The sequence below is a fragment of the Phoxinus phoxinus genome (assembly GCF_949152265.1).
Source record: "Phoxinus phoxinus genome assembly, chromosome: 23".
NCBI classification, from domain to species: Eukaryota; Metazoa; Chordata; class Actinopteri; order Cypriniformes; family Leuciscidae; genus Phoxinus; species Phoxinus phoxinus.
The window spans coordinates 8,445,789-8,517,877 of NC_136898.1; the positions used below are offsets into that span (position 1 = coordinate 8,445,789).

General features: G+C 39.2%; 1 protein-coding gene across 2 annotated transcripts; it reads right to left on the reverse strand.

Moving 5' to 3' along the window:
* Window positions 1–31,763: 31,763 nt before the first annotated feature.
* Window positions 31,764–37,962, reverse strand: smyd4 (SET and MYND domain containing 4). 2 transcript variants are annotated; one of them, XM_079600843.1, is made up of 10 exons: window positions 37,705–37,962; window positions 37,344–37,488; window positions 35,962–36,051; window positions 34,865–35,837; window positions 34,514–34,774; window positions 34,256–34,428; window positions 34,006–34,141; window positions 33,806–33,922; window positions 32,346–32,469; window positions 31,764–32,253 (listed from the first exon to the last, which is right to left on the reverse strand). In XM_079600843.1, the coding sequence occupies exons 1-10, from the start codon at window positions 37,836–37,838 to the stop codon at window positions 32,124–32,126; spliced, it is 2,283 nt and encodes a 760-aa protein (XP_079456969.1). In that variant the 5' UTR covers window positions 37,839–37,962; the 3' UTR covers window positions 31,764–32,123. The 2 variants fall into 2 exon arrangements, with proteins under 2 accessions (XP_079456969.1, XP_079456970.1); XM_079600844.1 differs by having other exon boundaries at window positions 31,937–32,253; window positions 34,514–34,771.
* Window positions 37,963–72,089: the final 34,127 nt, after the last annotated feature.

Genomic DNA, 72,089 nt, shown 5'->3' on the forward strand with positions numbered 1-72,089 from the left:
ACAAGCATGACCTGAGGCGACATGCTGCTTTTCGGCGCTGCGCCACCTACTGGTCCGGAGATATGAAGAATTTATGTTTTTGCTTATAACTTCTGAACGGTTTGTCCAAAAATAACAAAAGTGGTCTCGTTAGATTCAGGGCGTCGTGCTGAGTTGACTGATATCCAATTTTCCCATATCGGCCATTTTGGCTGTCGGCCATTTTGAATTATGTGCTAAAATGGTGTATTTTATGAACGCATGAACGTATTGTTACGAAACTCAGTATGGGTCATCAGTACAAGGCCCTAAAGGTACTCAAAAGATTATGACACAGCGCCACCTTTTGGTCAAAAGTTATAATGAAATTTCCAAAAATGCTAATAACTTTTGAATAAATTTGCCTATAGTAATGACACTGATCTCAATAGATTCCTTGGGTTATGCTGAAAACATAGATACCAATTTTGCCATAGTCAGTCAAACTTCCTGTCCGCCATCTTTATTTTCTTTTAAAACCTACTTTTTCGAACTCCTCCTAGACCGAACGTCCGATTTTTACCAAAATCGGATCGTGTCATCTCCAGACCGTGCCGAGTAAAAGTTATGGATTTCGTGTCGATAGACAAAACGTTTTCGTATACCGCAGTGGCAAAGTTGAGGCATGATGCCAAAATGACTATTCAGGCTTTATATCTGCAATACCTTGACATATTGACACCAAACTTTGCATGTGTCATTGTCACTTCACTCTGACCACATCACATCAGTTTCGTAACTGCGCCACCTATTGGTCGAAAGTGATAATCATATTTTTAGTTATTGTATGTGATTTTTCAACCATTTTGCCAAAATTCATCTTCAAATGTCTTTAATTGCTCCTTGCTGCAGTTTGTCTCACACTTTCAGCCATGTAGGCATATCTCGTCGTCTGCTTTTGCGCTTGGCCCCGTAATGGCTGCTTGTTAGGGGCCAAGCACTAAAGGTGCGGGCACCTATTGTATCTGTTCCCGTTCTTATTCTTCTTTTTCTTTTTCTTTTTCTTCTTCCGACTGGGCGTCTATGGCAGCCTATAGAACCGTTTGCGGGAAACTTATGAAAATTGGCACAGTGATAGAGGACAGCCTGAACTATCACCATAGCAAATTTGGAGTCTCCAACTCATTCCCTCTAGCGCCACCAGCTGTCCAAAGTTTCACTCATGTTTATGCTAATAACTTTTGAACCACAAGGGCTAGAAACAAAATTCGTTTTTCCTCTGATTCCTGAGCTCATGACGATTCGACTACACCCTATGACGTCATTTTCCGTCATAATAGTTTTCCCGCCATTTTGAATTTTCCGAAAAACCTACTTTTTCGAACTCCTCCTAGGCCGTTGCTCCGAATTTCACGAAAAATGAACCAGATCATCTCCAGACCTGGACAACCAAAAGTTATGGAATTCAAGTTGATTCGAATTACCGTTCTCGAATACCGCGCAAATAAATTTTACGTAGCGCTTGCGAAAACAGACGTAAGGCCGTATCTCCACAACGCTTTATCGGATTCAGACCAAATTTGGTACATGTCATCACAAGCATGACCTGAGGCTACATGCTGCGTTTCGGCGCAGCGCCACCTACTGGTCCGGAGATATGAAGAATTTATGTTTTTGCTTATAACTTCTGAACGGTTTGTCCAAAAATCACAAAAGTGGTCTCGTTAGATTTAGGGCGTCGTGCTGAGTTGACTGATATCCAATTTTCACATATCAGCCATTTTGGCTGTCGGCCATTTTGAATTATGTGCTAAAATGCTGTATTTTATGAACGCATGAACGTATCGTTACGAAACTCAGTATGGGTCATCAGTACAACGCCCTAAAGGTACTCAAAAATTTATGAGACAGCGCCACCTTTTGGTCAAAAGTTATAATGAAATTTCCAAAAATGCTAATAACTTTTGAATAAATTTGCCTATAGTAATGACACTGATCTCAATAGATTCCTTGGGTTATGCTGAAAACATAGATACCAATTTTGCCATAGTCAGCCAAACTTCCTGTCCGCCATCTTTATTTACTTGTAAAACCTACTTTTTTGAACTCCTCCTAGACCGAACGTCCGATTTTCACCAAAATTGGATCGTGTCATCTCCAGACCGTGCCGAGTAAAAGTTATGGATTTCGTGTCGATAGACGTAACCGTTTTCGTATACCGCAGTGGCAAAGTTGAGGCATGATGCCAAAATGACTATTCAGGCTTTATATCTGCAATGCCTTGACATATTGACACCAAACTTTGTATGTGTCATTGTCACTTCACTCTGACCACATCACATCAGTTTCGTAATTGCGCCACCTATTGGTCGAAAGTGATAATCATATTTTTAGTTATTGTATGTGATTTTTCAACCATTTTGCCAAAATTCATCTTCAAATGTCTTTAATTGCTCCTTGCTGCAGTTTGTCTCACTCTTTCAGCCATGTAGGCATATCTCGTCGTCTGCTTTTGCGCTTGGCCCCGGTGATTGCTGCTTGCAGCTATTTAGGGGCCAAGCACTGAAGGTGCGGGCACCTATTGTATCTGTTCCGGTTCTTATTCTTCTTTTTAGGGGCCAAGCACTGAAAGTGCGGAGGCACCTATTGTTTTCGTTCCGGTTCTTATTATTATTATTAGGGGCCAAGCACTGAAAGTGCGGAGGCACCTATTGTTTTCGTTCCGGTTCTTATTATTAGGGGCCAAGCACTGAAGGTGCGGGCACCTATTGTATCTGTTCCCGTTCTTATTAGGGGCCAAGCACTGAAGGTGCGGGCACCTATTGTATCTGTTCCCGTTCTTATTCTTCTTTTTCTTTTTCTTTTTTTTCTTTTTCTTTTTCTTCCGACTGGGCGTCTATGGCAGCCTATAGAACCGTTTGCGGGAAACTTATACAAATTGGCACAGTGATAGAGGACAGCCTGAACTATCACCATAGCAAATTTGGAGTCTCCAACTCATTCCCTCTAGCGCCACCAGCTGTCCAAAGTTTCACTCATGTTTATGCTAATAACTTTTGAACCACAAGGGCTAGAAACAACATTCTTTTTTCCTCTGATTCCTGAGCTCATGACGATTCGACTGCACCCTATGACGTCATTTTCCGTCATAATAGTTTTCCCGCCATTTTGAATTTTCCGAAAAACCTACTTTTTCGAACTCCTCCTAGGCCGTTGCTCCGAATTTCACGAAAAATGAACCAGATCATCTCCAGACTATGACGACCAAAAGTTATGGAATTCAAGTTGATTCGAATTACCGTTCTCGAATACCGCGCAAATAAATTTTACGTAGCGCTTGCAAAAACAGACGTAAGGCCGTATCTCCACAACGCTTTATCGGATTCAGACCAAATTTGGTACATGTCGTCACAAGCATGACCTGAGGTTACTTGCTGCGTTTCGGCGCAGCGCCACCTACTGGTCCGGAGATATGAATAATTTATGTTTTTGCTTATAACTTCTGAACGGTTTGTCCAAAAATCACAAAAGTGGTCTCGTTAGATTCAGGGCGTCGTGCTGAGTTGACTGATATTCAATTTTCCCATATCGGCCATTTTGGCTGTCGGCCATTTTGAATTATGTGCTAAAATGCTGTATTTTATGAACGCATGAACGTATCGTTACGAAACTCAGTATGGGTCATCAGTACAACGCCCTAAAAGTACTCAAAAATTTATGAGACAGCGCCACCTTTTGGTCAAAAGTTATAATGAAATTTCCAAAAATGCTAATAACTTTTGAATAAATTTGCCTATAGTAATGACACTGATCTCAATAGATTCCTTGGGTTATGCTGAAAACATAGATACCAATTTTGCCATAGTCAATCAAAGTTCCTGTCCGCCATCTTTATTTTCTTTTAAAACCTACTTTTTCGAACTCCTCCTAGACCGAACGTCCGATTTTCACCAAAATCGGATCGTGTCATCTCCAGACTGTGCCGAGTAAAAGTTATGGATTTCGTGTCGATAGACAAAACCGTTTTCGTATACCGCAGTGGCAAAGTTGAGGCATGATGCCAAAATGACTATTCAGGCTTTATATCTGCAATGCCTTGACATATTGACACCAAACTTTGTATGTGTCATTGTCACTTCACTCTGACCACATCACATCAGTTTCGTAACTGCGCCACCTATTGGTCGAAAGTGATAATCATATTTTTAGTTATTGTATGTGATTTTTCAACCATTTTGCCAAAATTCATCTTCAAATGTCTTTAATTGCTCCTTGCTGCAGTGGGTCTCACACTCCCAGCCACTTTGGCATGTCTTGTCGTCTTGCTTGCGCTTGTTCTTTTTCTTTTTCTTTTTCTTTTTCTTCTTCCGACTGGGCGTCTATGGCAGCCTATAGAACCGTTTGCGGGAAACTTATGAAAATTGGCACACATATAGAGGACAGTCTGAACTATCACCATAGCAAATTTGGAGTCTCCAAATCAATCCCTCTAGCACCACCAACTGTCCAAAGTTGCACTCATGTTTATGCTAATAACTTTTGAACCATAAGGGCTAGAAACAAAATTCTTTTTTCCTCTGATTCCTGAGCTCATGACGATTCGCCTGCACCCTATGACGTCATTTTCCGTCATAATAGTTTTCCCGCCATTTTGAATTTTCCGAAAAACCTACTTTTTCGAACTCCTCCTAGGCCGTTGGTCCGAATTTCACGAAAATTGAACCAGATCATCTCGAGACAATGCCAACAAAAAGTTATGGAAATCAAGTTGATTCGAATTACCGTTCTCGGATACCGCGCAAATAAATTTTACGGAGCGCTTGCGAAAACAGACGTAAGGTCGTATCTCCACAACGCTTTATCGGATTCAGACCAAATTTGGTACATGTCATCACAAGCATGACCTGAGGCTACATGCTGCGTTTCGGCGCAGCGCCACCTACTGGTCCGGAGATATGAAGAATTTATGTTTTTGCTTATAACTTCTGAACGGTTTGTCCAAAAATCACAAAAGTGGTCTCGTTAGATTCAGGGCGTTGTGCTGAGTTGACTGATATCCAATTTTCCCATATCGGCCATTTTGGCTGTCGGCCATTTTGAATTATGTGCTAAAATGCTGTATTTTATGAACGCATGAACGTATCGTTACGAAACTCAGTATGGGTCATCAGTACAACGCCCTAAAGGTACTCAAAAATGTATGAGACAGCGCCACCTTTTGGTTAAAAGTTATAATGAAATTTCCAAAAATGCTAATAACTTTTGTATAAATTTGCCTATAGTAATGACACTGATCTCAATAGATTCCTTGGGTTATGCTGAAAACATAGATACCAATTTTGCCATAGTCAGCCAAACTTCCAGTCCGCCATCTTTATTTTCTTTTAAAACCTACTTTTTCGAACTCCTCCTAGACCGAATGTCCGATTTTCACCAAAATCGGATCGTGTCATCTCCAGACCGTGCCGAGTAAAAGTTATGGATTTCGTGTCGATAGACAAAACCGTTTTCGTATACCGCAGTGGCAAAGTTGAGGCATGATGCCAAAATGACTATTCAGGCTTTATATCTGCAATGCCTTGACATATTGACACCAAACTTTGTATGTGTCATTGTCACTTCACTCTGACCACATCACATCAGTTTCGTAACTGCGCCACCTATTGGTCGAAAGTGATAATCATATTTTTATTTAATGTATCAACCATTGTGCCAAAATTCATCTTTAAATGTCTTCAATTGCTCCTTGCTGCAGTGGGTCTCACACTCCCAGCCACTTTGGCATGTCTTGTCGTCTTGCTTGCGCTTGTTCTGCTTCTTTTTCTTTTTCTTTTTCTTTTTCCGACTGGGCGTCTATGGCAGCCTATAGAACCGTTTGCGGGAAACTTATGAAAATTGGCACAGTGATAGAGGACAGCCTGAACTATCACCATAGCAAATTTGGAGTCTCCAACTCATTCCCTCTAGCGCCACCAGCTGTCCAAAGTTTCACTTATGTTTATGCTAATAACTTTTGAACCACAAGGGCTAGAAACAAAATTCTTTTTTCCTCTGATTCCTGAGCTCACGACGATTCGACTGCAGCCTATGACGTCATTTTCCGTCATAATAATTTTTCCGCCATTTAGAATTTTCTGAAAAACCTACTTTTTCGAACTCCTCCTAGGCCGTTGCTCCGAATTTCACGAAAATTGAACCAGATCATCTCCAGACCTTGACGACCAAAAGTTATGGAATTCAAGTTGATTCGAATTACCGTTCTCGAATACCGCGCAAATAAATTTTACGTAGCGCTTGCGAAAACAGACATAAGGCCGTATCTCCACAACGCTTTATCGGATTCAGGCCAAATTTGGTACATGTCATCACAAGCATGACCTGAGGCTACATGCTGCGTTTCGGCGCAGCGCCACCTACTGGTCCGGAGATATGAAGAATTTATGTTTTTGCTTATAACTTCTGAACGGTTTGTCCAAAAATCACAAAAGTGGTCTCGTTAGATTCAGGGCGTCGTGCTGAGTTGACTGATATCCAATTTTCCCATATCGGCCATTTTGGCTGTCGGCCATTTTGAATTATGTGCTAAAATGCTGTATTTTATGAACGCATGAACGTATCGTTACGAAACTCAGTATGGGTCATCAGTACAACGCCCTAAAGGTACTCAAAAATTTATGAGACAGCGCCACCTTTTGGTCAAAAGTTATAATGAAATTTCCAAAAATGCTAATAACTTTTGAATAAATTTACCTATAGTAATGACACTGATCTCAATAGATTCCTTGGGTTATGCTGAAAACATAGATACCAATTTTGCCATAGTCAGCCAAACTTCCTGTCCGCCATCTTTATTTTCTTTTAAAACCTACTTTTTCGAACTCCTCCTAGACCGAACGTCCGATTTTCACCGAAATCGGATCGTGTCATCTCCAGACCGTGCCGAGTAAAAGTTATGGATTTCGTGTCGATAGACGAAACCGTTTTCGTATACCGCAGTGGCAAAGTTGAGGCATGATGCCAAAATGACTATTCAGGCTTTATATCTGCAATGCCTTGACATATTGACACCAAACTTTGTATGTGTCATTGTCACTTCACTCTGACCACATCACATCAGTTTCGTAACTGCGACACCTATTGGTCGAAAGTGATAATCATATTTTTAGTTATTGTATGTGATTTTTCAACCATTTTGCCAAAATTCATCTTCAAATGTCTTTAATTGCTCCTTGCTGCAGTTTGTCTCACACTTTCAGCCATGTAGGCATAGCTCGTCGTCTGCTTTTGCGCTTGGCCCCGTAATGGCTGCTTGCAGCTATATTTAGGGGCCAAGCACTGAAGGTGCGGGCACCTATTGTATCTGTTCCCGTTCTTATTCTTCTTCTTTTTCTTTTTTTTCTTTTTTTTCTTCCGACTGGGCGTCTATGGCAGCCTATAGAACCGTTTGCGGGAAACTTATGAAAATTGGCACAGTGATAGAGGACAGCCTGAACTATCACCATAGCAAATTTGGAGTCTCCAACTCATTCCCTCTAGCGCCACCAGCTGTCCAAAGTTTCACTCATGTTTATGCTAATAACTTTTGAACCACAAGGGCTAGAAACAAAATTCCCTTTTCCTCTGATTCCTGAGCTCATGACGATTCGACGGCACCCTATGACGTCATTTTCCGTCATAATAGTTTTCCCGCCATTTTGAATTTTCCGAAAAACCTACTTTTTCGAACTTCTCCTAGGCCGTTGCTCCGAATTTCACGAAAAATGAACCAGATCATCTCCAGACCTTGACGACCAAAAGTTATGGAATTCAAGTTGATTCGAATTACCGTTCTCGAATACCGCGCAAATAAATTTTACGTAGCGCTTGCGAAAACAGACGTAAGGCCGTATCTCCACAACGCTTTATCGGATTCAGACCAAATTTGGTACATGTCATCACAAGCATGACCTGAGGCGACATGCTGCGTTTCGGCGCTGCGCCACCTACTGGTCCGGAGATATGAAGAATTTATGTTTTTGCTTATAACTTCTGAACGGTTTGTCCAAAAATAACAAAAGTGGTCTCGTTAGATTCAGGGCGTCGTGCTGAGTTGACTGATATCCAATTTTCCCATATCGGCCATTTTGGCTGTCGGCCATTTTGAATTATGTGCTAAAATGGTGTATTTTATGAACGCATGAACGTATTGTTACGAAACTCAGTATGGGTCATCAGTACAAGGCCCTAAAGGTACTCAAAAGATTATGACACAGCGCCACCTTTTGGTCAAAAGTTATAATGAAATTTCCAAAAATGCTAATAACTTTTGAATAAATTTGCCTATAGTAATGACACTGATCTCAATAGATTCCTTGGGTTATGCTGAAAACATAGATACCAATTTTGCCATAGTCAGTCAAACTTCCTGTCCGCCATCTTTATTTTCTTTTAAAACCTACTTTTTCGAACTCCTCCTAGACCGAACGTCCGATTTTTACCAAAATCGGATCGTGTCATCTCCAGACCGTGCCGAGTAAAAGTTATGGATTTCGTGTCGATAGACAAAACGTTTTCGTATACCGCAGTGGCAAAGTTGAGGCATGATGCCAAAATGACTATTCAGGCTTTATATCTGCAATACCTTGACATATTGACACCAAACTTTGCATGTGTCATTGTCACTTCACTCTGACCACATCACATCAGTTTCGTAACTGCGCCACCTATTGGTCGAAAGTGATAATCATATTTTTAGTTATTGTATGTGATTTTTCAACCATTTTGCCAAAATTCATCTTCAAATGTCTTTAATTGCTCCTTGCTGCAGTTTGTCTCACACTTTCAGCCATGTAGGCATATCTCGTCGTCTGCTTTTGCGCTTGGCCCCGTAATGGCTGCTTGTTAGGGGCCAAGCACTAAAGGTGCGGGCACCTATTGTATCTGTTCCCGTTCTTATTCTTCTTTTTCTTTTTCTTTTTCTTCTTCCGACTGGGCGTCTATGGCAGCCTATAGAACCGTTTGCGGGAAACTTATGAAAATTGGCACAGTGATAGAGGACAGCCTGAACTATCACCATAGCAAATTTGGAGTCTCCAACTCATTCCCTCTAGCGCCACCAGCTGTCCAAAGTTTCACTCATGTTTATGCTAATAACTTTTGAACCACAAGGGCTAGAAACAAAATTCTTTTTTCCTCTGATTCCTGAGCTCATGACGATTCGACTACACCCTATGACGTCATTTTCCGTCATAATAGTTTTCCCGCCATTTTGAATTTTCCGAAAAACCTACTTTTTCGAACTCCTCCTAGGCCGTTGCTCCGAATTTCACGAAAAATGAACCAGATCATCTCCAGACCTGGACAACCAAAAGTTATGGAATTAAAGTTGATTCGAATTACCGTTCTCGAATACCGCGCAAATAAATTTTACGTAGCGCTTGCGAAAACAGACGTAAGGCCGTATCTCCACAACGCTTTATCGGATTCAGACCAAATTTGGTACATGTCATCACAAGCATGACCTGAGGCTACATGCTGCGTTTCGGCGCAGCGCCACCTACTGGTCCGGAGATATGAAGAATTTATGTTTTTGCTTATAACTTCTGAACGGTTTGTCCAAAAATCACAAAAGTGGTCTCGTTAGATTTAGGGCGTCGTGCTGAGTTGACTGATATCCAATTTTCACATATCAGCCATTTTGGCTGTCGGCCATTTTGAATTATGTGCTAAAATGCTGTATTTTATGAACGCATGAACGTATCGTTACAAAACTCAGTATGGGTCATCAGTACAACGCCCTAAAGGTACTCAAAAATTTATGAGACAGCGCCACCTTTTGGTCAAAAGTTATAATGAAATTTCCAAAAATGCTAATAACTTTTGAATAAATTTGCCTATAGTAATGACACTGATCTCAATAGATTCCTTGGGTTATGCTGAAAACATAGATACCAATTTTGCCATAGTCAGCCAAACTTCCTGTCCGCCATCTTTATTTACTTGTAAAACCTACTTTTTTGAACTCCTCCTAGACCGAACGTCCGATTTTCACCAAAATTGGATCGTGTCATCTCCAGACCGTGCCGAGTAAAAGTTATGGATTTCGTGTCGATAGACGTAACCGTTTTCGTATACCGCAGTGGCAAAGTTGAGGCATGATGCCAAAATGACTATTCAGGCTTTATATCTGCAATGCCTTGACATATTGACACCAAACTTTGTATGTGTCATTGTCACTTCACTCTGACCACATCACATCAGTTTCGTAATTGCGCCACCTATTGGTCGAAAGTGATAATCATATTTTTAGTTATTGTATGTGATTTTTCAACCATTTTGCCAAAATTCATCTTCAAATGTCTTTAATTGCTCCTTGCTGCAGTTTGTCTCACACTTTCAGCCATGTAGGCATATCTCGTCGTCTGCTTTTGCGCTTGGCCCCGGTGATTGCTGCTTGCAGCTATTTAGGGGCCAAGCACTGAAGGTGCGGGCACCTATTGTATCTGTTCCGGTTCTTATTCTTCTTTTTAGGGGCCAAGCACTGAAAGTGCGGAGGCACCTATTGTTTTCGTTCCGGTTCTTATTATTATTATTAGGGGCCAAGCACTGAAAGTGCGGAGGCACCTATTGTTTTCGTTCCGGTTCTTATTATTAGGGGCCAAGCACTGAAGGTGCGGGCACCTATTGTATCTGTTCCCGTTCTTATTAGGGGCCAAGCACTGAAGGTGCGGGCACCTATTGTATCTGTTCCCGTTCTTATTCTTCTTTTTCTTTTTCTTTTTTTTCTTTTTCTTTTTCTTCCGACTGGGCGTCTATGGCAGCCTATAGAACCGTTTGCGGGAAACTTATACAAATTGGCACAGTGATAGAGGACAGCCTGAACTATCACCATAGCAAATTTGGAGTCTCCAACTCATTCCCTCTAGCGCCACCAGCTGTCCAAAGTTTCACTCATGTTTATGCTAATAACTTTTGAACCACAAGGGCTAGAAACAACATTCTTTTTTCCTCTGATTCCTGAGCTCATGACGATTCGACTGCACCCTATGACGTCATTTTCCGTCATAATAGTTTTCCCGCCATTTTGAATTTTCCGAAAAACCTACTTTTTCGAACTCCTCCTAGGCCGTTGCTCCGAATTTCACGAAAAATGAACCAGATCATCTCCAGACTATGACGACCAAAAGTTATGGAATTCAAGTTGATTCGAATTACCGTTCTCGAATACCGCGCAAATAAATTTTACGTAGCGCTTGCAAAAACAGACGTAAGGCCGTATCTCCACAACGCTTTATCGGATTCAGACCAAATTTGGTACATGTCGTCACAAGCATGACCTGAGGTTACTTGCTGCGTTTCGGCGCAGCGCCACCTACTGGTCCGGAGATATGAATAATTTATGTTTTTGCTTATAACTTCTGAACGGTTTGTCCAAAAATCACAAAAGTGGTCTCGTTAGATTCAGGGCGTCGTGCTGAGTTGACTGATATTAAATTTTCCCATATCGGCCATTTTGGCTGTCGGCCATTTTGAATTATGTGCTAAAATGCTGTATTTTATGAACGCATGAACGTATCGTTACGAAACTCAGTATGGGTCATCAGTACAACGCCCTAAAAGTACTCAAAAATTTATGAGACAGCGCCACCTTTTGGTCAAAAGTTATAATGAAATTTCCAAAAATGCTAATAACTTTTGAATAAATTTGCCTATAGTAATGACACTGATCTCAATAGATTCCTTGGGTTATGCTGAAAACATAGATACCAATTTTGCCATAGTCAATCAAAGTTCCTGTCCGCCATCTTTATTTTCTTTTAAAACCTACTTTTTCGAACTCCTCCTAGACCGAACGTCCGATTTTCACCAAAATCGGATCGTGTCATCTCCAGACTGTGCCGAGTAAAAGTTATGGATTTCGTGTCGATAGACAAAACCGTTTTCGTATACCGCAGTGGCAAAGTTGAGGCATGATGCCAAAATGACTATTCAGGCTTTATATCTGCAATGCCTTGACATATTGACACCAAACTTTGTATGTGTCATTGTCACTTCACTCTGACCACATCACATCAGTTTCGTAACTGCGCCACCTATTGGTCGAAAGTGATAATCATATTTTTAGTTATTGTATGTGATTTTTCAACCATTTTGCCAAAATTCATCTTCAAATGTCTTTAATTGCTCCTTGCTGCAGTGGGTCTCACACTCCCAGCCACTTTGGCATGTCTTGTCGTCTTGCTTGCGCTTGGCCCCGGTGATTGCTGCTTGCAGCTATATTTCTTTTTCTTTTTCTTCCGACTGGGCGTCTATGGCAGCCTATAGAACCGTTTGCGGGAAACTTATACAAATTGGCACAGTGATAGAGGACAGCCTGAACTATCACCATAGCAAATTTGGAGTCTCCAACTCATTCCCTCTAGCGCCACCAGCTGTCCAAAGTTTCACTCATGTTTATGCTAATAACTTTTGAACCACAAGGGCTAGAAACAAAATTCTTTTTTCCTCTGATTCCTGAGCTCATGACGATTCGACTGCACCCTATGACGTCATTTTCCGTCATAACAGTTTTCCCGCCATTTTGAATTTTCCGAAAAACCTACTTTTTCGAACTCCTCCTAGGCCGTTACTCCGAATTTCACGAAAAATGAACCAGATCATCTCCAGACCTTGACGACCAAAAGTTATGGAATTCAAGTTGATTCGAATTACCGTTCTCGAATACCGCGCAAATAAATTTTACGTAGCGCTTGTGAAAACAGACGTAAGGCTGTATCTCCACAACGCTTTATCGGATTCAGACCAAATTTGGTACATGTCATCACAAGCATGACCTGAGGCTACATGCTGCGTTTCGGCGCAGCGCCACCTACTGGTCCGGAGATATGAAGAATTTATTTTTTTGCTTATAACTTCTAAACGGTTTGTCCAAAAATCACAAAAGTGGTCTCGTTAGTTTCAGGGCGTCGTGCTGAGTCGACTGATATCCAATTTTCCCATATCGGCCTTTTTGGCTGTCGGCCATTTTGAATTATGTGCTAAAATGCTGTATTTTATGAACGCATGAACGTATCGTTACGAAACTCAGTATGGGTCATCAGTACAAGGCCTTGAAGGTACTCAAAAGATTTCAAGACAGCGCCACCTTTTGGTCAAAAGTTATAATTAAATTTCCAAAAATGCTAATAACTTTTGCATACATTTGCCTATTGTAATGACACTGATCTTAATAGATTCCTTGGGTTATGCTGAAAACATAGATACCAATTTTGCCATAGTCAGTCAAACTTCCTGTCCGCCATCTTTATTTTCTTTTAAAACCTACTTTTTCAAACTCCTCCTAGACTGAACGTCCGATTTTCACCAAAATTGGATCGTGTCATCTCCAGACCGTGCCGAATAAAAGTTATGGATTTCGTGTCGATAGACAAAACCGTTTTCGTATACCGCAGTGGCAAAGTTTAGGCATGATACCAAAATTACTATTCAGGCTTTATATCTGCAATACCTTGACATATTGACACCAAACTTTGTATGTGTCATTGTCACTTCACTCTGACCACATCATATTAGTTTCGTAACTGCGCCACCTATTGGTCGAAAGTGATAATCATATTTTTAGTTAATGTATGTGATTTTTCAACCATTTTGCCACAATTCATCTTTAAATGTCTTCAATTGCTCCTTGCTGCAGTTGGTCTCACACTCCCAGCCACTTTGGCATGTCTTGTCGTCTTGCTTGCGCTTGGCCCCGGTGATTGCTGCTTGCAGCTATATTTAGGGGCCAAGCACTGAAGGTGCGGGCACCTATTGTATCTGTTCCCGTTCTTATTCTTCTTTTTCTTTTTCTTTTTCTTTTTCTTTTTCTTTTTCTTTTTCTTTTTCTTCCGACTGGGCGTCTATGGCAGCCTATAGAACCGTTTGCGGGAAAGTTATGAAAATTGGCACAGTGATAGAGGACAGCCTGAACTATCACCATAGCAAATTTGGAGTCTCCAACTCATTCCCTCTAGCGCCACCAGCTGTCCAAAGTTTCACTCATGTTTATGCTAATAACTTTTGAACCACAAGGGCTAGAAACAAAATTCTTTTTTCCTCTGATTCCTGAGCTCACGACGATTCGACTGCACCCTATGACGTCATTTTCCGTCATAATAGTTTTTCCGCCATTTTGAATTTTCTGAAAAACCTACTTTTTCGAACTCCTCCTAGGCCGTTGCTCCGAATTTCACGAAAATTGAACCAGATCATCTCCAGACCTTGACGACCAAAAGTTATGGAATTCAAGTTGATTCGAATTACCGTTCTCGAATACCGCGCAAATAAATTTTACGTAGCGCTTGCAAAAACAGACGTAAGGCCGTATCTCCACAACGCTTTATCGGATTCAGACCAAATTTGGTATATGTCATCACAAGCATGACTTGAGGCTACATGCTGCGTTTCGGCGCAGCGCCACCTACTGGTCCGGAGATATGAAGAATTTATATTTTTGCTTATAACTTCTGAACGGTTTGTCCAAAAATCACAAAAGTGGTCTCGTTAGATTCAGGGCATCGTGCTGAGTCGACTGATATCCAATTTTCCCATATCGGCCATTTTGGCTGTCGGCCATTTTGAATTATGTGCTAAAATGCTGTATTTTATGAACGCATGAACGTATCGTTACGAAACTCAGTATGGGTCATCAGTACAACGTCCTAAAAGTACTCAAAAATTTATGAGACAGCGCCACCTTTTGGTCAAAAGTTATAATGAAATTTCCAAAAATGCTAATAACTTTTGAATAAATTTGCCTATAGTAATGACACTGATCTCAATAGATTCCTTGGGTTATGCTGAAAACATAGATACCAATTTTGCCATAGTCAGCCAAACTTCCTGTCCGCCATCTTTATTTTCTTTTAAAACCTACTTTTTCAAACTCCTCCTAGACCGAACGTCCGATTTTCACCAAAATTGGATCGTGTCATCTCCAGACCGTGTCGAGTAAAAGTTATGGATTTCGTGTCGATAGACAAAACCGTTTTCGTATACCGCAGTGGCAAAGTTGAGGCATGATGCCAAAATGACTATTCAGGCTTTATATCTGCAATGCCTTGACATATTGACACCAAACTTTGTATGTGTCATTGTCACTTCACTCTGACCACATCACATCAGTTTCGTAACTGCGCCACCTATTGGTCGAAAGTGATAATCATATTTTTAGTTATTGTATGTGATTTTTCAACCATTTTGCCAAAATTCATCTTCAAATGTCTTTAATTGCTCTTTGCTGCAGTGGGTCTCACACTCCCAGCCACTTTGGCATGTCTTGTCGTCTTGCTTGCGCTTGGCCCCGGTGATTGCTGCTTGCAGCTATATTTAGGGGCCAAGCACTGAAAGTGCGGAGGCACCTATTGTTTTCGTTCCGGTTCTTATTATTAGGGGCCAAGCACTGAAGGTGCGGGCACCTATTGTATCTGTTCCCGTTCTTATTCTTCTTTTTCTTTTTCTTTTTCTTTTTCTTTTTTTTCTTTTTCTTCCGACTGGGCGTCTATGGCAGCCTATAGAACCGTTTGCGGGAAACTTATACAAATTGGCACAGTGATAGAGGACAGCCTGAACTATCACCATAGCAAATTTGGAGTCTCCAACTCATTCCCTCTAGCGCCACCAGCTGTCCAAAGTTTCACTCATGTTTATGCTAATAACTTTTGAACCACAAGGGCTAGAAACAACATTCTTTTTTCCTCTGATTCCTGAGCTCACGACGATTCGACTGCACCCTATGACGTCATTTTCCGTCATAATAGTTTTCCCGCCATTTTGAATTTTCCGAAAAACCTACTTTTTCAAACTCCTCCTAGGCCGTTGCTCCGAATTTCACGAAAAATGAACCAGATCATCTCCAGACTATGACGACCAAAAGTTATGGAATTCAAGTTGATTCGAATTACCGTTCTCGAATACCGCGCAAATAAATTTTACGTAGCGCTTGCAAAAACAGACGTAAGGCCGTATCTCCACAACGCTTTATCGGATTCAGACCAAATTTGGTACATGTCGTCACAAGCATGACCTGAGGTTACTTGCTGCGTTTCGGCGCAGCGCCACCTACTGGTCCGGAGATATGAATAATTTATGTTTTTGCTTATAACTTCTGAACGGTTTGTCCAAAAATCACAAAAGTGGTCTCGTTAGATTCAGGGCGTCGTGCTGAGTTGACTGATATTCAATTTTCCCATATCGGCCATTTTGGCTGTCGGCCATTTTGAATTATGTGCTAAAATGCTGTATTTTATGAACGCATGAACGTATCGTTACGAAACTCAGTATGGGTCATCAGTACAACGCCCTAAAAGTACTCAAAAATTTATGAGACAGCGCCACCTTTTGGTCAAAAGTTATAATGAAATTTCCAAAAATGCTAATAACTTTTGAATAAATTTGCCTATAGTAATGACACTGATCTCAATAGATTCCTTGGGTTATGCTGAAAACATAGATACCAATTTTGCCATAGTCAATCAAAGTTCCTGTCCGCCATCTTTATTTTCTTTTAAAACCTACTTTTTCGAACTCCTCCTAGACCGAACGTCCGATTTTCACCAAAATCGGATCGTGTCATCTCCAGACTGTGCCGAGTAAAAGTTATGGATTTCGTGTCGATAGACAAAACTGTTTTTGTATACCGCAGTGGCAAAGTTGAGGCATGATGCCAAAATGACTATTCAGGCTTTATATCTGCAATGCCTTGACATATTGACACCAAACTTTGTATGTGTCATTGTCACTTCACTCTGACCACATCACATCAGTTTCGTAACTGCGCCACCTATTGGTCGAAAGTGATAATCATATTTTTAGTTATTGTATGTGATTTTTCAACCATTTTGCCAAAATTCATCTTCAAATGTCTTTAATTGCTCCTTGCTGCAGTGGGTCTCACACTCCCAGCCACTTTGGCATGTCTTGTCGTCTTGCTTGCGCTTGGCCCCGGTGATTGCTGCTTGCAGCTATATTTAGGGGCCAAGCACTGAAGGTGCGGGCACCTATTGTATCTGTTCCGGTTCTTATTCTTCTTTAGGGGCCAAGCACTGAAGGTGCGGGCACCTATTGTATCTGTTCCGGTTCTTATTCTTCTTTAGGGGCCAAGCACTGAAAGTGCGTAGGCACCTATTGTTTCTGTTCCCGTTCCTACTATTATTATTATTCTTCATTGTTCCGACTGGGAGTCTATGGCAGCCCATAGAACCGCTTGCGGGAAAGTTATGAAATTTGGCACACATATAGAGGACAGTCTGAACTATCACCATAGCAAATTTGGAGTCTCCAAATCAATACCTCTAGCGCCACCAACTGTCCAAAGTTGCACTCATGTTTATGCTAATAACTTTTGAACCATAAGGGCTAGAAACAAAATTCTTTTCCCCTCTGATTCCTGAGCTCATGACGATTCGACTGCACCATATGACGTCATTTTCCGTCATAATAGTTTTCCCGCCATTTTGAAATATCCGAAAAACCTACTTTTTCGAACTCCTCCTAGGTCGTTGTTCCGAATTTCACGAAAATTGAACCAGATCATCTCGAGACTATGCCGACAAAAAGTTATGGAAATCAAGTTGATTCGAATTACCGTTCTCGAATACCGCGCAAAATTTTTTTACGTAGCACTTACGAAAACAGGCTCAATGCTGTATCTCCACAACGCTTTATCAGATTCAGACCAAATTTGGTACATGTCATCACAAGCATAACCTGAGGCTACATGCTGCGTTTCGGCGCAGCGCCACCTACTGGTCCGGAGATATGAAGAATTTATGTTTTTGCTTATAACTTCTGAACGGTTTGTCCAAAAAACACAAAAGTGGTCTCGTTAGATTCAGGGCGTCATACTGAGTCGACTGATATCCAATTTTCCCATATCGGCCATTTTGGCTGTCGGCCATTTTGAATTATGTGCTAAAATGCTGTATTTTATGAACGCATGAACGTATCATTACCAAACTCAGTATGGGTCATCAGTACAAGGCCCTAAAGGTACTCAAAAGATTATGAGATAGCGCCACCTTTTGGTCAAAAGTTGTAACAAAATTTCCCAAAATGCTAATAACTTTTGCATACATTTGCCTATAGTAATGACACTGGTCTTAATAGATTCCTTGGGTTATGCTGAAAACATAGATACCAATTTCTTCATAGTCAGCCAAAGTTCCTGTCCGCCATCTTTATTTCCTTTTAAAATGTACTTTTTCGAACTCCTCCTAGACCGACTGTCCGATTTTCACCAAAATCGGATCTTGTCATCTCCAGACCGTGCCGAGTAAAAGTTATGGATTTCGTGTCGATAGACAAAACTATGGTCGTATACCGCAGATGCAAAGTTGAGGAATGATGCCAAAATGACTATTCAGGCTTTATATCTGCAATGCCTTGACATATTGACACCAAACTTTGTATGTGTCGTCGTCACTTCACTCTGACCACATCACATCAGTTTCGTAACTGCGCCACCACCTATTGGTCGAAAGTGATAATCATATTTTTAGTTATTGTATGTGATTTTTCAACCATTTTGCCAAAATTCATCTTCAAATGTCTTTAATTGCTCCTTGCTGCAGTTTGTCTCACACTTTCAGCCATGTAGGCATATCTCGTCGTCTGCTTTTGCGCTTGGCCCCGTAATGGCTGCTTGCAGCTATATTTATTATTATTATTATTATTCTGCTTCTTCCGACTGGGCGTCTATGGCAGCCCATAGAAGCGTATGCGGGAAAGTTGTTCCGGTTTGACATTCTGATAGAGGACATTCCCAACAGTAATTGCACCAATTTTGGTGTCTCTAACTCATTCCCTCTAGCGCCACCACCTGTCCAAAGTTTCACTTATATTATGCTAATAACTTTTAAACCGTAAGGCCTATCAACAAAATTCTTTTTTCCTCTGATTCCTGAGCTCACGACGATTCGACTGGACCCTATGACGTCATTTTCCGTCATAAAAATATGGCCGCCATTTTGAATTGTCCAAAAAACCTTCTTTTGCGAACTCGTCCTAGACGGTTTGTCCGATTTGCACCAAAATTGCACCAGATCATCTTCAGGCTGTGGGGACAAAAAGTTATGGAATTCAAGTTGATTCGTCAAACCGTTTTCGATAAACGCGCAAACAAATTTTACGTAGCGCTTGCGAAAACAGACATAAGGCTGTATCTCCGCATCGCTTAATCGTATTCAAACCAAACTTCCTACATGTCATCACAAGCATGACTTGAGGCTACATGCTGCGTTTCGGCGCAGCGCCACCTACTGGTCTGGAGATATGAAAAAAGGCTATTTTTGCTTATAACTTCTGAACGGTTTGTCCAAAAATCACAAAAGTGGTCTCGTTAGATTCAGGGCGTCATGTTGAGTTGACTGATATCCAATTTTTCCATATCGGCCATTTTGGCTGTCGGCCATTTTGAATTATGTGCTAAAATGCTGTATTTTATGAACGCATGAACGTATCGTTACGAAACTCAGTATGGGTCATCAGTACAAAGCCCTAAAGGTACTCAAAAGATTATGAGACAGCGCCACCTTTTGGTCAAAAGTTATAATGAAATTTCCAAAAATGCTAATAACTTTTGAATAAATTTGCCTATAGTAATGACACTGATCTCAATAGATTCCTTGGGTTATGCTGAAATCATAGATACCAATTTTGCCATAGTCAGCCAAACTTCCTGTCCGCCATCTTTATTTTCTTTTAAAACCTACTTTTTCGAACTCCTCCTAGACCGAACGTCCGATTTTCACCAAAATCGGATCGTGTCATCTCCAGACCGTGCCGAGTAAAAGTTATGGATTTCGTGTCGATAGACAAAACCGTTTTTGTATACCGCAGTGGCAAAGTTGAGGCATGATGCCAAAATGACTATTCAGGCTTTATATCTGCAATGCCTTGACAGATTGACACCAAACTTTGTATGTGTCATTGTCACTTCACTCTGACATTATCACATCAGTTTCGTAACTGCGCCACCTATTGGTCGAAAGTGATAATCATATTTTTAGTTAATGTATCAACCATTGTGCCAAAATTCATCTTTAAATGTCTTCAATTGCTCCTTGCTGCAGTGGGTCTCACACTCCCAGCCACTTTGGCATGTCTTGTCGTCTTGCTTGCGCTTGGCCCCGGTGATTGCTGCTTGTTATTAGGGGCCAAGCACTGAAAGTGCGGAGGCACCTATTGTTTTCGTTCCGGTTCTTATTATTATTATTAGGGGCCAAGCACTGAAGGTGCGGGCACCTATTGTATCTGTTCCCGTTCTTATTCTTCTTCTTTTTCTTTTTCTTCCGACTGGGCGTCTATGGCAGCCTATAGAACCGTTTGCGGGAAACTTATACAAATTGGCACAGTGATAGAGGACAGTCTGAACTATCACCATAGCAAATTTGGAGTCTCCAACTCATTCCCTCTAGCGCCACCAGCTGTCCAAAGTTTCACTCATGTTTATGCTAATAACTTTTGAACCACAAGGGCTAGAAACAACATTATTTTTTCCTCTGATTCCTGAGCTCACGACGATTCGACTGCACCCTATGACGTCATTTTCCGTCATAATAGTTTTCCCGCCATTTTGAATTTTCCGAAAAACCTACTTTTTCGAACTCCTCCTAGGCCGTTGCTCCGAATTTCACGAAAAATGAACCAGATCATCTCCAGACCTTGACGACCAAAAGTTATGGAATTCAAGTTGATTCGAATTACCGTTCTCGAATACCGCGCAAATAAATTTTACGTAGCGCTTGCGAAAACAGACGTAAGGCCGTATCTCCACAACGCTTTATCGGATTCAGACCAAATTTGGTACATGTCATCACAAGCATGACTTGAGGCTACATGCTGCGTTTCGGCACAGCGCCACCTACTGGTCCGGAGATATGAAGAATTTATGTTTTTGCTTATAACTTCTGAACGGTTTGTCCAAAAATCACAAAAGTGGTCTCGTTAGATTCAGGGCGTCGTGCTGAGTTGACTGATATCCAATTTTCCCATATCGGCCATTTTGGCTGTCGGCCATTTTGAATTATGTGCTAAAATGCTGTATTTTATGAACGCATGAACGTATCGTTACGAAACTCAGTATGGGTCATCAGTACAACGCCCTAAAGGTACTCAAAAATTTATGAGACACCGCCACCTTTTGGTCAAAAGTTATAATGAAATTTCCAAAAATGCTAATAACTTTTGAATAAATTTGCCTATAGTAATGACATTGATCTCAATAGATTCCTTGGGTTATGCTGAAAACATAGATACCAATTTTGCCATAGTCAGCCAAACTTCCTGTCCGCCATCTTTATTTTCTTTTAAAACCTACTTTTTCGAACTCCTCCTAGACCGAAGGTCCGATTTTCACCAAAATCGGATCGTGTCATCTCCAGACCGTGCCGAGTAAAAGTTATGGATTTCGTGTCGATAGACGAAACCGTTTTCGTATACCGCAGTGGCAAAGTTGAGGCATGATGCCAAAATGACTATTCAGGCTTTATATCTGCAATGCCTTGACATATTGACACCAAACTTTGTAAGTGTCATTGTCACTTCACTCTGACCACATCACATCAGTTTCGTAACTGCGCCACCTATTGGTCGAAAGTGATAATCATATTTTTAGTTAATGTATGTGATTTTTCAACCATTTTGCCAAAATTCATCTTTAAATGTCTTCAATTGCTCCTTGCTGCAGTTGGTCTCTCACTTCCAGCCACTTTGGCATGTCTTGTCGTCTTGCTTGCGCTTGGCCCCGGTGATTGCTGCTTGCAGCTATATTTATTATTATTATTCTGCTTCTTCCGACTGGGCGTCTATGGCAGCCCATAGAAGCGTATGCGGGAAAGTTGTTCCGGTTTGACATTCTGATAGAGGACATTCCCAACAGTAATTGCACCAATTTTGGTGTCTCTAACTCATTCCCTCTAGCGCCACCACCTGTCCAAAGTTTCACTTATATTATGCTAATAACTTTTAAACCGTAAGGCCTATCAACAAAATTCTTTTTTCCTCTGATTCCTGAGCTCACGACGATTCGACTGGACCCTATGACGTCATTTTCCGTCATAAAAATATGGCCGCCATTTTGAATTGTCCAAAAAACCTTCTTTTGCGAACTCGTCCTAGACGGTTTGTCCGATTTGCACCAAAATTGCACCAGATCATCTTCAGGCTGTGGGGACAAAAAGTTATGGAATTCAAGTTGATTCGTCAAACCGTTTTCGATAAACGCGCAAACAAATTTTACGTAGCGCTTGCGAAAACAGACATAAGGCTGTATCTCCGCATCGCTTAATCGTATTCAAACCAAACTTCCTACATGTCATCACAAGCATGACCTGAGGCTACATGCTGCGTTTCGGCGCAGCGCCACCTACTGGTCTGGAGATATGAAAAAAGGCTATTTTTGCTTATAACTTCTGAACGGTTTGTCCAAAAATCACAAAAGTGGTCTCGATAGATTCAGGGCGTCATGTTGAGTTGACTGATATCCAATTTTTCCATATCGGCCATTTTGGCTGTCGGCCATTTTGAATTATGTGCTAAAATGCTGTATTTTATGAACGCATGAACGTATCGTTACGAAACTCAGTATGGGTCATCAGTACAACGCCCTAAAAGTACTCAAAAATTTATGAGACAGCGCCACCTTTTGGTCAAAAGTTATAATGAAATTTCCAAAAATGCTAATAACTTTTGAATAAATTTGCCTATAGTAATGACACTGATCTCAATAGATTCCTTGGGTTATGCTGAAAACATAGATACCAATTTTGCCATAGTCAATCAAAGTTCCTGTCCGCCATCTTTATTTTCTTTTAAAACCTACTTTTTCGAACTCCTCCTAGACCGAACGTCCGATTTTCACCAAAATCGGATCGTGTCATCTCCAGACCGTGCCGAGTAAAAGTTATGGATTTCGTGTCGATAGACAAAACCGTTTTCGTATACCGCAGTGGCAAAGTTGAGGCATGATGCCAAAATGACTATTCAGGCTTTATATCTGCAATGCCTTGACATATTGACACCAAACTTTGTATGTGTCATTGTCACTTCACTCTGACCACATCACATCAGTTTCGTAACTGCGCCACCTATTGGTCGAAAGTGATAATCATATTTTTAGTTATTGTATGTGATTTTTCAACCATTTTGCCAAAATTCATCTTCAAATGTCTTTAATTGCTCCTTGCTGCAGTGGGTCTCACACTCCCAGCCACTTTGGCATGTCTTGTCGTCTTGCTTGCGCTTGGCCCCGGTGATTGCTGCTTGCAGCTATATTTAGGGGCCAAGCACTGAAAGTGCGGAGGCACCTATTGTTTTCGTTCCGGTTCTTATTATTATTATTATTATTATTATTCTGCTTCTTCCGACTGGGCGTCTATGGCAGCCCATAGAAGCGTATGCGGGAAAGTTGTTCCGGTTTGACATTCTGATAGAGGACATTCCCAACAGTAATTGCACCAATTTTGGTGTCTCTAACTCATTCCCTCTAGCGCCACCACCTGTCCAAAGTTTCACTTATATTATGCTAATAACTTTTAAACCGTAAGGCCTATCAACAAAATTCTTTTTTCCTCTGATTCCTGAGCTCACGACGATTCGACTGGACCCTATGACGTCATTTTCCGTCATAAAAATATGGCCGCCATTTTGAATTGTCCAAAAAACCTTCTTTTGCGAACTCGTCCTAGACGGTTTGTCCGATTTGCACCAAAATTGCACCATATCATCTTCAGGCTGTGGGGACAAAAAGTTATGGAATTCAAGTTGATTCGTCAAACCGTTTTCGATAAACGCGCAAACAAATTTTACGTAGCGCTTGCGAAAACAGACATAAGGCTGTATCTCCGCATCGCTTAATCGTATTCAAACCAAACTTCCTACATGTCATCACAAGCATGACCTGAGGCTACATGCTGCGTTTCGGCGCAGCGCCACCTACTGGTCTGGAGATATGAAAAAAGGCTATTTTTGCTTATAACTTCTGAACGGTTTGTCCAAAAATCACAAAAGTGGTCTCGATAGATTCAGGGCGTCATGTTGAGTTGACTGATATCCAATTTTTCCATATCGGCCATTTTGGCTGTCGGCCATTTTGAATTATGTGCTAAAATGCTGTATTTTATGAACGCATGAACGTATCGTTACGAAACTCAGTATGGGTCATCAGTACAAAGCCCTAAAGGTACTCAAAAGATTATGAGACAGCGCCACCTTTTGGTCAAAAGTTATAATGCAATTTCCAAAAATGCTAATAACTTTTGAATAAATTTGCCTATAGTAATGACACTGATCTCAATAGATTCCTTGGGTCATGCTGAAAACATAGATACCAATTTTGCCATAGTCAGCCAAACTTCCTGTCCGCCATCTTTATTTTCTTTTAAAACCTACTTTTTCGAACTCCTCCTAGACCGAACGTCCGATTTTCACCAAAATCGGATCGTGTCATCTCCAGACCGTGCCGAGTAAAAGTTATGGATTTCGTGTCGATAGACGAAACCGTTTTCGTATACCGCAGTGGCAAAGTTGAGGCATGATGCCAAAATGACTATTCAGGCTTTATATCTGCAATGCCTTGACATATTGACACCAAACTTTGTATGTGTCGTCGTCACTTCACTCTGACCACATCACAACAGTTTTGTAACTGCGCCACCTATTGGTCTAAAGTGATAATCTATTAAATCATATTTTTAAGTTAATGCATGTGATTTTTCAACCATTTTGCCAAAATTCATCTTTAAATGTCTTCAATTGCTCCTTGCTGCAGTTGATCTCTCACTCTCAGCCACTTTGGCACGTCTTGTCGTCTTGCTTGCGCTTGGCCCCGGTGATTGCTGCTTGCAGCTATATTTATTATTATTATTCTGCTTCTTCCGACTGGGCGTCTATGGCAGCCCATAGAAGCGTATGCGGGAAAGTTGTTCCGGTTTGACATTCTGATAGAGGACATTCCCAACAGTAATTGCACCAATTTTGGTGTCTCTAACTCATTCCCTCTAGCGCCACCACCTGTCCAAAGTTTCACTTATATTATGCTAATAACTTTTAAACCGTAAGGCCTATCAACAAAATTCTTTTTTCCTCTGATTCCTGAGCTCACGACGATTCGACTGGACCCTATGACGTCATTTTCCGTCATAAAAATATGGCCGCCATTTTGAATTGTCCAAAAAACCTTCTTTTGCGAACTCGTCCTAGACGGTTTGTCCGATTTGCACCAAAATTGCACCAGATCATCTTCAGGCTGTGGGGACAAAAAGTTATGGAATTCAAGTTGATTCGTCAAACCGTTTTCGATAAACGCGCAAACAAATTTTATGTAGCGCTTGCGAAAACAGACATAAGGCTGTATCTCCGCATCGCTTAATCGTATTCAAACCAAACTTCCTACATGTCATCACAAGCATGACTTGAGGCTACATGCTGCGTTTCGGCGCAGCGCCACCTACTGGTCTGGAGATATGAAAAAAGGCTATTTTTGCTTATAACTTCTGAACGGTTTGTCCAAAAATCACAAAAGTGGTCTCGTTAGATTCAGGGCGTCATGTTGAGTTGACTGATATCCAATTTTTCCATATCGGCCATTTTGGCTGTCGGCCATTTTGAATTATGTGCTAAAATGCTGTATTTTATGAACGCATGAACGTATCGTTACGAAACTCAGTATGGGTCATCAGTACAAAGCCCTAAAGGTACTCAAAAGATTATGAGACAGCGCCACCTTTTGGTCAAAAGTTATAATGAAATTTCCAAAAATGCTAATAACTTTTGAATAAATTTGCCTATAGTAATGACACTGATCTCAATAGATTCCTTGGGTTATGCTGAAATCATAGATACCAATTTTGCCATAGTCAGCCAAACTTCCTGTCCGCCATCTTTATTTTCTTTTAAAACCTACTTTTTCGAACTCCTCCTAGACCGAACGTCCGATTTTCACCAAAATCGGATCGTGTCATCTCCAGACCGTGCCGAGTAAAAGTTATGGATTTCGTGTCGATAGACGAAACCGTTTTCGTATACCGCAGTGGCAAAGTTGAGGCATGATGCCAAAATGACTATTCAGGCTTTATATCTGCAATGCCTTGACAGATTGACACCAAACTTTGTATGTGTCATTGTCACTTCACTCTGACATTATCACATCAGTTTCGTAACTGCGCCACCTATTGGTCGAAAGTGATAATCATATTTTTAGTTAATGTATCAACCATTGTGCCAAAATTCATCTTTAAATGTCTTCAATTGCTCCTTGCTGCAGTGGGTCTCACACTCCCAGCCACTTTGGCATGTCTTGTCGTCTTGCTTGCGCTTGGCCCCGGTGATTGCTGCTTGCAGCTATATTTAGGGGCCAAGCACTGAAGGTGCGGGCACCTATTGTATCTGTTCCCGTTCTTATTCTTCTTTTTCTTCTTCCGACTGGGCGTCTATGGCAGCCTATAGAACCGTTTGCGGGAAACTTATGAAAATTGGCACAGTGATAGAGGACAGCCTGAACTATCACCATAGCAAATTTGGAGTCTCCAACTCATTCCCTCTAGCGCCACCAGCTGTCCAAAGTTTCACTCATGTTTATGCCAATAACTTTTGAACCACAAAGGGCTAGAAACAAAATTCTTTTTTCCTCTGATTCCTGAGCTCATGACGATTCGACTGCACCCTATGACGTCAGTTTCCGTCATAATAGTTTTCCCGCCATTTTGAATTTTCCGAAAAACCTACTTTTTCGAACTCCTCCTAGGCCGTTGCTCCGAATTTCACGAAAAATTAACCAGATCATCTCCAGACCTTGACGACCAAAAGTTATGGAATTCAAGTTGATTCGAATTACCGTTCTCGAATACCACGCAAATAAATTTTACGTAGCGCTTGCAAAAACAGACGTAAGGCTGTATCTCCACAACGCTTTATCGGATTCAGACCAAATTTGGTACATGTCATCACAAGCATGACCTGATGCTACATGCTGCGTTTCGGCGCAGCGCCACCTACTGGTCCGGAGATATTAAGAATTTATGTTTTTGCTTATAACTTCTGAACGGTTTGTCCAAAAATCACAAAAGTGGTCTCGTTAGATTCAGGGCGTCGTGCTGAGTTGACTGATATCCAATTTTCCCATATCGGTCATTTTGGCTGTCGGCCATTTTGAATTATGTGCTAAAATGCTGTATTTTATGAACGCATGAACGTATTGTTACGAAACTCAGTATGGGTAATCAGTACAACGCCCTAAAGGTACTCAAAAGATTATGAGACAGCGCCACCTTTTGGTCAAAAGTTATAATGAAATTTCCAAAAATGCTAATAACTTTTGAATAAATTTGCCTATAGTAATGACACTGATCTCAATAGATTCCTTGGGTTATGCTGAAAACATAGATACCAATTTTGCCATAGTCAGCCAAACTTCCTGTCCGCCATCTTTATTTTCTTTTAAAACCTACTTTTTCGAACTCCTCCTAGACCGAACGTCCAATTTTCACCAAAATCGGATCGTGTCATCTCCAGACCGTGCCGAGTAAAAGTTATGGATTTCGTGTTGATAGACGAAACCGTTTTTGTATACCGCAGTGGCAAAGTTGAGGCATGATGCCAAAATGACTATTCAGGCTTTATATCTGCAATGCCTTGACATATTGACACCAAACTTTGTAAGTGTCATTGTCACTTCACTCTGACCACATCACATTAGTTTCGTAATTGCGCCACCTATTGGTCGAAAGTGATAATCCATTAAATCATATTTTTAGTTACTGTATGTGATTTTTCAACAATTTTGCCAAAATTCATCTTTAAATGTCTTCAATTGCTTCTTGCTGCAGTTGGTCTCACGCTCCTAGCCACTTTGGCATGTGTTGTCGTCTTGCTTGCGCTTGGCCCCGGTGATTGCTGCTTGCAGCTATATTTAGGGGCCAAGCACTGAAGGTGCGGGCACCTATTGTATCTGTTCCCGTTCTTATTCTTCTTTTTCTTTTTCTTTTTCTTTTTCTTTTTCTTCCGACTGGGCGTCTATGGCAGCCTATAGAACCGTTTGCGGGAAACTTATACAAATTGGCACAGTGATAGAGGACAGCCTGAACTATCACCATAGCAAATTTGGAGTCTCCAACTCATTCCCTCTAGCGCCACCAGCTGTCCAAAGTTTCACTCATGTTTATGCTAATAACTTTTGAACCACAAGGGCTAGAAACAAAATTCTTTTTTCCTCTGATTCCTGAGCTCATGACGATTCGACTGGACCCTATGACGTCATTTTCCGTCATAATAGTTTTCCCGCCATTTTGAATTTTCCGAAAAACCTACTTTTTCGAACTCCTCCTAGGCCGTTGCTTCGAATTTCACGAAAAATGAACCAGATCATCTCCAGACCTTGACGACCAAAAGTTATGGAATTCAAGTTGATTCGAATTACCGTTCTCGAATACCGCGCAAATAAATTTTACGTAGCACTTGCAAAAACAGACGTAAGGCCGTATCTCCACAACGCTTTATCGGATTCAGACCAAATTTGGTACATGTCATCTCAAGCATGACCTGAGGCTACATGCTGCGTTTCGGCGCAGCGCCACCTACTGGTCCGGAGATATGACTAATTTATGTTTTTGCTTATAACTTCTGAACGGTTTGTCCAAAAATCACAAAAGTGGTCTCGTTAGATTCAGGGCGTCGTGTTGAGTTGACTGATATCCAATTTTCCCATATCGGCCATTTTGGCTGTCGGCCATTTTGAATTATGTGCTAAAATGCTGTATTTTATGAACGCATGAACGTATCGTTACGAAACTCAGTATGGGTCATCAGTACAACGCCCTAAAGGTACTCAAAAATGTATGAGACAGCGCCACCTTTTGGTCAAAAGTTATAATGAAATTTCCAAAAATGCTAATAACTTTTGAATAAATTTGCCTATAGTAATGACACTGATCTCAATAGATTCCTTGGGTTATGCTGAAAACATTGATACCAATTTCTTCATAGTCAGTCAAACTTCCTGTCCGCCATCTTTATTTTCTTTTAAAACCTACTTTTTCGAACTCCTCCTAGACCGAACGTCCGATTTTCACCAAAATTGGATCGTGTCATCTCCAGACCGTGCCGAGTAAAAGTTATGGATTTCGTGTCGATAGACGAAACCGTTTTTGTATACCGCAGTGGCAAAGTTGAGGCATGATGCCAAAATGACTATTCAGGCTTTATATCTGCAATGCCTTGACATATTGACACCAAACTTTGTATGTGTCATTGTCACTTCACTCTAACCACATCACATCAGTTTCGTAATTGCGCCACCTATTGGTCGAAAGTGATAATCATATTTTTAGTTATTGTATGTGATTTTTCAACCATTTTGCCAAAATTCATCTTCAAATGTCTTTAATTGCTCCTTGCTGCAGTGGGTCTCACACTCCCAGCCACTTTGGCATGTCTTGTCGTCTTGCTTGCGCTTGGCCCCGGTGATTGCTGCTTGCAGCTATATTTTTAATATAAATTAATAGATCCATGTTATAATTCCTGTCTTGTTTCCCCCTGTTTTGTGTTGAAGGACTTATGTTGAAGTGTATTCTGTTTCCATTGTTCCAGTGGTTCACTTTCTGTGTTTAGTTCCTATTTGCTTTCGTTTCCATTGCTACCTTGTTTGTTGCTATAGTGATTTATTACCCACACCTGTTTATTGTTAGCCCCTTGTTAACTTGTGTAAATAAGTCAAAATCTGCGTAATAGTTTTGTAAAAAGGTGTAATAATGGAACATCATTTTTAAAAAGTGATTTTTCACTATTATTTACAACAGGATTTGCATGGGCTTACATAAAATAATTTTCGTTATAAGAGACAATAAAAACAACTTTGTGCATCAAAACCATAGAATAAAATATGGACGTAGTGTCCGTGACGTCACCCGTAGGTTTCTGAAGAGCATTTTTGAAGCCTGAAGTGGGTGGAGCCGGCCGTCACCATCTTGGCTTCGCGTCACCGCTCGTCACTCCCGGATAACAGATTATGGGCAAAGAGGCGGAGCTGGGGAGCTTGGCTATCTGAAACCACGCCCACCTAGCTCGACATGATCGAGTTAGCTCAGGCTTGAGAGCTAATGCTATATGCTACTGACAGTACCAAGTCTGCGACTGCACAGGGCCTCACGCTAAAGTGAGGCCCTGTTGATGATGTAAAGCCAATTAAAAGTTCCTGTTTTTGCCCTTCTAAATATTATAATAGTTAAAAGACATGGCTACAAGTGAGACTGTGTATCGTGATTTTGTACTATTCTGCTTGTTCAAAATGTATTATGCAGTAACTTAATATTACTCCGAGAGAGTGTGTGTGACTGTGATTTATGTGCATACATGTCAGTCACTCTTTTTTTACAGTCTATGGTCCGTCAGCGCGACATCGCTCGTCAAGTTCGTAGAGAGCTTATTCAGTCCATTTTAAATTCTGATTTTGGTCTCCTCTCAATGGATGAACTCAAACTGTTGAATGAGTGATCTTGAGTCAAGTCCATGTAGTCATCCAATCTGGCTCTCATATGCTGATGAAATATATATTATAAACTTGACAGGTGATTTTCTTTATAAAAAAAATAGTTTGAATAGATAGGCAAGTTGGACAGAATTTTGTTTAATTTTCCCAAAAAAAAGATTATACTTTTTTTACACGATTTGTTACATTTAATTACCCGTAGCAGATTTTGACTCGTATATAGCGCTTGCGTTTCTCTTGTTGCTTTGCCAGTCGATGTTTGCTGTAGCGTGCAGATGGTGTGTGTCCGAATTTCTTGCTTTCCGTGTTCCATTGATATTGTTTTTTTTTCAATCCAATCAGGAAAAGAGTATCCCGTCATGATATACTATATATTCACATCACATCATTGTACATGAAAGTATTTAATTTATTTATTACTTATTTGCTGTAATTGATAAGCTACTTCAGATAAGCCCTCGAAGCCTATGATTAATCTCCCAAGGTATTAAATGTTAATCCCATTCCATAAAAAACGATATCATGAACATGCCCTTAAGCATAAAAAGTTATTTCTTATGGAGGTCACATATCCAGCCATGCTGATTATCTGCCCGTTGTGAGTCTGAACGGCCCTGAATGTCAACATGAGGTCACACACACAGTTCCTGCTCTCCTGAGATATATAATCTCATTATCCCCTGACTGTTAAACAGATTTACCGACCCAAAAACCTTGACCAGAGGCTCAAACCAACCACTGGAATAACGCCTTTCTAAACAGCATATACCCGAAAACCTCTCACAGGCTGGTGGTTGTAAGAGTGATGAAAGCGCTAAATCTACTGGCTTGGATTCCCCTTTACCAGCTGTTTTGAAGGAGAAGTATAGAGAAGAAGGTTTAATTCCTTGTGAGCACTGAGAACATCCCATGGGTTTCACTCAAGTTGTCTGAGAGCCCATTAGCTACATTAAATGTCAATGGAGTTCACTGGATTATTGAACCATTGTTCTTAAACATACAGCCGACCGTTTTGTATCAGTGTGTTGGTGTTTGGTGATACATTTCTTCTAACACATCTTAAGGGATCCCACTGTATAGGCATATGATAAACTAAATGTTTTAAGAGGTTCTCCTGCACTCCAATGTTGTGGAACATTAAATATGCAAGAGCACACGATTCTACTTTTTCTGTTTCTTGAGGGATACCATGATGCAATGGTGCAATATGAATTACAAGAAGCCTTTTATAATGTCAACTATCATGCTAAACTGGAATATGGAGTACAACCATCCCATAAAAAGAGATGCATTAGTTTTATTATTTTTTGGCTGAGTATTGGCACACAGAGCTGTGCTGTGTCTCATAAGCATGGTTGTATCTCCTCACTGTTGTTAAAGACCGCCACCTAGAGGTATGAAATAGTGTTTGCAAACTGCTATTACTGTTTCTCGAATTTAGGGTAAGGGATTAATGACAGATTTAAATGATGACAGATTAATGACAGTAGACATATTTCAATTTAATTGTATATTTCTACTTTTAAATGTAGGGGCATCAAGAACTCCAATAAAGTATCACATCGCATGTTAATTCTTGACTTTTAATACTACTGCACATATCTAAAAAAAAAAAAAAAAGGTTCAAAAGCATCACATTGTTTGAAAACACCATTCAGTTTTGGTTATTTCACAGCAGTCCTTGCAGACAGCGTTCCATTTCATGAAGCTCCTGTAGTTCTTCACAGCGAGGGCCACAGTGGAGAGAGAGGAGCCTATGGGCCCTGGGAATCACAGAGAGAGCCGCACCACAGTCTCCGCTGTCAAAGGAAAGAGGAGAACAACCGTTTTTGATCATAAACAAAAGTATAAGAAGTCTCATCGGATAGAGTTTTGAGAGTTGAGCTCTTACGCGTTAAAATGCAGCTGGGCTAATTTAAAAAGCTGTCGTCCAAGCTCAATGCTGTCCTCTCCGAATTGGGCCTGAACAGCAACAATGCTGCGCTTCAGATGGGATGCAGCCAGAATCCATTCACCTGTCAGTAAAATAATCTTAAAATCATACTTCACTCTTCACTGGTATGACTTTAGATGTTACTTATTTCATCAGTCAAAAGGCAATGTAGAACTACATATCTTACAATCTTAAAAAGTACAACAGCTTGTCACTGGGCGGTACCCTCAGCTATGTACCTTATCTACTCCAAGGTGCATATTAATACCTTGGCTAAGAGTTGTAATATGTACCCTTAGATCATACAGAACATATGTTCATACAGAATGTGTTTTTATAACTACACTGCTTTTCCATGGTTTTTCTATGTAAACAAATGCTAGACGGAAATGAGCATCTTGTGACACACCATTCTAAAAACAATTGACCGTTCGCAAAAGCCACGCCCCTTAGTTATTGTTACTACGCCCGTCAAACAATTGAGAACCAGACACATGGCTGGGTTGAGCTCCATACATTAAGTGATTGGTTTTGGAGTAATGCAGCAGACATATCCTCCAAGGCACGACAGAAAGTGTAGACAGAATAGCGCACGGGAGCACATGCACTAAACAGTTTTGTAAAATTATATATCAATCATTTTTATTTGATCATATATCATTTTACAAAACTGTTTTGCGCATGTGCTCCCGCGCGCGCTATTTCAGTCACAACACCGCAATCAGAGGACGCGCTGAAACCATCAACTATCCATGCTGTTCTCTTCATAACTCGTAGCCGACTGAGAAGGACATATTTGTGTAAATAAATAGTTGTGCAACTGCGCGAACTTTGTTTTGAAGTTTAATGTTTGAGTTCCAGAGAAATTTGTGACTGTGTACCTGTTAAACCACATCTAAGTTTCGTAATTAGTAAGTCCGTGCTTTTTCTCTTTTTTTCTCTCTTGTTTGCTGACTGATGAGGGGGCCGCAGTGCCGTAGTGAAACGGTGTTTGTACATGTAGCCTATTTTTTAATAATAGTTGCAAGCAATCATAAAATACAGCAAGTTTTAAGCCCGTGCAGACCTCACTGCCATAGACGCATCGTTTCACTATCTTGCTGAAATCGGAATGTTTGACGGAGGTCCTTCTCCTTAGTTACAGCTGCTGAGCTAGGATTGGACGAGAACCTTTCGAGGGCGGGGTTTTGCGAACGGTCAATTCCGCTCAATTTTTCACCTATAGTTTTTTTTTTCATTCCACTGCCCAGCATTGTGTTTTTAACCGCTAAAATGCGATCTGTGAGAAACTGCCCTTAAAAATACTACTATTTTAGGGAGTAAATAGGGTACTGTCCTAGTGATAAGCTGTTGTACCCCTAAAGGTTTTTTTTCTGAGAGTGTTAGGAACATGTGACACATACGGCTGTTGTTCTCACCTGTTGTGGCGTACACACGAGCGGTCGCATCTGCTAGCTCTCCTTGGAGAGGGTGAGTCTCTGTTAGGATGCTGTTTGCTTGAGAAGTAGCTGATTTTAGGATCTTTAGGGCTTTGTCTACAAGACATGGATACATATTATGGACATTTATGGATATCTAACATAGACAAAACAGTTTATGATGCATATTGAGGCAGTACCTAATATGTCTCTCTCCATGAGATGAAAGGCTTCATCCAAAAGACACTGTAAACCCTGAAGTCTGTTTTGAACATCGGCACTGGTGATCTGATGACCACAGGATGGCAAAGAGCACGTGTACCTATCCGTACGGGACTGAAATAGTATTAAATCATTTGTATGGCAAATGGTTCCTTTAGTAAATAAATGTGTTATACCAGCAATATCTCCAAATATTTAGATCAGTTGTACTTCTCTGCAAATGTTTACCTGAAGAGGCTTTTCACATTTCACACACTTCAGCCCAGGTGTTGCGTTTTCTTTTGCATTCTGGCTTCCTTCTGATAGGTCTGTCAGACAGGCTTGACAGTTACAATGGAAAAAGTACTGCTCCAGCAGGTGGCGCTGACGCTCCTTCACCTCCATTCTGCTACAGTGTGGGCCTGTGAAGAAATTATGACATAAAAAAAATATATATATATATTTCCAACCAACCAACCAACCTAAACCTGAATTCACATGTTTTACCATAACAGTGCAGAATCTCCTGTCCTGCATTAAGATGTTTTGAAGCGCGTACAGTGACCGTCACACCACAGTGAGAGCTCTCTGGATGGTCAATGTGACCTTCAGAACAACCGAACTGACTGAGCGGGTCATTCTGAAAGCCTGCAGTAAAGGAGATGCTTGTGTTTGGACTGCAGGAGTGGTTAAGCAGGCTGAGTACAGGAAAAATTGCTGTGGCAATTCGGATTTCACTACTGGACTGAACGGCCATGCCACTTTCTTCTGTAAGAAAAATGATCAACAATCATTCAAATTCATGAATCTAATGTATTGATTGGCAGTTTGAGTTCAAGCATGAGAGTTCTGTCGAACCTTTGACCCTAACAGCAGTGAGTGCTTGAGCGTTACACCTGAGCTGCATCATGTGTCTCAGAGCTGTGGCTCCTAGCATGCTCATCTCAGGCTGCCAGATTCCACTAACTCCTTCGTCCTTGCAAGATGCCCACATGTCCGGTGGGGGTCCACCTTGCAGCCTCCTATAAAGCACCGCCATGGTGATCGCCAATAAGAAGCGTGAGCCGGGTGAGTGTTGTGCCACATGTGGCAAAAGGCTGTAGATGCCCATGTACGAGTTGCCATGATAACAGTCGGTATGGTCTGAATCTTCTCTACAGTGGCCTCCAAGACTCAACTTGACTGGCGAATCACTTTTATAAGAGCTACATGTCACATGGTCTTCTTGTGAAAAGTCCGAAGCGTTTTTCTTCACCCTTTGAACTTCATTTTGTCCGGCTTTAAGGGCCAGTCTTAGTGCAAGATGTCCCAAAACCCCTACGGCCAACAGATCTGCACCAATTGGGCACTCCCATTGGTGCCAGCGCTCCCAAGCATCTTTTTGACAGCTCTCTCCACAGTACCGAGCGTAACTACAGTTTGGACAAGGCACAAAGCTCAATGATTGGCTCAGGCAGTGGTGACAGTGTCGGTCTTCAGTATCAAAAGTCTTTCCTTCCTTTTTGGTCTCTGTATTGAGTTTGGTACTTGGTATGAGTACATAACAGAAAGCCTCGTCCTCCAGCACCACCTCACCAGCCGGTTTATTTTCCGTGGCTATTATGTGGCGACCTTTCTCTGGACTGAAATAAACAGACACACCATGTGAAATACAAGTAGTAGAGTTTCTGCTTTTCTGGCATGGTGGTGTTTGATGATTTGTGGTTGGCATGTTGGATTTTTCAGGTTTTCTAAGTTGATTCAGGCATGCGGCTTGTCTAGTTCTCAGTTTGTCTTGCAGGTGGCTTGGGTAACCAGCCTCCAACGAACGTTGAATATCCTGAAGACATTCCTGAGGGAAAAAAAGATAATCACTTAAACTCATATAGATGTGTCAGTGTTGCACCAAACAATTTGGCTTGTTTTTATTTAAATGCTTCCAAAAAAAAAGAAAAGAGCACAAGACAGACTCTTACTCTGTAGAGGCCATGGTAAAAGAGGGCTGCAGAACGGTTAGCATAGCACAAGGATAGCTCTTCTGTATTCTTGTCTGCATTGCAAACGCCCTGAAACATCAGAGAGAATGGGAATATATCATGATAACAGTACAACCTGCCATTTTAAATCCAAACCATTTTTTAGCAAAAAAACATTGAGCTCAAACCATCATAAAACGTATTCTGAACCAGTGCTTAACTTTATTCAAAAGATGTCCTAGTACCTCAATCTTAACGGTTTCAAGATGGATTGCTCACCATCAGATTGTGTTGCCCCATGTTTCTTATACAAGGAGGAGTTTCTAATATCTATCAACCTAATACTGGCCATATCCATCCTCATGCAGGAAAGAATCAAACAGTTGGACAGAGGCTGTTATATGCTGCGCCATTCTGTATTCTTTTTGCGTTTTGCCCTCAATTACCGTAAATATATTTGTTCAAGGTAACCTGTGTCGAGTGCATCCTTACAACACAGTAGGTTACACCATGTTTCTTATACATACCTTACAACGCATCAATCTGTATTATTCAGATTTCAGAATGAGCATTTTGACATTTATAATAGGCCTACATATTTGATGCCTTGTCCATCCTCTGATCTGTTCGCTACTGCAATGAACATCAACGTAATGCTTACACTTTTAATACGCAGGGGAAATTCCTGACTTTAAATAAATAATCATTTACATACTTAGGACATTTGCGCTGCAAGAATGTACAGGGAGACTGGTAATGTTTACTCATTGAAATCAGATTTAATTTCCTATTAATTCAATAGAATGCCTGGGAACCCCAATATGGCACAGAAGAAGTAAGAAGTCTGATAAATCGCAGTTTACTTTAAAAATGATATAAGTATAGGCTTATTAAATATAATGTTGCATAGCAATAATTTACCATTTTCCATTTATTAATTTTATAATGATACTGTTATTGACCTTGATAATACTTGGTAGCGAAAACAAAGACAGGTAGTTTTGCCAAACCCAACCGTCACCAATCGGGCGGAATCGCAAAAAAATCTGTTATCAAACAGGTTTCCAGAACCCTCGAGGTTTCCTGCTCTCTCTGGCTGTCATTGGTCAGACAAGCACATAACCCCGCCCCAAACTCACGCTATTGGTTGAGCCACAGTTGGTTACTTAAAATCGAGCAATGGCGTGATAGTGCAACAAAATTGATACTTTTAAAGGAAATCAACGCGGATTATGCACATTAAGGAATAATAGTAACAAATCAGGAATATAGTGCTTTAATCATACACAAAAAAGTGAAATAACAAAGAAAATCACACACATCAAATGTATTTAAGTATAATTATTAAACGAAGCAGGTATTTAGATCGCGTATTTCCTTACCTTGGAGTAATATAGTGCTGCGACAGTGTAATCCTTCACTTTGAAGCTGAGGTTACCTTGCTGTCTAAACTCAGATGCCCTCTCAGGAGACTTTTTCACGGAGTACTTCTCAGAGATTCTGGAGAAAGTGTTGAGATCTTCTGGGCTGAAATATGAACAAATGACAAAAGGTATGTAGAATATTTATTTTTATTTAGAAACATAGCCAACAGCTGATATTGAAATATTTGTAAATTGTTCACACTATATTGAATATCTCAAATACAAACTAGTGCAGCAACGTACAAAGGCAGATTAGTATCATATTATCTAAAATAATTTAAGCGATTTTGTAAACCGCTCCAGAGTGCAATAAACTGACCCTAACATTGACAGCCCGTGGCTGAATATCGCATCTATATCTGTCAGAAGGCAGAAGCCTTCAGTTCCTTCAGATCTCATTTCCGTCCTTTTCTGCTCGACATGCCGAACCCACTCTGGACAGGGAAGATCCATTAAAAAATACGCTAAAAAGATACCTATTAACCGAAAAAGTATAGGTACGAAATTGTTTAAACACTTTGGATTTGACGGCAATAAAGTGACTTCCTGTTAAAACTTTTATCAATCTTCAAAATACAGGCCCTGGCAAGCTGCTTGTTTAAAATAATAATAATAATAATTTAATTAAATGTAGCTATAAATAAATAAAATAGTTATTAAAAGGGGGAATATAAATGAGTTTACATGTTGGATTGATGTACGTTTTAGCCTTTTTAATTTAGATTGTAGATTATTTTAATATATTCATGATAAATTATTAATTTAAATACTTATATGTCGTCTGCTGCCTCCTTGGAAGTTTGTTGATATATTTTTTCTTGTTTTTCCCTTTATTCATCAACTCAGCACTCAGATTAATTAAATGATGTCTCTTTGAAAGCAGAGATGCAGTAAGAATCACTGGCGGAAGGGAGGTGCATTATTTTCCCCAGTAGGTGGCGACATTGTTCCACGTTACAATCTTCTCTTTAAAAAACACTCCTCTCAGGGACATAAAGCAGGTGTACATAGCTATGTTGTCGCCACGAATTTTGTTCTTTTAATATCTCTTTCTGTTGGTCAAGCTCTCTGGGAACTTCATTAGCTATTGTATCTCCAGGGGGAATACATTTACTGTTTAAAGAGTCAGTTCTGTCACAAAACGCCTATTTACAACCCCAATGCTTTCAGATTAGGTCTAATGCAGATAGTCCATTGAAAATTAGATGTAGTCCTGGACACTATTATAAATACAGCGTTTAATCAATGTCGAAAGAATTTGAATCTCCTTCATATGGATTTATAGGATTTGTTCTTTGGTTTGCTGTGAGAAATTATCCTCTGAAAAAAATAGCTCTTTTTATGAAATTAATAAGCATGTGCAAAAGGAGAACTGCTATACAACATTGAAAAGGAAGAAATACCATTTAATTCATAAATATATAATGACATATAGCATACATTTTCCTATACAGCTCATAAATACTTTACATAAAATACATATTTTTATAAATATACATATACATATAAATACATAAAGGCTGCAAAAATTTTAAATAAAAAGGATTTAATTTTGTTTATAACTTGGTTTCACTTTATGTGTCTCCATGTCTGCATATGAATATTAATGTTGTGTTGTATCTGTAAAGCAGCTGCTTCTGTGAGGTCCTGGGGGATGGTGCTTATCACACATATTGCTCTATAAGAGCTTTATGTTCTACTGTTTTGTTTCATATTTGTGTCTCAAAAGCTGCTATTAATGCACCCTGTGATCTAGGGCACTTCTAGAATCTTGTATTTTCATGACTGTCTTTGTTGTTGCCTGTGGGTGGAATGTTTTCCAAGAACGTAACTTGCTTTCTGATATTTTACCTTCTTTCTGAAGAGTTGTCTTTATTTTACCACTCTTAAGTTTAATATGATGCAATTCACACTGCCTCTTGAATTCTATGGAATGAAACTTGCTATCAGCTCATACTATAATTAAATTAGCCTTTGTGAAGCTTATGGCAACTTATACAAACTATGCAATTAAATCACTATTTAACAGATGAGTTTGTGAGTTTCATTTTAATAGTTAGGCTATTAAATGGCTGTTTTTGCTTCTCTACAAAGAACCAAAAAAGAGGCATTTATTTGTGAAAGGGACACTGTTTGCGCTGTATGTTTGTGATTCACTTAAAAAGAACCAGTTCACAAGAGTCATTTCATCAATCAGACTACACTGTTTGGAACTGGTTCATACGAGTTATTTGTTCGTGCTGTATAGTTTTTGATTCTCTAAAAAGAACCAGCTCATTAGAGTAATTTTTTCGTGAATCAGACCATAGATATCATATAATGAAGGCTAGATGTCTCGTCCGCACTGCTGGCCAATGGAGGTCGACGTTCGCCCACGGCGGCCATCTTGCCACAGAGGGCTCGCTCACTCGTAATATTGTTTTAATGGTGCATGTACTTTTCAATTAACCATAACTTGATAAATGTTCTACCGATTTTCAAACGGGTTGGTTTGTTATAAACGTCAGAGATGTAGTTATGACACTGCGTACTTATTAATAATTATAATATGATGTATTTCAACCCTTTTTAATGCATCCAGAATTATAGCCACGTTAATAACGTTTGTAAGAAACCAAAGCGTTTGTAAATCCGTCAAGATTTCAGCGAGATAAGAGTATTTGTGTTCGTGCAGATCACTCACCTTACAGAAAGCTTCCCTGTGACAAGATGGCCACCGGGTGATGACGTTAGAGACTCCGCCGTAAGACATCTAGCCTTTATTATGTATATTATGAATCAGACTAGTTGCGCTGTATGTTTTTGATTCACTAAAAAAAATCAGTTGACAAGAGTCAATTGTTCCACCTTTAGACTACTCTGGTTGCACTCCATGTTTTTGATTTTCTAAAAAGGTTCATAAGAGTCATTTCTTGTTTGTTAATTGGAGGACTACACTTGTTTGCACTGTCTGCTTTGCAAAAATAACTGGTTCATAAGATCCATTTGTTCGTGAGTTGGACTACACTGGTTACTCTGTATGGCTGCAACCAAAACAGTCCTATGTGACAAAATAAGTAGGCCTATGTCGAATTCACAGTACTCATAAAGGTGTAGGCAAAAAAAGTACCTGGATGACCTATTTCTTCTGGTGAGATTTTGAAGTGTGCACACTGCATATGGACACTTTACTATCCCATGAGGCCACGGGAGAGGGAATGGCAGGGAAGCGACGTAACTGACGCTGGTAGGGCACATGATAATGACAACACAGCAAATGTATACGTCCAGACTATATTCATACTACACACATTCATAGAACATACTTTGTTTTAAAATACTTCAAAATAAGTCAAGCCTACTCAAGAGAGTGTGGGATTTCGGACGCAGCCATAGTGCTGTATGTTTTTGATTGACTAAAAATAACCAGTTCACAAGTGTCATTTGTTTTTCACTCAGACTTGCACTGTATGTTTTTTATTCTCTAAAAAGAACTGGTTGATAAGAGTCATTTCTTTGTGAATTGGACAACTGTGGTTGCACTGTTTTTGATTCACTAAAAAGAACTAGTTCGTAACAGCCACTAGTTTGTGAATCGCATGACACTATTCAAAATGTTTTTTTTTTTTGTTTTTTTTTTTCATGGAGACAGCTCAACAGCTCATTACTTTGCAATACATGCACTTTTTATTTTAATGCATTCAATTCGTACTGCAGACTCTGCTAAAATATGCCTTTTGCTGTAGGGCCTAATATGTTGAGAACCACTGATGTAAACAATAGTCTAATGTGTATTAAACGCATATATTCTGTTACCATAGCATCTAAATAACTTACTTTATTTATGTGTCTGACCAGTTAAAACCCCAGTATAGCTGTCATGTGCTGGTTAAGATGTTGTAAAGATGGATTTGGTTTAATTGTCACAGATCTGTCAGTGACGTACAGTTTCAAATTTCAAATTAATCCAAAGACTGGGATATCTCTCCCAGTAAAATATGACATGCCTCAGGAGGGCTTCTATTGTAGATAATGGCAAGAAATTAGATTATATAATAAACGGAAACCCAATAAAGAATCCTTTAAGTTTCTCGGGTCAATTTTCAATGAATTTTCCAATGCCTGCTGTAATAACACCAGCGAACGGATGTGAAAAGCACCCCGTAGAGCATAACAATGTTGTACTATCACGTAATTGAATGGCTTTTAGTTGGTTTCATTTTAATCTGAGCCAAGAACCATAATGCATTTAGCAGCTGAGCAAACATTTTTAGTTGCGTATGAAAACACACGTCAAAGGGTTCTCTCTCTTTCACACACACTCGTTTCTCACGCGAAGCCACAGCCACGCACGCCATTCGAGACCCTGTGGCCCGGTTTCCCTGTCTTTTTATCGTGCGTGTCTTGTGAGATTTGGTTCAAACACGGGATAATGAAGTCCTGAATCTCCGGATCCATGTTCTGTCCAAACAGACTGTTTGATTTCATTTTCTGGATTGTGAAACCCAGTTTGCTCAGTTAAGCTTCACGGACCGCTGAGGTCAGTGGAACGGTTACATTTGACTTTCATTTCAATAGGTACACACGTCTTTTGTGTCATTGTATTTAGAATGAACCAACTCTTTAAATTAGTTTTACTCTCTATAAAATGGAAATCTTTTATGCAAACATTGTGAGATCACTTAAAATAAGAAACAAAGTCGCATTGTGAGATATAAATCATTTAAATGTTTTAAATAAAGGCAGATATGAGACATGATGTTGCGGTTGTAAGGTATAAAGCCAAATTGTGAGACATAAACTACATTAAAAAGTCAGTTAATGTGATTTAGTGTTGAAATTTAAAATAACTGTTGTATTTAAATATATTTTAGCATATTTTTACATCAACACCTTTCAAAAACATTACTTCAGTCTTTAGTGTCACATGATCTTTCAGACATTTTTTTTTATAATGATCAATGTTGATACAACAGTTGTGCTGCTTGACAATTTTGTGGAATCTTTGATGAATAGAAATGTAATTTATTTGGATTATAAATATTTAGTAAAATTATAAATGTCTTTACTTCACTTTTCATCTATTTAATGTGTCCTTGTTAAATAATGATAATAAAAATAGGTAGTGTCGGAAGTATATAGACATTCACAGTTTCGAGAAATAAGGTTGCAGTTGTGAACTATAAAAAAAAAAGATTTTTTCTTCTTTGATTCTCATAATTAGTTGAGTCATCACGTTTATCTTACATAGATGACATTTTTGGGAACGTGTGTAGTAAGGTGTACCTGTAGTTGTTCTCGTGAATAAGTAGGCTCTTTTGGGTGCATTTATGTTGTATTTCGTACTAGTATTTTAATGGGTTTAACTCTCAGCTTTGAATGCACTGTAAACCTGGCAAATGCTTGAATGGGATGTAAATGTAGGCATTGAGGAGCTGTTTATAGCATTCATTTATAGCCAAGACAGCATTCATATCCACTCCTGGAACAAGATTATTTATCCAATATCCAGACAAGAATCGAAGAAGACAACTGTTGATTTAGTGTGAGAAGCCTTCCATGCCCTCATGTCGGATGGCCTTAACCGCGAGAGACGTGTCATATCCACTGACAGACTTTGGCATCTTCCCAGGGCTGACTGTGCTAGTGCATGTCTCGTTGTTGTTGACTTGTGTGCGTCTGTAAGTTTGTGTGTGCGTGTCGAAGATCAATAGAGCACATCTGTCTCCTGAAAAGCTCTTTTGTGTTTCAGGTATTCATTTTGGTTGCATGGTCGGTGGTCAATAAAGCAATTCATTTGGGAGAACTGAGGAGAAAAGAAAGTAAAAATCTATCAAAAGCCTCTGTGAACTAATGATCAAGTTTATAGCATTTTCATATGATGCTAGAGCTCCAAGTATTTTGTTTAGTTATTGACATTTAAATATTTGATTGTAATATAATAATATATTTACTGTAAAATGCAACTATTACCATGATATATACAAATTCTTCATTGTATTCTGGATTATTTACAATGCATTTAGGGTGTCTAATGAATTAAGCCTCATTAATTAGAACATGCTCCAGTGGGTCAGGGACGGAGAAGGGCTTTTCTGGTTGACCGATGGCAGATCTGCTTGACGTTCATTTGAGCTGCAAAGCAAGATATTTCTGCTCACATTACAAGTTTGGTGGTTCGACTGAGGAGCTTATGTAATGGATCCCTCAGGCCTAGATTTTCACAACATTATCCTTTATTGATTAAATATCCAATCAGCCAATCACATGGCAGCAGCTCAAAGCATTCAGGCATGTAGAGATAGTCAAGACGAAGTCCAAACTGAGCGTCAGAACGAGGAAGAATGGTGATTTAAGTGACTTTGAACACGGCATGGTTGTTGGTGGTCTGAGTATTTCAGAAACTGCTGATCTACTGGGATTTTCACGCATAGCCTTCTAGGGTTTACAGAGAATGGTCCGAAAAATTATCCAGTGAGCGGCAGTTCTGTGAGCGAAAATGCCTTGTTGATGCCAGAGGTCAGAGGAGAAAGTCCAGACTGGTTCGAGCTGATAGAAAGGCAACACTAAAAATGGACCAAGTGTGGACAATAAAAGATTGGAAAAACGTTGCCTGGTCTGATGAGTCCCGATTTCTGCGGCAACTTTCAGATGGTAGGGTCAGAATTTGGCGCAAAGAACATCATAGCATGGATCAATATCTACGGTTCATGCTGCTGGTGGTGTAATGGTGTGGGGCACATTTTGGGACCCCTATAGTAATTCAGTGGTCTCTATAGTACCAGTTGAGCATCGTTTAAATGCCACAGTACCTGAGTATTGTTGCGGAGCATGTCCATCCCTTTATGACCACAGTGCACACATCTTCTGATGGCTTCTTCTGTGCCATGTCACAAAGCTCAAATCATCTCAAACTGGTTTCTTGATCATGACAGAGTTCGCAACACTCAAATGAGCTTCACAGTGACCAGATCTCAATGCAATAGAGCACCTTTGGGATGTGGTAGAACAGGAGATGCGCATCATGGCAGGTGTACCTAATAAAGTGTCCGGTGAGTGTATATAACGCGTACGTGAAAGACTATGACATCAGTGTGTCCTCGTAGTCTCATTTTGTGAAGGAATAGAGATCTGAAAGATTTGTGATGAAGAAACCTGTTTATGTAAGGTTGATGTTTTCCATCCAGAGATTTTTTATGTAACTAGACCTTTATATAACTTGTTTTGTTCATATTTTTCATCGGCTCCTATTTAAAATAAATCAAAACGAGTCCTTTAGTCACTTGAATCATCCTAGCATTTCATTTCTTATGTTTACTAATGATTCACTTTCAGTTCTGGGTTTTCACTGTTTTTGTGTATGTGTGTGTGTTTACAACATGTGGCATGTTAATTCTGTGTTTGCTAGATTAGGTGTCAAGACTGTGTGTGTGAAGAGAGCTGGGATCAGGTCGCTGTTATTGATGATGTGTCATCTCTGATGTAATTACCTCAGCACTCTGGGCTCATTAGCTCTGTCCGCCTCACACTCCCTGTTTGTGTTTCTCATTTACTGTAATGAGATGGATATGAAGTGTCTCCCTCTCCACAAACCCTTTTACTCTGTTTTCTGCCCTTCTTGCTCTCTCTCGCTCTTTCTCTCTCCTTTTGTCTTGTGGCTTCTCCGCTGCTTTATGTCGCATCTGTGGTGTTTTGATAAGGCAGGTTTGCATTGTGCCGGAACGCCATCCACGTGACTGTAAGACTCACGCTCCATCAAATATTCACCTCGCTTGTAAATTCTCACTAACACACAGTTGGCTGTTTGTTAATTAAACCTATCATCTCCTTGCTGCATGTCCCCTGTGTTGTGTGTGTGTGTGTGTGTGTGTGTGTGTGTGTGTGTGTGTGTGTGTGTGTGTGTGTGTGTGTGTGTGTGTGTGTGTGTGTGTGTGTTAGCCACAGTAAACTCTCAGAAGTAAAAGCTGCGATAAGATTCGGATGCTTAATATCACAAAGCACAGACACAGTTTATTTTTATGCTTTTGTGTTTATCTGTAATGCCATTTGAATTGATATTTTATTTTCTTCTTTTTTTGTCACACAGTTACACGCAGCAGAGAATAAGTAGGCCTACACAAAATACTATTATCATTGTGTCTCTGTTATATGAAGGGATATTCCGGGTTAAATACAATTTAAGCTTCATCAGCAAAGTCTGAATCATGCTATTATAACAAACAATAATTTTGTAGTAAAAAGAAACCAAAATACATTTACAGCAATTAACTCATAACAGAAGGAGCTTTGTTGTTGTTGTTAATGCGATTTTATTATTATTGCTAAATACAATTTTGTATTAGATTTATTTATTTATTTATTATTTGATCTATAAGTTTTCTAAAACAGGGGTTTCCAGACTTTTTGATGCAACAGCCCCCAAAATAAATGATTAGATTTGATGTTGTCATAGTACCAAAGCAAATTATTTATATATTCTCACGAATAATAGTAACAATTGTTATTTGTTATATATATATATATATATATATATAATTTTTTTATTTTTCTTAAAAAAATCTATTGGAAATTAGTTTTTCCCATACTATTAAAATCGAGTGCTGTCAGTAAAAAAACTCATAATTTAATGATTTCTTGCAAAATGGTCAAATTATCAATGTGAATGTTTGAAAATCCCTGTTAAATTGTTATTTTTCAGGTTGAACTACCTTTCTAGAAACTTACACAGGTTTAAATGGTCATTAGACTAAAAGTTGAAAGGTCAGATATAACCACAGACAACTTTACTATGACTAATGTTTAGGTGACTATTATTTTGAAATACTGAAATTATTTTCTGTAATTGGCAATATGTCATACTTCAGTTGATAAAACTTGTATTTACCCAGGAACATTGTTTTCTTTTTTAAAGGTGTATGTTCTGAAATGTACACCATGCCCAAGAGCTAAGTAAGATGAATAAACAATACTAGCGCAGAGGGGAGAGATACAAAGTTAAAGGAACACAGACATTCAAGTAAGGTAGTCTATTATATAAACTTTAGCAAAAGTAAAAGTGTCTGTGTGTACGTGTGTGGAATTAGGCCACCTAGGCAAGCAAAGCGAGCAGAACAGCAAGAGAATATAAATGATGAAGACAGAGGCATGGCCAAGGCCGTAGGCGCGATGAGCCCTATAAATCATCATTAGACGGAGAGCCCAGAGACACGGGGAGACGACCCACCATACTCATGCAAAATGTGCCGGTCACGTATGAGCTAGTATGACACCGGTCATTTGTCATGCGTCAAAAAATACATGTGCCGGTAAACAACTCATGCCACCTGCTGTTCTAAGCAGCTTGCATGCAGAGATAAAGGTAGACAACTCACAGGAGAGCGATTTCACAACCCAGATAGCTTGATCTCCATTTTAGGATGTCACACGAAAAAAAAGTTACTCTTTATTGGATAAACACACAGCAGGGAGAAAATACCACGGGGAAAAGAAGGGGGGAACAGTGTCTGGAAATGTTTTTAACTGGATTTAAACACCGAGCATCCACAGCATGCCAGAACACATGTGTACCGTGTAACACTTACCGCTTACCGTGTAATTCAGTAACGTGAGTTACGTAGTCAGATTACTTTTTTCAAGTAAAGAGTAAAATAATGCACTGCTTTTAAATTTCCAACAAAATATCTGTTACTTTTTTTAAAGAAGTATATCGCAAGTTACTTGTATTATTGACTGGCAGCTCTCCCGTCTCCATGTTGAGAGAAATCAGGGTGCAGAGGCGTTGTGTGCGCTGCGTAAACATGATTATTAGTTACACTAAATGTCAACATGCATTTACTCCTCTCACTTGCACACAAACAGTTTCAGTATTCCTTACAATGAACAAAAACAGTCAAATGCAAACTCGGAATATTACGTTAATCTGCAATAATCAAATGTTAAATGATATACTTAATGTATTTAATCTCACTTTATTAACCAATGTCTTTGCTGCTGATCTTCAATGATCCAATTTAGGGCTGTAACGATTAATCGCGATAAATCGAAATCCAAAATAAAAGTTTGTGTTTACATAATATATGTGTGTGTATTGTGTATAATTATTTTGTATATATAAATACACACACATGAATGTATATATTTGAGAAATATTTGCATTTATATACTGCATATGTATTTTTATATGATTTATATTCTGTATAAATATTTTTATATACAAATAACACATTTTTATTAAATATATATACATGCATGTGTGTGTATTTATATATACAAAAGCAAAAAAAAGCAAGCCGGGCCCAGGTGAGAAAAAAAATAACTATAACTTAAAAACATTTTTTTAAGTTATAGTTCACCTGGAGACATAAAAAAATTGGTCATCATTTACTCGCCGACCAAAAAAATCTTTCTTTGTGTTATGCAGAATGTCCATGAAACTAATATGGAAGGAAAACTGCAACCAATAAACTTTGTTGTTATTGTTAACTAACTAAAACCCTCAAAAAATGGAAGACTTCAGGAAGATTGTATCTTCATTCTGCTGCAGTATGTGGCGTCGTCCTCTGGAGGGCTCTGACTTGACGTGAAATGAAAGATACTCTGATGACAGTCTGATGTTAATTAAGGTGTAAACCTAACCATAATTGACGGATGTGCGAGGCATCGAGGGTAATAAAAATGTAAATAGCTAAAAATGTATTTGTGCGAGGAAAAAACATATTTGCTTGCCCTCGAAATGGAGAGAAATACTGAATGTAAGTTTGTGCATAAGAATGAGAGTCCTCAGTTTATCCTTAAATGTCCTTCCACTGACGAAAGAAATGCAAATACAGACAGGGAAAAGATTCCGGAAAGAGAAGAGTTTGAAAAAAAAAGAGGCTCACTGCTACGTAAATAGTGAACCATGATGCCACATTTGCCTCAGTTCCTGCTGCGCTCTCTATAAACACCGGCTTACTTAACATTTCTAATGCATGAAAAGAAGCCTTAACCGGTTACATAAATGTAATTATTTTGATTGTTTGTCTCTGGTATGTAGCAGTTTTTTGGGAATTCTTTAGCCAGGCCCACCCGCCGCTGCTCTCTACATCACATGATAATGATGCTTGAGGGGACACACTTACAGCTAATGAGGCACTTGCTAATGAGAATAAATATGACGTTAACAATGTTCTTTTTCATTATCTTACAGTCTCAGTGATGAGAAAGAAAAATTGAGTCCTGCAAGTCTCCATTCTCACACAAATGTGTAGGTAGATAAAGTCATTTACTAGTGCTTTGAAAACAGTAGACTTTAACTTAACAGGAGCAGCAAACAGCATAATCGCCTTTTAAGATTAACATTTCATTTTGTGCGTGCCTGGTAATTATTGTGAGTAAATGCATCATTTTCTGCAGTGTTTTTAGTCTAATGAATTCTATTTTGCATTGCTCACTTTGAGAACTGTAGTGCCCCACTGTGCAGCACGTTTCCATGGCCCCATCATTTATGCTTTAATTTGTTCACATTTGAAAAAAGTAAATAAATCATAATAGTTAATTTTGTAGTATTAAAAAATCATAACTAAAGGGGTCCTATTAGTTTTTTTTTTTTTTTTTTAACCCTCTTCAGTGTAATGTTGCTGTTTGAGCAGGAAAAAACGTCTGAGATATAAAGCAAAAAGTCCAATGCCATTTCTCTGTGCCGTTATCATTATAGCTGTGGTGTGAACTCTGCTATTCTTTAATATCCTCACTACCGTTTACATTTTTATCGTTATCTTTATAGTTATCGTCCTTGGGGCGAACGGGCGTTTATTTTCTATATCAGTGTGCTATCAGTTTCTGAACACCCTGAAACGCCTTGATTGTAGTCTTGAGTTTGCTTCTGGGAACATGCACGATTGCACGTCAATATTCCTCATTGAAATAATTCCCACCCAAGGCATACACAAAATAAATGGGGCGTGGCCTGGTTGAGTTGCGTTAGTGTGTTGAAACTCGCGGTTATTATGGCAAGGGGCGTGAGATTTATAAACCACGCTCGAAGCAGTTGACCAATCACAACACACTGGTCCAACTGACCAATCAGAGCTCACTGCACTTTTCAGAAGGAACTAAATAGAGACAGGAACTAAACGGTGTTACTGACAGACTGAGAAGAGAAGTGCTGCAATAATGTAAAATATGTGAAAAATAATGTGTTTTTTGAACATTTATAAAGGCTTAACTTAAAGCGATCAAGTCTCTTCAGAAAATTTGGACTAAACTCTTTATGAACTTTTTTTGTAGCATCAAAGTGGTAGATGTGTGGCTGTCAATGGAGGGACCGAAATCTCTCAGATTTCATCAAAAATATCTTTATTTGTGTTCCGAACATGAACAAAAGTCTTAGAGGCTGGGAATGACATGAGGGTGAGTTATTAATGAGTATTAAAGGGGTGGTAAAATGCCCTTTTCACAAGATGTAAAATAAATCTCTGATGTCCCCAGAGTGTGTGTGTGAAGTTTTAGCACAAAATACCCCACAGATATTTTTATATAGCATGTTAAAGTTGTCACTTTTTGAGGGTTTGCAAAAACGCACTGTTTTGTGCCTGGCCCTTTAAATACAAATGAGCTACTGCAGAGGGCGGGGTTTCAAGAGCTCCTGTGTGTGTGTGTGTGTGTGTGTGTGTGTGTGTGTGTGTGTGTGTGTGTGTGTGTGTGTGTGTGTGTGTGTGTGTGTGTGTGTGTGTGTGTGTGTGTGTGTGTGTGTGTGTGTGTGTGTGTGTGTGTGCGCGCGATTACCTCACGCAGACACACTAAAATGACAGAAACTGTTCTGTCTTTAATGTTAAAACGCAGTCAGACAAAGATGGAGAGACTCAAGAAGAAGTGACAACATGTAGAATGCAACAGGACGTCTCTGAATGGTTAGTTGATGAATTTATGTTGCTGATGTGGAGTTAACTATCTTCAATTAGCATATTCTGTCATGGTAATCTATAAATCGCTCGTATAGGAACTGTAGTGAGATGCACACAGAGTGTCTTTCTATTGCATGTGAAAAGACAGATGCTAAAGTTTGAGCTGACTCACAAATGTACTCAACAACTTTTCCTCTTCTCAACATGGACTGCGTGTTCCCGGGGGCGGGGTTTATGTACATTTTAGGGTTGGTGATGTCACTAACCCGGGAGGAATGTTGTGTAGTTCCATACCAGCCGTTTGTTGTAGTCCTTTTCTTTAAAAGCAAATATCTTTCTTTGCTTTGAACTTTGAGCGTTGTAACTTTGCAGATGTTGTTTATGCTCAAACAGCAACATTACACACTAACTAAAGTTAGAAAAGTTAAATCATACTCAACCACCCCTTTAATTAGTTTAATTTTGGGGTGAACTAACCCTTTAAGTCTTGACCCCTTTAAGTGAACTCTTTTTAAGTTTCAATCTAATTGAAATGTGTCAAATAACAAAAGACAGTTCTTATTCACATCATCCTTCAGAAAGTGACTTCAATTTTGGATGGGAAAATGGTAACACAAACTGCTCTGTGATGTTGGTGGTATTACTTGGATTTGTCTCAATCCGGTTTGATTAAATTAAATCCAATTTTCATGTCTAAATTTTAAAATATGTTAAAAAACAATATATAAAAATTACCTTCAAGTTGATCGAAAACTCTCAATTCCTCAATGAGCAATAACTTTAGGTCTGTATTTCAATCCTGTTAATTTTCTTCCCACCTATTTAATTTTCGTTTCTTGCGTACCCTTTAACAGAAACACTTCCTTAAACCACATATAAATTGTGTAAAGTTAGAAAACAGTAACTCCTTACAGAGGACCCCACAATTTCGGTTTCCCTCTGTCAGTTGACTGAAGAGCTCTAGTGTTGCCCGAGGTGTTAATGTTCCAGTGAATCACATTCAGTTTGCTTTACAAATAGATTGTGTTTGCATGTGACCTTGAACTGAAATTCACATCTTGGCAAACATGTATGTTTCCCACATCATTTTTAATATGCCTGTATTTGTGATATGTGATTTTCCTTGAACCACTTCCCAGAATATTTCAGGGAGCGTTGTTACAATCTACACATGTATACAAACACGTGTCGGCCTTTCACTTTCACCTCCTGCCTACAATCTTTTCTCCGCTTCTTTCTTGCCGCTGGTGTGTTACGGTCATAATTAAATACATTTGATTATAAAACTGAAGAAATACTGTAGAAATCTGAGTGGAAACACTTTCATGTCGTGGCCTTTCTTAGCAAATTTATTACTGTAAGATTGTTCAACATGTTCAAATATTTTGTGAATTCAGCTGAGGTGACAAGAAGCCACCGGATGGTAATGGCTTCCTCATTCACCTGACAACTTCAAAGCATTTTGTGTTTTCGTAAAATCTGTAACTGTAAATTGTTTTCCCCTTTTTAAATTCGGCATGAAACTGAAGTTGCAATAGTCATGAGGCTTGTTTGACTTCATGCAGCTTTGCGCAGACCGATCGCTTGGCTGACTTGAAGCAGTGCATGCCGGTTAGAAATGTTGTCCGACTTCATACAGCGGCGACATCACGTGACTGTGACGTATGCCATCAAAGTACCGCGAGAGCTATTCGAGAGTAGCGGAGGACTCAGCCAGAGCAGTTTCTCCAGAGCGGTTGCATGAGCTCTGATGACGACACAACTGATCCACGATTGGCCGGATTCACCGCATGACAATGATCACGTGTGTTTCGTGTTTATTTTTTTAAAGGGGTGGTATAATGTGCTTTTCAAAAGATGTAAAATAAGTCTTTGTTGTCCCCAGAGTGTGTATGTGAAGTTTTAGCTCAAAATACCCCACAGATATTTTTATATAGCATGTTAATATTTATAGAGCATGAAACTTTTTGAGGGTGAGCAAAAACACACTGTTTTTGTGTGTCCCTTTATATGCAAATTAGCTCCTGCTCCCGACACAGGGGGCGGAGCTTAAAGAGCTTGTGTCCTTTTACCTCACACAGACATGCACTGAAAATTAGTTTAGCCTTTTATGTTCAAACCGAAGTCAGAAAGATGGAGAGACTCAAGAAGTGACAACTTGAATGCAACAGGACATTTCTGAATGGTTAGTTGATGAATTTATTTTGCTGATGTGCAGTTATCTTCTAGTCATTGATTAGCATATTCTGTCATGATAATCTATACATTTTTCTGTAAATATGTAAAAAAAAAAGGGGTTTATGTAAATTGCAGGAGGAATGTCGTGTAGTCCCTACCAGCCGTTTGTTGTAGTCCTTAAAAAGCGATTTCTTTAAAATAAAATATCTCCCTTTGCTTTGAACTTTGAGCGTTGTAACTTTGCAGATGTTGTTTATGCTCAAACAACAACATTATACTACAGGGTTCCCACGGGTCCTTGAAATCCTTGAAAGTTTGTGAATCTGAAAAAAAGTTTCAAAAAGGAGTTGTTGTTATTAAATATTATGAGGGCACATGCATTAAAAAAATAATGTAAATTTTGGTTTCATGGTGACTTTAAGCTTCAATAAAAAGTAAATAATCCTAAACTCTTTATAGGAGGATTTTTGCATTTAAAATCCTATCATCATTTACTCACCCTCATGTTGATGATGAGAACTAATAATGTTTCAGATCATTGTGGCCACGCCATGCTTTAGCTTTGAATGTACGCATCAAGCACGAATGAGATTTGTATTGATAAATAACAAATAAGGATTTACTTTTCATGATTTAAAAATTGTATGGTATGATGTATGATAAATATTATTACAATTAAAATAGTTATTTTTCAATATTTTTTTAAAATACAGTTTTTCTTGACAAAGCTGTATTTTCAGCATCATTACTCCAGTCTTCAGATTTGGTGCTCAAGAAACATTTCTTCTTGCTGAACAGAGTTGTGCTGATCAGCATCTTTTTGATAATTGTTTTATTCATAGAAACAACCAAATTTATTTGAAATGGAAACATTACTGTCCATTTGAATAAGTTTAATCAGTTCCACTGATTCCACTCAGTTCCACTAATTTACACAAGTTGGAATGACATGATGGTGAGCAAATGATGAAAAAAAATGTAATTTTTGGGTGAACAAATCCTTTAAGCCACAGGACAGACTGACCATGTCAGAACCCAAATACAAGGTCTGTTCGGCTATAAGCTCAGTGATCTCCATATGTTTGAAGACAAAAACAAGGCCGTCCCACATCTTCAACTGGGACTTCAACCTGATTTCCCAACTGTGCATGAAATAAAATGTTTTTCTCTGCATGTAATGCATTTGCTCACAGGGCGTTCATCGAGATTTATTTTCTTTATACGGCTGCTTTCCATCCTGCGTGCTTTGTGGGTCAGGCTTACAATACAACAGCTCTGATAGTGACAGGGTGAAAAGGTGCTCTTGCATTTCATTTTCAGCGCTGATAACTCTGATGAACCAAAGTGATTGTGACTATCAGAGTGACTTTATTTCCCTCAGGCACGGGAAACAAACAGATTTGAAAAGAGAAGCCCATTTTATTTATTTATTTTTGTCACGAGCATTAGAACAAAAGCCCAATATTTGTTCTTTCATCTTGAAAATTATGAATAATTTTCATAAATGCCCCTCTGAACAAGATGTCTGCTTACATGACACGAATTTTCTGTCTTTAGTTGTATCTCTTGAACATCTAAATATTTATGAATGCATCATTAATTCAGCGTAATACACTTCATAAGAATTCTACCGTCTCAGCAGAGCAACAGCATTTTGCGGGAAATGTATGTTTTGCTTCCCAAAGAATCTTGTTCTCTTGTTAAATACAAAATGAGCACAGTATCTCATGCTTGTGTCAACATTCTGTCCATCCGTGCCCTTATCTGTTGTCACTGAGCTGATGGAACCAGACGTGGCCCTCTAAGAGGGAATCGGATAGATCTACTGAGTTTTAATGCAGGGCAAGGGTCTTTATCGTAGTTATTTGAGGGAGGGAGGGAGGGAGGGAGGGGGGGGGGCAGTCTGCACTCCCTGTCTGTTATCAGGTGTGGACAGATCTGACCAACTCAGCACTCATTTTTACCTCCTGTAAAGAGATGCTAATCTACATAGAGACAGCCTGGGAGAATGTGAAAGGTCTGATGAATATGAATATGTTCTAAGGCTATGCTGGAAATAGCACACTACCATATTATACTTCCTTCTTGGCTTAATTGCAGCGTACAGTCTTACAATTGCTACTTTATTGTTTTGTAATTGTGACTTAATGGGGATGTCTAATGCTATTTCATGCATCATTTCTATTTACACTGTTAAAGAGTTGGATTCTAATGCTAAACATGGCCAAAGTTTCCAAAAAAGAGTGTGATGGAGTATTTCTGTGCCAAATACACTCCTTTAGGGTTCATATAATTTTAATGCTTGCATGGCCCTGTATGATGTCAAAAAGGGTGTAATTCATTGTATGGACACTTCTCCCGGAAGAGCGAGTGCAAGAGAGCGCCCCAATCCACCCATCAACACGCTTCGTTCGTTTCTTCGTTCGTTGCTCGAGAAAGATTTGTCATTTTTTGTTTTTAGACCACGAAATCAACAATGTCACCAAAGAAGTGTGTTTTTGGTTGTGAGGGAAAGATAACCTTGTTCTGCTTCCCAAAGAACCCAGCGTTAAGGGAACAGTTGTGCAAATGTGTTTGTTTGTCCCTGGCATTTCGGTGCCGAATGTTTTAAAAACAAGATCGTTTGAAACTGAAAAATGGAGCAGTCCCAGCGATAAAAGATCCCAGTCATGAGTGTTTTGTTGAATACATTTGTTTAGCTGACCACCATAAGTGTCTATTTGTTTGCTAGCTCCTGCAATGGTTACCTCTAAAGAAGGACGTGCGGCCATCACGACTTTGCTTGAAATTGGCCTCACATGCAAGGAAATTGCTGCAAAGAATATTGCACATGAAATAACCATTTACTAGATCATCATCAAGAACGTCAATTTCAATGTATTAATGGATAGCCCCTTGAGATGCAACATCTCATTTTCAAGAGGGTCCGAATACACATACAGTAAACAATACAACAGAGAGAAAAAAAAAAATGCTCAAAACAATTGAGTTACTAGGCAGCCTACCCCTTTACCCCAAACCAAAGACACATCATAGCTCAGACATGTTATGGCTATCTCAATAAGTAAATCACATTTACCTCATTACACAATTGGAACCAATGATACAAAAGAAATTCAATGTAAAGAGGTGTCACATAAGAAGACCAGAGATCGAATCCACAGGAGGTAAGTAAATTAGACAGTTACATAAAACAAAGACAATTACAAGCCAAGTACAAGGAGGAGGAGTCAAGTCAAGGAGAGAGCTTCACCTGCAGGACGTCCCAGAGTGTCCAGCAAGCGCCAGGACGGTCTCCTCCTGAGGAGTCGGCTATGGAATCATGTCACATCCGGTGCAGAGCTTGCTCAATATTGGCAGTAGGGGGGTGTAAGTGCATGCCAAGACTTTGGACAATGACCTGGTGTCAAGAAGGGCAGCATAGAAGCCACTTTCTCTCTCTCTCTCCTAGAAAAACCTCAAGGACAGACTGAAATTCTACAGCAGAGACATGATTGGATTAGACACCAGAAGACTGGTGCAAAGTTATTTTCTCTGCTGAAGCCCCCTTCCGACTTTTTCGGGACATCTGGAAAATCGATTGACCGGAGAAGAAAAGGCGAACCCTTCCATGAGTCCGGTGTCGTGCCAACAGTGAAGCATCCTGAGACCATCAATGTGGAGTTGCTTTTCATCCAAGGGAGTGCGCTGTCTCACAATTCTGTTCAAAAACACTGCCATGAATAAAGAAGGGTATCAAAACGTCCTGCAAGAGCAACTTCTCCCAATAATCCAGGAGAAATTTGGTGATAATCTGTGCATGGATCACCATGTCATGAAGCAAGAGTGATAATGAAGTGGATCGGAGATTATTACATTCAAGTTTTGAAACCGTGGCCGGCCAACCTGTTGTCAATCCTCAAAAAGCGAGTGGACAAGCAGAAGCAAATTGTGATCGAGCACAAATAAGGCAAGAATGGTTCGCCATCAGTCAGGATTTGGCTCAGAAGCTTATATCCAGCATGCCAGAGCGAATGTGGAGGTTATGAAGAAGAAGGGTCAACACTGTAATTACTGGTTCTTTGCATATATTAAAGTTTTTTTTTTTTCAATAAAAGCCTTTAAAACGGTTTGAAATGCTTATCATTGTTTTCCAGTAGAAACATGTGAAAAAATAATCAACAAATTCTGAAGCAGCAAACTTTGCGAAGCATAACATTGATGTCACTGCCAATACTTTTTGCCGCAGTGTATTCTGCACATAGCATTCAGAAAAGGCATATGATTTACTCTTTCCTGTCTGACATTAAAATGGTATGTCATTTAGTATTTCTTCCTGTGTGAGTTAAAATGCTTTGTTGCTGCTTGTGCTGTATGTCTGTACGTGTGTGCTTATGTATGTATGTGTGTGTTCATTTAAAGCTTGACAGTGCTATCCATGGAGAACTGGTTTTGCCATGTCTCTGATGACTGCTTTCCACAGGAGTGGCCGAAATTAGCTATAACACTCTTACTTGCTGATGTAAAATCTGCCCTCACTCACACACACACACACACACATGCACGCAGCACAGGCTAAGACATCTGCCAGCTCACTAAAAATGAACAAGTCATTTCAGCGTGTCGAGCAAATTTCACACACATCCAAGGCCTCTCTCTGATCTTCTTAAATCACTGCTTGCCTACCGCTTCCTTAATAAACCCCCTTCTTTCATATCCGCAGTGTTTCTTGCTCCCCGTGACCCTTTCTGGAAGCTTCTTCTCCGCTCTGAAGTGCCGAGCATCTTTGAAAAGGAATCGTGTCTAATTAAACATGACCTTATTTACATACCATAACAGAAAAAGGAAGGGTTTTCACTCTTGGAAGAGGTGGAGAAAATTACTCTTGGTTTAAAAAAGAAAGACAATTAGATTCACATAAATGGTCGAAAACAATTCAGTAAATACAGCTACCACTTAAAATGTATATTGTAGCTTTTTGGACATGATACCATGTAATATAATTTTTGTCCTCAGCGAGCAACTGATATTTTTTTTAGATTTTTCCTCTCCATCCATCCATCCATCCATCCACCCACCCACCCACCCATCCATCCATACATAATTTTTATGGTGTTTAGTATGTTTATTTTGTAATAAAAACATCTGACTACAATATGTACAATTATAACACTATAGTATATTAATACATTATATAATTGTCACAATCCTCAGTCACCAGACCAGTCACCTCAGCACACTACATTTCCCATAATCCTCTCTGGATACCACTTGTGCACACTCAACAATCACCCCGATTTACCCTCATCAGCTCCTCCATAAAAGCCAGCACCACACACACATGTTTGTCTGGTATCGTCGTTCATACCTGAACACTTACCTGACTACCATCCCGTGGATACTTACCTGTCCCGTCCCATCCCATCCCATACAAGAACAGTCATTACCCTGCCAGTGTCATCACATCGATCTACTGTCCAGTTACTCGCCTGTTTACATCCTGTGTGTCTGGTAAACTCTACTGGGATTTTAACTTTGTCTGCATTCTTCTGTTCCATGCAGCGTGTACATTTTGTATAAACCTCTTAAACACCATAAAAGGACATGCATACATAAATATAATCAAATAAATGCATAAATATATTGATATGGTGGGAGAATTAAAATCTGAACATGGATTTAGTTTTTTCATATTAAAACATTTTTTGATTCATTTATAGATCTATTGTGCATGTTTTTTTTTTTAAATGTGAGCGTCTACCTTTATCTTTTGCAGGCCCTCTGCAGGTGCAAAAGTATGTTTTGCTCTCCTCTTTATGAAGGTCAAATACTCTGATATTTAAAAACTTTATTTCATGTCATCTGGAGATTACAAGCTCTTGGGGAGCTTACGTTAAGTTTGAAAGTGTTTTGTTCAGGCTCTGCAGACAGACAGAAGATGGTGGTTATCACTGGAGTCATGGGCCCTGATCAGAGGCTTGGTGCCGGCTCTTATCTTAATGAAGCTGTGCTTATCATGAGCTCGAGGTCACTGTTATCGGTCTGACCTCTGACTGCTCCCTCTTTCTGTCAATTAACCCACTCAAAAGTCTTTCTACCCTTTCACACTTACATACAGTTTCAATGAAAAGTTACTGTTCAGCTATTTTGATTGAAAAATGAAAAGGTTGAGACTTCTATTTTACACGTGTTTTGCAAAGGAACTCGATTGCCCTCTGAACTAAAAGATACTTGACCTTTTGGCAGCGGGGTGCCCCAATTTGGCCTCTTAATTTTTCTTTTGCTTTATTTTATTCTTTAATACGCATTTCTTTCCTGTAGACTCTTTTATATTTTTCGTCATTATGAACTTCTCCTTGCAAGCGTCTTTTTTTCATACTTTGTTTCATTCTGTTATTACAGTATGTTATAGTTATATTTTGGGTACAGCTGATGATCTGAAAAACAAGGCACTGGGAGTGGGTGGAGTGGATCCAGATAAAATGTTGAGGGTTTAGCTTAAGAATTGAATTAGCCTATTATGAATGGGTGACAGATTTATTTATTTTCAACTTTTAGAGAAAACTCGTGTTTAGTATTACTGTATGTTGTATTGATAAAGAATAATTTAGTATTTGTTTTTAAAACCTTTTTGATTCATTTATTCAAAAAAGAGAAAAATCCAATAGACTTACACTACTGTTCAAATGTTTTGGGTCAGTAAGAAGTCACTTGTATTCACAAAGGCTGCATTTATTTGATAAATAATACAGTAAAAACAGTAATATTGTGACATTATTACAATTTTAAATACCAGTTTTCTATTTGAAAATGTAATTTATTTCTGTGATGGCAAATCTGAATTTTCAGCATCATTACTCCAGTCTTCAGTGTCACATGATCCTTCAGAAATCATACTATGGTCATGCTGATTTGATGCTCAAGAGCATTTCATATTATTGAAAACTGACTGAATTATCTAAAGAAAAATATACACACCCCAATTGGTTATTGTATTCTTTCTGGTCGTATTAAATGGCTATTCCATACATTTTGTACATAAATGGCTCCTTGTTAAAATGGTCCTGAACAGCCGCCCAGTAGAATCATTATTAGGATATGAAAGACCATTCCTCATTCCAGACTTTGCCACTCATATCTGTACTTACTGCAGTGTCACTTCCTTTAAAACTCAAGCCAAGCTGACAGTCAAAAACGACAAGGCCATAATCAGGTCACAAGCCACTGCAGCCCTCTAGTGTGTGTGCGTGCGTGTGTGTGTGTGTGCGCGTGCGCGATTGTTTATGTGTTTGAGGTGCCAACACGGATGAAATGTTAGATTGGAAGCTTCCTGTTCCACATTTCCACTAAGCACTCTCTTGTGTGCCATCAAGTGTTTCACAGGTGTAGTGCCACTCGTCTGTGGTCTCGACAGGACTTTTTTATTTAAATAACATTATGCAAAATACCACGTCTGCTTTTATCATAATTAAACACTACCAGACTGATATTTCTTTTGAAATGCTCTTATTGAAAACATATTGAATACACTGTAAAACACGATAGCCCCATTAAGTTATTTTAACTGATTTCCTCTCTTTAACTCCAGTCCAATGAGAGCATAGTGGTAAATGACCTCCTGACATCTGCTGAGCAGCTTTCTATATGATTCTAATGTGGGGTCTGAGCTCTCTGTTCCTGAACCCTTTTTAATTGGATTCTCCTTTGACTAGCTGCCATCACCTTTCTTTTGTTACTCATATATCACTAGTGACTGATTGTCACCATGGCGACGGGTTCATTCATTTTTTTACACCTTTCACAAATGTCAATCAAATCTGTTTGTGAAATAATGAGGTTTTATGATACTTGTGTGGTTTTGATTATATACATATTTTATTGAATTGACTAATATTCAGAGTGAGGTGTGTAACGCTCAAATTGGTTCATTTTGTGATTAAACTTAATTGGCATTCAGTCGAGTTGAAAAGTAATAGCCACAAATGTATCCGGTAAATCCCCCCCCCGCAAAGATTGAAAATTGAAAAATTGAAATTGAAAAACACAGGCAAACATGTTCAAGTCATCACTCAAGACATATGCCCACACACGCACCCATAAAGCTGATATAATGGGCATACTAAATAGACTTATGGGAAATTAGCGTGTGTGTTTGTGTGCGTGGTGGATGATGATAACAGAGAGCTTTATGAATTATCCACACTCTGACATGTTTATTGGTGTTATTTTCTTCAAAAGGCCTGATTCAGCACTAACTCTGCTGGCATTGTTTCTCATTCGCACAGTGAATCCAAGCACGGATTTGAAAATTGAGTGTCAGAAACTTTAGCCAGTAATTATATTTTACAGCTTGCAATGCTGAAATGTTATTCCAAACCCATTTTTCATTTTGATCCCTTATCTGAATGTTAGCAAATGCTAAATAATTCCATGCTCAATAAAAACTGCAATCCTTTAAACGACAAATTGATTTAACAAATAAGATGACAGAATTGTACAGAATCATAATGTTGTTTGTTTGAACTTTACTTTTACTATTTTAATATTTCTTATCAATTAAGGGTGAAATACACTATCTTTATTTAATCAATACAAACGGATTGATTATCAAAAATGTGTCTGCATTACTAATATGCTCACTCTAAAAGTTAATTTTATTGCCTTGCCAGACCCTCTGTCTGAAATGATCTGTTTTAAGGGGCGGCTCCTTTAAGGATTTTCAGTAAACAACCACTGTTATGACTGGCTAACATCCAGTGGATAGGAAACATTAGGGGCCATATTTTATTGGTCTAAGCACATAGGGCGCAAGGGCACTTAGGGAGTGTCCGAATCCACTTTTGCTAGTTTAACGACGGGAAAAATGGTCGGTGCTCCCGGCGCATGGTCTAAAAGTGTTGTCCCTATTCTCTTAATGAGTAATGGGTGTGTTTTGGGTGTAACGTGCAATAAACCAATCAGAGTCTCATGGCGCCGCGCCATGGCGGATTCGCTATTTACAGTACATGGCAGAACTGAACGCTTCTGCGCGAGGTTAAAGCGCACGAGCAGAACATCTACGGGGGAAAGTGTACGCGCGTTGTGGACCTGCCTATAGGCGCATATTACTAACAGGCTCTTTAAAGCTGCAGTCCGGCACTTTTTTGGGTTTAAAAATATCAAAAAAGACATTTTTGAAAAAAACCTTAACCAGCCAGTGTTCAAAACGATCTGCTTGCCTTACCTCGATTCAAAACGGTAAGCTTGTAATAATGATTTTAATTCCAGTGGTACTGGTGGATTTCCGCGGGAATTTCGAGCATGTCTTTGCGTCATTACGTCACTTCTGTACACATAGAGAAGGAGTCCCCGGCTAGCGTGTGTGGATGATGGAGGTGTAGATTTAGCTTAGCACTTGGTATGGCGGATCCCGAAAGTTTAAAGCGACAATCACCAGGGACAACTGGAGATTCACCAGTTGTAAAACCCAAAGACTTCGGACTTCTGAGTGGCAACAGAAAAAATATATTTTTCATGTTTTGACGTGATATGCAATCGTTAGATTTAATCAGCATGATATAGTTACTGCAATGCTTCCCCCCACCCCCCGAATTTGTTCAGAACAAAAGTGAATGTTTCTTACTTGTTCAGATGACATTTTCCGATGAAAATTCTAATGTTGACACTTTCAAAAAGTATACTCTGAGATTGCTGATGACAGTACAGTATCCACAGCGACGCGGCAGCGGCAGGTTCTCCTCAATACATTGTGTTCATCCGCGCTGTTTCATGCCGATTTACTACCCACGCACAGTTAATAATTACGCGAATAACTGCAATTGCAGATTTCGAACAGAGATGGCGACAAAGAGGAAAAACGACGGACTGCAGCTTTAAATAACAAAAAAATATTGCTGGAAAAAACGTGGCTGATGTGAAAATGATAACTGTGTCAGGCTGAAACTAGCTAAAAACACTTGCGGCACCAGCACCGGGTGTATGATAGGGCCCTAGGTGTGTTTGACTTGAAGTGGCGCTGTGCAGAGCGATCAGTGTATGACATCAAAGTACCGCGAGAGCGATTCAAAAGCATACGAAGTCGTCTTCTGTGCCTTTCCTCTCTATAGCATAATAAACACACAACAAAAATGACAGCGGTGAGCAAGCAGAGAAAGCCTCTGGTCGATGTGATGTAGATATGTTTGCACCAGCTCTTGAATTCACTGTCATCATTATGTCAACAGACGAGGTACACTGTTATAATAGTTTATTATAAAGTATATTTGAGACTACATAGATCTGACTACGCGAGACTAGTTTGAATGAATCCCTTTTCTTTGCATGATGCATTGATATTACAGTACAAAATGGCTCTTTCGGCATCATCCTGAATATTGTATAAGCATTTCATGTGTCATTGAACTGAAGAGAGGCTCTCGGGAGCGTGCAGAAACAACATCCTTTTGATTTTCCTGGCAAAAACATCCTGTGTCCTTCACATAAAAATCAGTATAGGCTTTCATAGACAACCGAAGTCAGAGAAGGCCGAAGTCAAACAGAAGCTGGTCACACAGTGCCAATGAAAAAAAAAGTGATGATTACATGAAAATTCATAGTCCCTTTAAAAATTGAATTGACTGTTGAAATTATGGTTTCCTCTATTTGATAGAAAATATTACGATAACAATAATTTTTGTTGCTGTTGTTTTTTACTCATAGTGGCGAGGACAGGAGGTGACACAAGCTGGACTTGCATTGACCTCATGAGCAGCACAACTTGAAGTGTCGAGTCATGCGCACTAGGCTACGGCTCTGGCAAAACACCAAATTGCATTGCACACAATAGTGATTTGTAAGTGCTTTGTTCCTGCCCCTATTGTGTACTTTGCGTGGCAGCTTTATTGCTCCATTGAATTTATAACCTAACGGCGGATTTGATATAAGTCTCCACTTCACCTGTGAACAAACTCCCTAACTTCAATAAAACTCTCTCTGCAGCTTCTGTCATTGAAGCCTGCTGGGGGACAGAAGCAGTGAGCAACTCTCAGTGGCTTTTCACGGCCATGAAGACATCTCTGTTCAATGTGATGCTCGGTTGAGAAGCCCCCTGCTGCTCTGAAAGCCTTTTAGATGCTTCAATGAATTTTTTAAAAAGACTTACATTGCGCTCTGAAGTGAGTTTCAAAAACCTGTGTACCAAGTGTAAAGGAGTTTGGGTGGGTCAGCCTGCTGAGATTTGACTGTTACACTGTCACAAGAAGCTCTTGCATGAAGGGAGTATAAACAAGGCAGGAGTAACCATGTTTACTTAAAGGTACACTAAGCAAATTTTTTCGTTAGAAATGAACAAGACACAAGCACATAAAAAAATCCCTTAACAAATAACCTGCAATTTTATGTTTCCATCACAGATGGCGATAGAGATAATTCCACATGGGCTCATTTTATTTTCTACTTTGAGGTCCACCAAAATGAGTCATAAATTAATTAATGGTTGTTTTTCAACCTTTCTCCCTTACCTTTTCCAGTAGTGATCCCACGGTGGAGCCACGGTATCAAGGTCCCGCCCATACTCCCGCAATCTCAATCGCAAACACAGTCAAGCGTGATAAGAACTACCTAAAATGACAGAAACCATCTTTGGGGAAAAAATTATTTGAAGTGTAATTGGATTTAAAAAAAAATTTGGCTCACATCCCATTCCATTACACCGAGAGGGTGGGGTTCATGATACTGCAGTCAGCCACCAGGGGCGATCGAACTTTGAGCGCCGTAACTTTGCAGATGTTGTTTATGCTCAAACAGCAACATTTCACACTAACTAAAGTAAAAAAAAGTTAAATCATATTCAACCACCCCTTTAATATTGGGATCCCTCGGAAAGGATCGGCAGAGCGGAAGGTGCTACACACAGCACGGAAAAGCACAGTTTCACTTTTCCACATTTTACTTTGTTTTTCTAACTGCGATCTTCTATTGGTGATGATTCACTTTGTAGTCTTCTATCCATGCTCGCTGAGGCGGATCTATGTCACAGCTTTGAATGACACACCACGATGAATCACTACGCATTTAGCAGATCAGCATACAGCCCAACCAAAAAACATGACAGATAAAAGTAGCCTATTTGTGTTTGTGTGAGAAGGACTGTATAGAAGTGGACGCTCAGCTTTTGGCCACTGTATACCAAGTCGACATGTGGCATGACAGAGATATAGTGTTGAGACGTGAACACTGTGTGTGTGGGCGAGGGGCACAGTTTGACAGGACGCCTCCAGACATGTGCCACGCCTAGTGTTGATGGACATTCAGTGCATTAGGAGAAAATATTGAATAATAAGCTATGCAAGGAAATATCCTTATAACATGAGCAAACTGCATCTATCTGCTCTGAGCCATCAGCAGCTGTCCTGAGGGCTGTTCCGCTAAACGCATTCGTGCCCTCCGCTGCGGGCTGTTCTGTTAAACGCTCGCGCCTCCCTCCACCAGCGATGATGAGTCACAGTACCGGTCTGAAACGTTCAGAATGAATCTGGCTCAGGCGATGAAGCCGCGTAAAGAGGATTAGCTTTTCTCAAGGGTCCAGCCCTGCTTCTCTGAGATTGAGGCCTTTACATATTCTGGCATGATTTCATGTAGATTTTATGTGAATCTTTTTGCGAAAAGAAGTTGATGGCCTAAGGTTTCGGCCTTGCTTGTCAGAAAGAAATTATTTTGTGTGTGTGGCTGTCAACATAATTTCTGCTTCTCTCTCTCTCTGTTTCTCTCTCTCTCTTTGTGCGCCAATGCTTGAAGATCCTAAAGAGGAGAGCAGTTAAATATTTTGTCATCTTCAAAATCAAATTATTGCAATTTGTATAGACTTCTTTGAAAATCAAAAACACACATACAGTATATGTTTATATATATATATATATATATATATATATATACTGTATGTGTGTTTTTGATTTTCAAAGAAGTCTCTTATGCTCACCTAGCTGTATTAATTTAATCAAAAATACAGTAAAATGGTAATACAATTTAAACAACTTTCCTATTTTAATATATTATAAATTGTTATTTATTCCTATGATGGTAAAGCTGAATTTCAGCATCATTACTTCAGTCTTCAGTGTCACAGGATCCTTCAGAAATCATTCTAATATTCTGATTTGGTGCTCAAGAAACATTTCTATTTAATAAATATTTTTATATTTTCGTGGACATTGAATACATTTTTCAGGAATATTTAATCAATAGAAAGTAAAACAACAGCATTTATTTGAAATAGAAATCGCTTGTAACTAAATGTCGTCACTGTCACTTTTGATCAGTTTAATGCAAAATAAGAGTATTAAAAAAAAAAATCTTACAGACCCCAAACTTTTGAATGGAAGTTGAATGAAATCATAGTAAACTGCAGCTCCCTCATAAGAGCTCATATGAGTGTCATGTGTGTTTGTATACTATACGTCTCTTATTATTTAAATAAAAACTATAACTTTGTTTTAATGTGAAGGTTTATTTTGGGTTTCCAGTTCAGATCTTCAGGAATATGTCAGAGTGCTGTCATACATGTCTACCACCCCTGCTGTGCCTGCGTCACGAAACGCCCTTTAAGTTCCCGGTGGCGCCGCACAAATGTGCTCTTGCACCTATATTTGACGAGACTGATCGGTTTTGCACTAGACACTGTCAGAAGAGATGGAAGGCTGTCACGCTAACCCTCTCTGCCCTCGAGCCTTCACGAGGAGGGAACTTTTTGTTCTTTTTCACACTCTCAGTTTGTTCATCTTCTCTGCTCTCTATATGCTAATCTGTATGCTTGTAAAGTTACATATGCATAACATAACATCTGAAGAAAGGTGCTGGTGCCTCGGATACTTACATAACAGATCCTCAAACAGCCACCTCATCAGAGTAGACGTCGGTTTCTATATAATATCACTATCGTATTTGAGCTGACGCTTTATCTTTAAACATACTTTATTAACACTGTCAAATGCAATGTTTAATAAATCTCAAAATGAATATATTTTCATACAATTGTGTTTAATTTGTCATTTATTTGGATTAAATATAGGCTATGTAATTTTAATATCGGACATTTATGTTGGTCATGAAAATAACTATCTAGTGATGCAGTGAAATTATTATTCTTTTGAGTTTCTACTCACATTTCTTTTTGAAATATAAACGTTTAAAAATGGCTGTAATAAAAACTTGTTTTCATGACAGATTTATCAAAACATACATTAGATATTGAAGAAAAAGTTACGGTAATTAAAAATTGAATGAATATGGAATAGTGCATATATTTAGCAAAAGGCTCCTCTTCAAAGTTTTTTTTTCTAGCTAACTATGTCATGGACATCGAATGGCTTTTCTGAGGTACGTTACGTGACATTGTTTAAAAGTGCTCAACTCGGTACCTTCCCAACATGACTTTAGCACACACAGAAGTTGTGTAAATCCAGTCAATCAGAATGAAACCAATGTTTTTCAGTTAGCACTTCAGTTAGTTTTTGTGTGCAGCATCAGGCGGTCCGTGAACGGACTGTGGGTGGTCTGTGGGCGGGCCGCCTGAGGATAAAATTAGTACATTCTGTACCATACAGTATATCCTGCCAGTAGAGAGAACAAGCTCTACCTAAACAATTCTTAAACCTCACCTCAGCCCAAACCTAAAGCCAGCTGCAAACCTATAACCGCGTGATGACGTCACAAAATATCACACCTATCACGCATTGCAGAAATCACTGCTCCTGCTGTAATTGACCCTTCGCAGGGAGCTTGATTGACAGGCGAACTGGCCAATCATACTTCACCATCCGCCATTTTGTCCGACAAAGCAGTCAGGAGAGTTAGTAGATTAACATGGGAGGATTTAAACTTGAAAAACGGAGTGTACTGACGTTTTTCCATGGTTAAAACAATATTCCTTCTTATGTTCATTCATGTTTATTTGATGCTACAAATGAACTAGAAGAGATGATCGGTTCACGCGCAGCTTTAACTGATGCTCTACAGCGATCTGTCACGACACTTTAAAGAGCCACAAAACGGTATTTATTGTTTAAATTACTTTAAAAAAAATTACCAAATTTGAAAGGTGAGACTTTGTTTAATATCAAAAGTAACCGAAAAGTAACCTGGTCTGTCCTGTCTGTAATCTGCCAATTTCTTACCGGTCCAATCGGTGAACACAGGGAGTGGCTGAGAACGATGACGTTGAGGTTGTGCGCTAGTTTGAGTCATCATACGTCACGACCAAACGTTAGCGATTGGTTATGGCAGATCCAGACTGGCTCTGGGCAGATCCAATTTTTAAACTTCTACAGAGTGTCCGCCTTCAAGGAAGTTAACGCTTGTCAATGGAGAGACTCTCTGTACAAATGAAATACGAGAGTCTGGTAGAACCAGGCTACAACTCTCCTGCATCTCGATTTTTATTCTCCCAGAAAAGACTCTCACATGTGTCTTCTTTAGAAGAGATAATAGCGCACACTGTTCCGAACTGTGCTGAGTTTGAATGTTATTTTTAGTGTCTTTAACTTCACTGGAAAGTTGCTAAAATCTCCGTAGAGCAAAGGATTCTGTGATTTCTTTTCAGATAATGAAACATTAGAGAAAAACAACAGTCAAACAAACAAGCAAGCAAGCCTGTACAACACTGGTGGAAAAAAACAGCTAGTAAGACAGCAGTCTGTCTCTGGTAAACAGCAGTCTGTCGAGCCAGAGAACAGTTGTGTATGTGCGTCACATATTGCCTGGTAAATCTTCCCAGATCAGAAATAATCCGCCTCTCCCTTCTTTTCTTTTCACTCTCACGCCATCATTTAGCCATGCCTGAAACATGAAATGACTTCCCTTATGTTATTTTGAAGGCACTTTCTTACTTTTCTGATTAGATTTTTTTTTATTGTGTAACCCATACCTTTAAGTGTGTCTTAAGGCACTGGTTATGTATTGAAACCACTTATCTATATTTTACAGATCGGTGATTAAAACAGTACAAATGCATTAAAGAAACAAATTAAATAAAAATAAAGCCAGCATGAATATATGAATATGAATATATATTTTTTTAAACTTAAGGACATCATCAGTCTGTCTTTTGGCCAAAAGTGAAATGTAGAGTGTGGAAGTAAAAGTCCTTTAGATGTTGAGTGAATAAAGGGAAAAATTGATCAATTCAGTTCAATTCCTGAATATGAATGTGTTCATAAAAATTCGATTTTGATGTGCACAAAAACTTTACTAACATTATAATTAGACCTCAGGGGGAAATTTTAAATAAAGGGGTCATATCACACAATTTTTTTTATTAAAACGAAAACGGAAGCTTTCCCCCCCCAATTTGGCCACTTAATAAAAAATAAAAAAGATTTAACGTGTTTCATCTTCAGTGGGTTACTAATGTAGCTGATTAACTATGAGCTTGACTGCATGTTTTTAGTTATGTTGTTTTGACTTTCATCTCATCTGTATGAAATACCAGTTTTCTTCAAAGGAGTAAGAAAGATGTTGTTGTGAGTGATATTATTCTTACATTTTGCTATAAAGGCATCACCCTTTTTACTTCTCTGTTATGACATAAGTGGCTCTAATGTTATCAGTTCTCAGCTAATTAGGATAGTTTCTCCTTTCATCCATGGTTTTGAGAAACAGTTTGGACTCTCGTCTAATGAGCTAGTCTTAATAACACATTCCATTGTACGTAGACATGAACAGAACACTTTAAATATTTCATTTATTCAGTCTTCCTCGTCCAATGGGGTGTTGTCATTCTCCTCAAAGCCTTTTCTTTAAAAGGAATGCAGTTTTTTAAAAGAATGTTAAAAGTTTGTGGCCTCATTTCATGTAGCCTAAGACGTGTGTGTTGTTTAATGAATTGAAAAACAAAAGAATTCAAAAACTGATTGGTTCAGTGGTTTTGCAGGATAGAGATGTAGAGTTACCTGTAATCGTGTGGTGATCAGTAGGTCCACAGATGTTGTATAATCTTTTAGAGCCTCTTGACGGACACATCCAGTTCAGTTCATGTGGAGACACAATGTCAGACATATTTGGTAATGGAATGTGGATATGCTATGTATCTCGCACTTTCTTCTTTTGATTTATTTATTTTGGTCTGAGAAATGGTGCTAATTGACCCTTTGCAGGGAGTTTGATTGACAGGTGATCTGACCAATCATACATAGCTGTGGCGTGAGAGAGCGGCGTGGCTTGTCGGACATAGCGACAGTAACTAAGGGGGTCGGGTCTTTGCGAACGGTCAATTACGAGTGGGCTAGAAAGAATTTGACCCTCCATATTATCCTCTTAAAAGTAGATATACTTCGCAGCTTGCAAGCCTGCATTTATTTGATCAAAAATACAGACAAAACTGTAATATTCTAATATTGATGCAAAGCTGAATTTTCAGCATCATTTCTCCAGTCTTCAGTGTCACATGATCCTTCAGAAATCATTCTAATATGCTGATTTGATACTCAGTTATTATCAATGTTTGGATTTTTTTTTTTTAACTTGTGATACTTTTTTCAGGATTCACTGATGGAGTTAAAATGAACAGCAGTTATTAATAATATAAATATTGTCCAACAATATGAATCTTTACTAAAAACATCCGTGCTGAATAAAAGTATTAATTTCTTTTTAAAAAGTCCAAACTTTTGAACGGTAGTGAATATTGTTACAAAACATTTATTTTTAAACTTTTTATTCATCAAAAATATCCTGGGGAAAAAAGTATCACAGGTTATAAAAAAATATTAAACAGCACACCTGTTTCCAGCATTGATAATAAATCAGCATAATTAGAATGATTTCTGAACGATCATGCGACACGATTACTGACAGTAATCACTGATAAAAATTCAGCTTTGCATCACATCAATAAATTATAATTTAAAGTATATTCAAATAGAAAACTGATATTTTAATTTGTAATAATATTTCACAATATTTTTCAGTTATTTTTGATCAAATAATTGCAGGCTCAATGAGCATAGGATACTTTTTTCAAAAAAAGAAAAATGTTTAATTTATATATATATATATATGCTCAACTTGTGTCAAACAGGACAACAAGGGGCATCTTCTTGAGCAGTCTGAAATGTATTAACTTTTAGGTCATAGTTTATAGGTCATATGTCAACTTTACAACACTATTTTCAACCACTGCATTAAAATATCAGCTCTGCGCAGGCACTACATTTGAAAATGAGCTGTAATATATAGTCATTGGTACATTTACAGAAATTATTAATGTGCACAGTCCCTGTAAAAAGTAAAAACAAAAAGTCTCCTTTTGTGTTCCACAGAAGAAATAACAACATATGGAGATGGAACAACAACATTGAGTAAATTATGACAGAATTCTCAGCTTAATTTTGTGGTCGTCTTTGCAGAACACAGCTGTTAAATCAAACCGAGGCAGTCGCTGTCCTTCTGCCAGGTAAAAGTAGGTGGATCAGCGGCGCTCTGCTTTAGGCTACATCAGATCTGGGTCTAGATTCAAAACGCGAAACAATCTGCTACCCACGGAGCCTTTGGGCAGGTTCTGACACAGACAGAGAGGTTCCAGGAGGCTCCGGAACAGATGGAATATTGCTGATTACTCGTCTAATTCTAATATTCATATCGCCACGGAAAACTTTTCCGAATCTTTGACCAGGGCCTTAATCAGTATTGTAATACCGCTCCCGGTGATATATGAATTATGAGGATTCTGATATGGGCCATTTTTCATCCTTTCTGCTAACTAATGAACGTGGCCAGCCGGGTGACTTATGCAAATGCTGTAGAGGTGCTTTAGAACAGCCCAGGTTGTCTCGCATCTGTCTGGACTTATTCAAGACGGAGGATTGACTCATTAAACTGTGATTTTATGAACTGTCTGCAAGTGTAATGTTAATGAGCTTGAAGGGAACCTGGATTATCAGTAGTTCATTTACCAAATCTATAAACAGTTTTCAAGGTGACATTATGCCCCTTTTCACAAGATGTAATATACATCTATGGTGTCCCCAGAATGTGTCTATGAAATTTCAGCTCAAAATATCCCCAGATAATTTATTATAGCTTGTCAAATTTGCCCACTTTTTAATGGGTGTGTCCCTTTAAATGCAAATGAGTCAGCTTTTCATGATATGTCCCCTTTAATGCAAGTTCATCCTTTATTTAATTCCCACAATCCTCATAAGACAACAGAAAAATTATTGTAAGGCAGTATAATCAGATTTTCAGACAAAATGGTAAACATTGGGGTCAATCGTCACCTGTTTTAATGTGACGTATACGCAGTTATTCGTGGAGAGTTTCAGTTTTTGTTGCCAGTGGAAAGATTTGTGAGGATTATTTTTTTTATGCCTTTCTGCCAATTTAAGGAATATTAATGCCCTATTAACTGGAATGGCTATGATAATCACATATCTATAAATATAAATAAGATTAGCACACTGATTTGATGATATTCCGGGCTTTCTGTTGTTATTTGTGCTCTTCTGTAAACCCTTATGGGTGTGTTGGTGCAAATTAGTCCATCCAAACGAAACTATTTTAGTCTCAGAGAAACGTCTCTGAAAATTAATGAGAACTGAGTGAGATGCAGGGAGCAATGAAGTGTGAATACAAAAGATGTGGAAATTTATAGACGTGCATGTGCACGGGGTTTATTCTCAACTTTTGAATTTCTGTATGGGTTGCTTTGGGTTAC

Coding starts and splice junctions, on each gene's coding strand:
- smyd4 (XM_079600843.1), bottom strand. CDS start 37,838: ATGGATCTTCCCTGTCCAGAGTGGGTTCGGCATGTCGAGCAGAAAAGG. Junction 36,052..37,343: donor CAGCACTATATTACTCCAAG/GTAAGGAAATAC, acceptor CTGATGTTTCAG/GGCGTTTGCAATGCAGACAA. Junction 32,470..33,805: donor TCGTGTGTACGCCACAACAG/GTGAGAACAACA, acceptor TTTTACTGACAG/GTGAATGGATTCTGGCTGCA.